The 60948-nt window shown below is 43.8% G+C and overlaps 1 protein-coding gene across 2 annotated transcripts; it reads right to left on the bottom strand.

Moving 5' to 3' along the window:
* Positions 1–9449: 9449 nt before the first annotated feature.
* Positions 9450–46804, bottom strand: LOC145355465 (NACHT, LRR and PYD domains-containing protein 5-like). Of its 2 annotated transcripts, none has more exons than XM_080207604.1 (9): positions 46463–46804; positions 40002–40065; positions 37432–37779; positions 31786–31944; positions 25879–25908; positions 20925–22644; positions 13486–13572; positions 13219–13383; positions 9450–11108 (listed from the first exon to the last, which is right to left on the bottom strand). In XM_080207604.1, exons 2-9 carry the CDS (start codon positions 40060–40062, stop codon positions 10778–10780), a joined length of 2901 nt encoding a protein of 966 aa, XP_080063730.1. In that variant the 5' UTR covers positions 40063–40065; positions 46463–46804; the 3' UTR covers positions 9450–10777. The 2 variants fall into 2 exon arrangements, with proteins under 2 accessions (XP_080063730.1, XP_080063731.1); XM_080207605.1 differs by having other exon boundaries at positions 46532–46804.
* Positions 46805–60948: the final 14144 nt, after the last annotated feature.

The following is a 60948-nucleotide window of genomic DNA, read 5'->3' as shown; positions in this document are numbered from 1 at the left end:
ACACACAGTCTGATCAGAACTGTATTAAACAGCAGATGAGGCTGAATTAGGCTGGGGTTTTTCTTTGATCAGAGAAGGTCATGAAAGGATCTGAAGTGTACAAAATTATGGGGAAATAGTGTACATAAGGAGAAACCTTCCCCCTTAGTAGAGGAGTCAATAACCAGGGCAAGAGATTTAGAGGGAATTTGAGGAGAAACGTTTTCACCCAGCGTGGTGGGAATCTGGAATTCAGTACCTGAAAGGATGATAAAGGTGGGAAAGCAGCAATTAGATAAGCACTTGAAACACCATACCATACAGACCAAGTGCTTAAAAATGGGACTGACATAGATAAATGCTTGAAGGCCAGTGCTGACACAATGGGCTGAAGGGCCTTTTCTGTGCTGTAAAACTCTACGACTCTAATTGCGACTCTTTATCACGAGTGATATTCCCTTCGAATTTTATGTTCTGTACCTTTTTGTTTACATAAGTTGAAATTCCCACACAATACCTCCATTATTGTTGGGCAGTTGTGCATGTACACAATCTATGTGGTACGCTGATCACGTTAAAAGAACTGCATTTATATCGGACCTTTCATAACTTCAGAATACCCCAGAGCACCTTAGAGCCAATGAAGTACTTACTGAAGTACAGTGACTTTTGGGAAACAGTACATGATTTATATACAGATAGCCACCAGGTCACCGTTTAGCTGACGTTGTTGAGAGATCAATATTAATCAGAACACAGAGATACATAGAACATAGAACATTACAGCGCAGAACAGGCCCTTCAGCCCACGATGTTGTGCCGACCAGCTTTCAAAAAAAAACAACACTAACCCACTAATCTAAACCAATCCCATTTCGTCCATAAACCTATCCACAGATCTCTTAAACGCCCCCAAACTAGGCGCATTTACAACTGCAGCTGGCAGGGCATTCCAGTCCCTCACCACCCTCTGGGTAAAGAACCTACCCCTGACATCAGTCCTATAACTACCCCCCCTTAATTTAAAGCCGTGCCCCCTCGTGCTAGCTTTCTCCATCCGAGGAAAAAGGCTATCACTATCCACCCTGTCTAAACCTCTAATCATCTTATATGTTTCAATAAGGTCCCCTCTTAGCCGCCTTCTTTCCAGCGAAAACAACCCCAAATCTCTCAGTCTCTCCTCATAGGATCTCCCCTCCATACCAGGCAACATCCTGGTAAACCTCCTCTGCACCCTCTCCAAAGCCTCTACATCCTTCCTGTAATGTGGGGACCAGAACTGCACACAATACTCCAAGTGCGGCCGCACCAGAGTTGTGTACAGTTGCATCATGACGCTGCGACTCCTAAATTCAATCCCCCTACCAATAAACGCCAAGACACCGTATGCCTTCTTAACAACCTTATCTACTTGATTCCCAACTTTCAGGGATCTATGTACACATACACCTAGATCCCTCTGCTCCTCCACACTATTCAAAGTCCTCCCGTTAGCCCTATACTCAACACATCTGTTATTCCTACCGAAATGAATTACCTCACACTTCTCCACATTAAACTCCATCCGCCACCTCGCGGCCCAGCTCTGCAACCTTTCTAAGTCACCCTGCAAACTATGACACCCTTCCTCACAATCTACCACACCTCCGACTTTGGTGTCATCAGCAAACTTACTAATCCACCCAACTATACCCTCATCCAGATCATTAATAAAAATTACGAACAGCAGTGGCCCCAAAACAGATCCCTGAGGCACACCACTCGTAACCGAACTCCATGACGAATATTTACCATCAACCACCACCCTCTGTCTCCTATCTGCTAGCCAATTCCTGATCCAATTACCTAGATCACCCCCAATCCCATACATCTGCATTTTCTGCAGAAGCCTACCATGGTGAACCTTACTGCCTCTACTTTTTCTCAAAACACTCCCTGGTCTTTTCTTTATCCAGCTGAACTGGTGGTTCAGTTTCAAATTGAATTTGAAAGCGGCACCTTGACAGTGCAACACTACCTCCAGTACTGCAGTTGGGAAATTTCTGGAATGAATTTCAATTTCACATTAATTTCACGAAAGACTCTTGAAGAGTTTTCATTCTATTGTACTCTTGGCTCAGTGGTAGCACTTAGCAGTGCAGGTTCTATCCACTGAACCATGCCAGACATCTAAGCACATGTAGACATCATTAATGGTCAATGTGTGCATTTGAGTGAGGAAGCACTGAATAAATCACCAGTGCATCTTTGCTTGCTCTTGATAAATCATTAACCAGATTAATTGTAATTATGTCACGTAAACGGAATAAATTCTGATCTATGGGAATCTAATCTGTGGCTGGACTACTCCACCTGAGAGTTATCAAAACAGTACTCATGTCAGACTATCATATCTTGAAGATGCCTCCATTGCACAAAGATAAATATTTCCATCTCTTGTGTCAACCATTCGCAAAGCCAAATTAGACCCAGGTTATTGGCAGCTCTCTGATCATGTACCTGTGCATAAGAGGATTCCAACATGGGACTGTGCACATGTACACCACAGAGCCATCAGACGATCAGGAATGGGATCCTGATCCAGCTCAAGGACACAGTGAGAGCAATTGGAGCTTCCTTACCAGAATCCCAGCTGAAACAGTTAACTCAGCCCAGACTGGGAATGGAACTCAGGAATAAAGACAGGAAATATTCAGCAGATCTGGGACTATCTGTGGAGAGAGAAACAGAGCTAAAGTTTTGAGTCATGGACATCTTTTCAGAACATAATCTGGTGTCCTCCATCTCAGCTTTGACTAGCCGATCCCTCAGTACAGCATTGAAGAGCCAGGCGAGATCGGGCAATCAATTCCCTGGAGTTCCCGAACCTGTAACTCCCTAAATCAGAGAACAGTGCTCCAACTGAGCCAAGTTAACAATAGGAACAGAGCATCTCTTCACCCTGCTACCCACAGACGTCTACCTGAAATCAATTTGCTGCTCTAACCAGATGTCAGTGGGCACAGGTACATAATCAGAGAATTGCCAATAACCTGGGTCTAATTTGGCTTTGCGAATGGTTGGCACAAGAGATGGAAATATTTACCCTTGTGCAATGGAGGCATTTTCAAGGTATGATAGTCTGACATGAATACTGATTTGATAACTTCCAGGTGTATAGTCCAGCCACAGATTGGATTCCCATAGCTCATAATTTATTTTGTTTATGCAATGTAATTACAATTAATCTGGTTAATGATTGATCAAGAGCAAGCAAAGATGCACTGGTGATTTATTCAGTGCTTGCTCACTCAAACCACCACAGCACGAAATAAAGGACAGAGCTCCATGGATTCCATCAATGTCTGAAACAGAAGGCCATTTTGTTGGATGCGGAAGTGAGATTCGGAAATATCCCTCTTAAAGAGAAATTAGTGCACAGATATTGAATTCTGACTGAGTGGTGGGGTGAAATCCAAATTTTGAGACAAATATTCTGACATTATGAGAACTAGCTGATGGCCAGAAACAATAAAGCAGAATTGAAGACTTTGACATTTGTGGAATGTAATTACATATTGTCAAAAAAATGTTAAAATCCAAGATTCTACCTAACAAGAGAATATGTGACAACCATGCAATATCCCACATGTCTAACACATAGCATAACGGCAAGGCTTCCACCTCTAGAGGGAGACCTCAATTGATGATTTTTCTGTCTGAAACAGGACACCACTCTTGCTTCCTGAGGCATAAGGATTTCAGGGAAGTGTCATTGTTGGCTTTTGAAAAAGGAACATAGCTACACCATTTTTGTCTGTCCCTTTTGAATTTTACTGGCCACAGAAGGCATCAACTTGACCAAGTCAGAGATGAATCATAGAATCCTACAGTGCAGAAGAAGGCCATTTGGCCCATCGAGTCTTCATTGACCACAAGTCCCACCCTGTCCCTATTCCCGTAACCCCATATATTTACCCTGACACTTGGGTCAATTTAGTATGGCCAATCCACCTAACCCGCACAACTTTGGACTTAATCCTTAATCTCCAGTAAAATATCTTAACAGTTTATGCTTGTTCTGTTAGCAAGTCCAAACATTCACTGATGATAGCCAGCTACAGCTCTCCACCACCTCTCTTGCTTTCTCTACTGCTTCTTTACTGTCTGACTGCTTATCTGACAGCCAATCTTAGACATCCCACCTGAAAGAGGGCAGCCTTAGTATCCTGTTGGAATACACATTAAGCTTCAATCCTTACAATCCATCACCAAGATTGCCTGTTCCATTCTTAAATTGTGCCTTCCTCAAACCTATCTCAGCTAGATATTCAAACTCTCATTCATACTTTGCCAGTTCAAAGCTTGACATCTCCAATATTTTCACTGGCCAATCTCACAAATCCAACTCATCTAAAACCCTACCACTTGCATCCTATTGTGCATATTTCTATATTAAAGGTGCTATATAAATGTAAGTTCTTTCTAGCTTTCACGCAAGAATGAGGCATTGCACAATCAATATTTCCTTTAATAGACGGAAAATTGCATTCAAACCTTAGAACGGGCATAATTCATCTCTGAGCAGTGAGATACCCAACTCTGTTGTTCACTCCCACTCCCTTTAAAATCCTAACTAGACTAACCCCATTCCCTATCTCCTTTAACATCCCAATGTGTCGATTTCAATAATTTCCCTACTCAGCTTGGCATTAAAGAGTAACAAATCCAGAGGACTATTTGGTTCTTATCCCAATGTTTTAAAGAGAATGGCTGAAAAATTTGCAGATTCCCTAATCTTCCAAAGTTCTCTCAACTCCTTTAGATTAGGAAGTTGTGCTGGTCACTATCATTTAGAAAAGGTGACAGAGGGAATTGTAGACCAGTTATCCTATCATCTGTTGTTAAGATGGGAGTCACAGAACTGTAGTAATGCATAAGGAGGCCATTCAGCCCATCACATCTGTAATGACTTCCTCCAAATGAGCAATGCATGTAGTGCCATTCTCCCTGTAACCCTGCACATTCTTCCTCTTCAAGTGACAGTCTAATTCTCTTTGTAATTCCTCAACTGAAAAAAGAACAAACAAAATCTTGATCGAGTATAATAATGCATTGATTGCACCTTACAAACCTATTTACATTTTTTGAAAAGTTGACAAAATTAGCTGGCAAATTCATTAGGATTTTATTTAAATTGGCTTCAATTCCCTCATTCTTATGTTAGCTAGAGTTAAAGCTAATGAAAATGAAGGCAACTTATTGACCTGACTAGGAAGTTGATTCAAAGGCAGGGGATGATGGGCAGGCTCTCCATTTGGCAGCATATGACTACTACTCACCTGCAAGGAAGTGTTGGGGTCTCAACCTTTTACCTTATTTGTTAATGACTTAGACAATTGGATGGAAAGCCATATATCCAAACTTACCAATGACACAAAAGCAGCCAACATTGTAAGAGCAGTAGAAGGAAGAATATTTCAAAGTGATACTGACAGATTAAACAAATAGACAAAGCTATGGAAAATTGATTTAAATGTAGGCAAATCAGAGATCATCTATTTTGGATGTAAATACAATAGAGTAATTTCTAAACAGTGAAAAGCAAAAACAGTGGTGATCTAAAGGGACTTGGGGATCCAGATATACAGATCATTAAAATGTCATAAAACTTATAGAAGAAAGGCTAATGGCATACAGGCTTTGAGAGAGTTAGAATTCAAGAGGTAGAAGTCATATTTCAGGTAAATAAACCCTTGGTTACACCACACTTAGAATAGGCAGCAATTCTAGGTAGTACACTCTAGGAAGGATATATTGGCCTCGAAGGGAGTGAAGTGTGGATTTGCCAAAATCGTACACAAACTCCGGCACATTCCCTGGAACTTGGAAGGTTAAGGTGATTTGATCCAAGATTTCAAGATGTTCAGAATTAAGTAGATAGAACTATTTTCACTGGTTGGGGGCTTTACAACCAGGGGCCATTATGCAACACTTCTACACTCAAACCGTGATTCAAGTAGGGAACTTGGTTATTGATGCTCGATCAAACAGAGCTTTTTTAATAAAGGTATGGAAAGTTTTATTGCAAATCAGCTACTGAATGATGGAAACTGCTCTTCCTGTTCCGCTGAAGTAAAAAGAGTTCTGCATCCGCCCTAATTGTAAAAAGTATTCTCTTTCGACGTGAAAAACTTTACTTCCTCTCTTTGTAAAGCGATCTGTAAATTTACACATTCATACAAGCAAAAGGGAAGATGCAAACCCTGGTTTAAACTCACTGGCTACTCAGCAGGAGCCTATTCCGGGCTCAGTTCAACTCCCCACAACCTCTGATTGACCTCTAAAAGGTCCATCCCGCACATAGGGCGGGAATAAACCACTTTTGCGTGACGTCAGAGGGGCTGGGCTACAGCTGCCATGACTGGGTCACATGATTTTGGCGGACTGTCAAAATGGCAAAGGATAAAGAAAGCGCGGGTTATCTCCGGTACTCTCCCAGAATTAGGAGTTAGGTTGACTGGCCATGCTAAATTGACCCTAGTGTCAGGTTAATTAGCAGGGTAAATATTAGGGGTTACAGGAATATGGCGTGAGTGGGATTGTGGTCAGTGGAGACTTTTGCACTGTAGAGAGTTTATGATTCTATGAAAAGTACAGCATAAGAACAGGCCCTTCGGCCGATCATAATGCCCTAACTAAGAAAAAGCCTTCTGCCCTTAGTCCATCCATATCCCTCTATTCCCTCCCTATTCATCTACTCATCCAGATTCCTCTTAAATATGGCTAAAGTGTCTGCTTCCACCACCTCCCCTGGCAGCATGTTCCAGGCACCCCCACCACTCTGTGTGAAAAATAGGTGAGTTACACATTGCAGGATTCCTAGCCTTTGACCTGCTCTTGTAGCCTCAGTATTTATATAATTGGTCCAGTTTAATTTTTGGTCAATGGTATTAACCCCCAGTATGTTGATAGTGGGAGATTCAACAGTGATAATGCCATTTAATGTCAAGGAGCAATGGTTAGATTGTCGCTTTTTGGAGATGGTCATTGCCCAGCATTTGTGTAGCACGAAAGTTTCTTGCCACTTGTCAGCCCAAGCTTGGATATTGTCCAGATCTTGCTACATTTGGACATAGGTGGCTCCAATATCTGAAAAGTCTCAAATTGCGCTGAACGTTAAGAACATAAGAACATAAGAAATAGGAGCAGGAGTAGGCCATCTAGCCCTTCGAGCCTGCCCCGCCATTCAATAAGATCATGGCTGATCTGTCGTGGCTCAGTTCCACTTTCCCGCCCTCTCCCCATAACCCTTAATCCCCTCTTTTATCAAGAACCCATCAACCCGCTTCTTAAAAATATTTAGCGAGGCAGCCTCCACCACTTCAACGGGCAGAGAATTCCAGAGATTCACCACCCTTTGAGTGAAGAAGTTCCTCCTCAACTCCGTTCTAAACCGCCTCCCCTTTATCTTGAGGCTGTGCCCCCTAGTCCTACTGTCTTTTTTGAGCGGGAAGAGTCTCTCCACCTCTATCCTATCCATCCCATTCATCATCTTATACGTCTCAATGAGATCTCCCCTCATTCTTCTAAACTCTAACGAGTACAAGCCTAGTTTATTCAGCCTCTCCTCATAGCTCAACCCCCTCAACTCCGGTATCAGCCTAGTAAACCTCCTCTGCACTCCCTCCAGGGCCAAAATATCCTTGCGCAGGTGCGGCGCCCAAAACTGCACACAGTACTCCAGCTGCGGCCTCACCAATGCCCTATACAGCTGCAGCAAGACCTCCCTACTTTTATATTCAATCCCCCTCGCTATGAAGGCCAGCATCCCATTCGCCTTCCTGACCACCTGCTGCACCTGCAAGCTGGGTTTTTGCGACTCATGCACAAGGACCCCGAGGTCCCTCTGCACCGTCGCCTGCTGCAGTTTTTCGCCACGTAAGTAATAGTCCTTCCTACCATTCTTCCTACCAAAGTGGACCACCTCACACTTGCCAACATTAAATTCCATTTGCCATTTCCTGGCCCATTCGCCCAGCCTATCTAGATCCTTCTGCAGACTCTCCACACCCTCCGCACAATTTGCCTTTCCCCCAATCTTTGTGTCATCAGCAAATTTCGACACCCTGCACTCGGTTCCCTCCTCCAGATCATCTATATAAATGGTAAATAGCTGAGGCCCCAGCACCGACCCCTGGGGCACCCCACTAGTCACCAACCGCCAATCCGAATAGCACCCATTGACCCCCACTCTCTGCCTCCTATTTGACAACCAATCCTCTATCCACGCTAACACCCTACCCCCAACTCCATGTCCCCTGACCTTCTGCAATAACCTCTTGTTGGCAGTTGGCAGTTGGCAGTTATCAGTGAATATCCCTACTTCAGATTTTTCTAATGGAAGTCATTGATGTGTCAGCTGAAGATGTTTGGGCCTAGAACACATCTTCCTTTGCGCTAAGTATGACTGCAATCAGTAAAGGGATCCCCCCTGAAATTAAAAGAGAAAATACTGAAAAATCTCAGCAGGTCTGGCAGCATCTATGAGAAAAGAGCTAATGTTTTGAGTCTAAATGACCCTTTGGCAAAGTATTTGAAATTTCAGCTCTTTTTTCTCCTTTTAGATGCTGCCATACCTGCTGAGATTTTCCAGCGTTTTCTCTTTTGGTTTCAAATTAAAGCATATGCAGTAATTTGCTTTTATCCAAGAGATCCCCCTTGATTCCAACTGACTGCAGTTTTGCTGAGGCTCTTTGATCAAATGTGGCCTTGCTGTCAAGAGCAGTCACTATCACCTCACATCTGGAGTTCAGCTCTTCTGCCCATTTTTGAATCAAGGCTGTAATGAGCTCAGGAGTTGAGTGACCCTGGTAGAATCTTAACTGAGCATCTGTAAGCATATTATTGCTAAGCAAGTGTTGTTAGATAGCACTGTTGATGATCCCTTCTACCACTTTACTAATGGTTGAGTAGACAGGTGGGGCTGTGATAGGCCACGTTGGACCTGTCCTGTTTTCTGAACGATTTTCTACAGATGCAAGTGTTGGAGCTGTGCTGGAAAGCTTGGCTAGGGGCATGAAAAGTTATGGAACACAAGCCCTCAGTACTATTGCCAGAGTATTGTCACAGCCCTTAGCTTTGCAGTATTCAATCCCTTTAGACATTTCTTGATATCACATGGAGAGAACTGAATTGGCTGAATACCAGCATCTGTGATGCTGAGGAACTCTGGAAGAGGCTGAGATGGAAGATCCACTCAACACTCAGAGAACACTTTGTAAGCTTCTGATTATGTTTTCTTTTACTTTCATTTTAAACTATCCCAGATCAGATGAGTATATATCACAGGCAATTAGTGTTAAAGCCTTAGAGGATTTGTCTAAAATACTCTATTATACTACAATCCATGATGGTAAATACCATTTGATATTGCCTAAGACAATTTCGAAGTGAAGGATTGACTGACAATAATAGTGATTTATGGGCAAGATAGATTTATTTGCAAGATTTACAATGTATAGATTTCCATTTAGTACAGGTTGAAAGACATCACTTAACTTGCACCAACTTGAAATAATGGAAAATATTCAAATCATTAATCATTACAATGTGTAGAGTATTTGCACTAACCAGTAACCAATAGAGAGATTAACTGCTGGAATCCTCCAGCAACCTTGCCTTCAAACCAATGTCAACTGCAAAGCTGCTGAAATTGTCCCATTTCTTGCTGAGGAATTAATCTATGGGATTGAATTGAAGAGTTCTTTCAAAGGGCTAACACAGGCAGAATGAACCCAATCCATGCTGAAAAGTTGTATGGCTGGGATTTAACACAGATGGTAACCATACCCACTGACAGGAAGTGGAGGATACATCTGCTGACTCTGGAAGCGAAGACAAAATTTTACATGGCTCAGATGACTGGATAAAAAAAAACAGTGATGGGAAGAAACCCTATAAATGACTAATTAAGGGCCACAATTGGCCAAGGTAGGTGCCCACTGTTGTGGGAAAATCACCACTCAGAGTCAGATTTATCGGACAAAGCTTTGGGAGAAGCACTGGGCACTCCGCAGTGCACGCAGTCACCTTCTCAACTTTAAAATGGCAGTTGAGCATCTTTTATACATTTTCAAATAATGGACAAGTATGGTCATTAGGCGTCAGCACATTGTTATACATAGAGTAGACAAGCATGGACATTTGGTAGTTAGCACATTGTTATACATAGACAAGTACGGACCTCGACAGTTAGCACATCGTTATACATAGGATAGATACATTTATGCCCCCCGTCAATGATTGATCTGGTTACCGAAACTGATTGTTTTGGTTCTGCTTCATCTCAAGCTAAGGTGCTTCAAGGTCTGATCTATTTCCTGCAGTAATGTAGACACTAACAGGTTTTAACTCTTTGTTGTGCAATGTCTGTGCCCAAGTCAGTACATCTTAATGTCTTTTCCCAGAGTCCATTTTGTGATAGGTAACCATCTTGTATCCTTTAATTTTGACTTTATGCTAACACCCACCACCTACCAAGCTGCTGATAAAATACCTGCACAGGCAGGTAGGTTCCCCCCACCAGCTCTAATTCTACTGGAGAAGTAGTTTATGATCAGTGAAATTAGGCTGAGAGCCAATGCTGGGCTTCATTTTTGATAATTTAGCAGCCTGCTATTGTCTTGATGGAAATAAGAAAGAACAACCCTCAACTATGACTGCTCCCTACGAATTATTTAATGCATGGTGATTTCCAACAATGTAATGGAAATGAAGATCTGGCTGAGAATAAGCCACATAAACCTCTGAATCACAATTAAGCAGTGGGAAACTGCTTCTCCCAGCACAGTTTCTTTTGCAGTTTTTGAATGTTCGCCTTTATTGCTTCCACTTTAGTTTGTGTGTGTTCACTGGTTATATAGCACATGCCTTCTTCAAGGTTCTTGAGTGTGACATCCAGGAGATTTGAAATCGACTCTGTATCATACTGTATTGATGTATCCATGGTCTCTTCTATTTGCTTATAAACATGATCAATCAGTTCTTCATCTTCTGTAATATAAGTAACGATCTTCAGATCGGAACGCTGCTTTTTGAGTTGCTGAATATTTCTCAAACCAGGCTTGCCAAATTTGTTTCCACATAAACTGAAAATAATAAAGTATTTTGGTTGTGAATACGTCTTTCCCTATTGGCTCTGTATACATTTGCTTCTGTCATGCGGAGGTGAAGTTATACACAGCAGCATTTAACCAGACATATATACATTATATAAATGTTATACTCTTGTGTAATTCTCTACATTATTCCAATCCAATTTCTTTTTAGTCTCCATGTTTTGCGTTTTCTCTCCTTACTACTCCTAGATGTCATGCATAATAGTGTAAGCTCATGGACAGTGTCCAGCAGCTGTCCTAAATATGTGAATTAACAGTGAGGTGAACTTGGACTCCCAATATTGAGTCATACCCAAAGGGAGTGGGGAACTGAGAGAAGGAGTTACAACTCTCTAGTCCTAATTATCTGATTTGAAATCTCTTCAAGTATGGCTCCACAGTATGGGTATGCAGTTGCAGAATTGACTGTTAGCCAACCATTTTAAGGGAGGCATGATCAATGAGCCCAATACTGTTCTTGCCCAATGTCCAGATATATAGCATGGAACAACCCAAGTAAAAGAGTCCGGAGCTGGTGAGCTTCACTAATTCAAGCAGAGAAATCTGAGCTTGGCAAAGTTGAAGATAATGAAACAAAAACAACAAAGGAACCTCAATGTAAAGTATAGGAGGTTGATCTCTTTTTGCAAACCACCAAAGTTGAATCTCACTTCCTGTATTCTACACCCTTGAAGAAGATGCTAACTCAGCTGCGGTGATTGAAATTAATCAAACCTTCTGTTTCTATCAGTGAAGCTGAAATTATCAACGAGAGATAAGTGTGATTTTAGTTTTGTTTAACTGTCACCCAAAGCAGCACTTAGCCAATTCCCTGGGGAGGATGTCCGTGCCTTTCTTTGGAGACATACAGTAACTTACAGCAAGAAATGGCTGGAGATTGGGAGATATAAAATAGAAGATATATTGAGCTGAGGGAGAAAGGAAATAGAATGGCAGAGATGAAAAGTAAAATGGGGAAGGAGAGACTGAGACAGCCAAAGGCGTGAAAAGATGGTGAATAAGTAACAAGTGGATTTTAATGATGCAATTTATCACAGGCATTTGTAAGAAGCTAAATCAAAACCTGGCATCCTAAGAGGCACAATGGTGCAATAAGTTGCACATTGCCATGTTGGGTGCAATTTTACCATCTTGATGTGCTCAGTGATCAGCACGATGAGCTGGGAGAACAGTGTGCAAAGCTAAAAATCCAATTCGCACCTGGTACAAAACAGTTTGCTATCTTCCTGGCTTCTTTTGAGTGATACAAATTGCTTTGCACCCTACCTAATTGACTGGATTCCAGTATTATTAGGACATTTGGCACAAATGAATCCCCCTTTCTGAATGCTTCCCACGTCTTTGGCAAAACATCACCCCAGCGCGAATCACCACTGGTCTGCAGTAGTCTAATTCTGGCAAGCTGGTCATGCCAGGGGCTGTGGAAGTTTTCGAAGCCCCTAGCTGGTTGGGGGCACGGCTGGGCAGTGCCCACCTAATGGTGTCCATTAGATGGTTACCAGACAGCCTGGCAGTGGATAGCACGCACAGCTGGTGTGAGAACAATAGCAGAGAGGGATTATGCAGTGGGGCCATGCAGGGCGGTAATGAAGGGGTGGATCTCAAAGTGGGGGCAGGTCAGGGTTCATGACAGGGAAGAATGCTGGGAGTCATGATGGGAGGGGAAGCATGTTGGGACCAGCCAGAGGACACATCTGGAAGGTACTGATGCCCCAGTGTGGGTGACACATGTCGGGTTGGGGGGAGAGTACTTCACCAATGGGGGGGGCAGGGGGGGGCTCATGTCTGTTGGAGATGGGAGGGGATCCCAGTGCACCAAGATTGATCCAACCTTGCAAAATTGTACCTATGAAGTCAGTTTCATGTCCCGCCTCCACTCCTCCCCCTCACCTCACCCTGTACCGGCACCGAGTTCCTTTAAAAAAGTGATTGAGTGTCAAAAAATTGTGCTCCAGAGTGCACCTGAGAGACTGGCGTGGTTCACCCCAGGTTTCCTGTTGCTATGACACTTAGAAAATTTTGGAAAAATTCTAGGAGTTTGGTGTAAATCAAACAAATATCAAATTAATTACAGACTTACTGCAGAATCTTAAGCGTTTCATTTTGTTTGAGATAGTCACTCATCTTCACCGTGTCATCATCAGTGATTTCATTATGATAAAGGTAAAGGAATTTTAAACTTTTGTTACTTTTGAGTGCCTCGAACAACATCTGAACTCCAGATTTAAGGATATTTGTTCCAATTCTAGAAAGGCAGAAGAACAGAACTGTCACAGCTTGTGATCTGCATTTAAAATAGATAAATTTTTGTTCTTTATGAACAGAATGATGTACTTGAAATACTTACGATAACTTTTCAACAACACAATCTTTCTCTTTGAGAATGTCACTGAAAATCTTGGCGGATTTCTCAGTCAGCTTGTTACAGCTTACTCTGTAATACAGGATGAAAGCAATTTGAATGAGGGTTAAATTAAAATGTTGTAACCTTTAATTGAAATTCAACAAATTTGATTTCCAGGCATATACAATGAGAGGAGCTGTAAAGGCAGCATGAACAATTCACTTTGCTAAAGTTTGTGAGACAAAGGACAAAATTTTCCCATGCTGTGAAGATGGCTTTGGAGGTGCGGGGGGTCCCTCCAGGAAATTGGACCAAATGTCAGACAGTTTCTCTAACATGTTCCAGCCTCTTTGTGCTTTTCCCAGTGGCAGCAAGCAGTTGCGATGGTAGCAGCAGCAGGAATCCAATCACGATAACCAAGGAGCCAGCTAGCACTGATTTTAAACCAATTTTGGCAACATTGTGTAAGCCATGATTTGTTAGCAACTATGAGGCAGATGCACATTTGGAGGTCAAAACTGAAAGAATTTAAATAGTACTGGCAGAAAATGACAAGGCTGCTATGTTTCGTCGAGACATACTTGCCAAATCAGCTTGACAAATTTTCTGGAATTTTTTTGATGATGTAACTAGTAGAGTGGACCAGGATGAATCAGTGGATGTTGTGTATCTGGACCTTTGAAAGGCTTTTGACAAGGTCCCACACAAGCAATTAGTGAGCAAAATGAAAACTCATGGTATTCAGGATAATGTATTGACCTGGTTGAGAACTGGTTGACAGACAGGAAGCAGAGAATGGTAACAAATGGGTCTTTTTCAGAATGGCAGGCAGTGGCTAGTGAGATTCTGCTGGATTCAGTGCTCGGACCCCAGCTATTCACAATTTTCATTAATGATTTGAATGGAGGAATTTAATGCAATATCTCCAAATTTGCAGATGTCTCAAAGCTGGGTGGCAGTGTGTGCTGTGAGGAGGATGCTAAGAGGCTGCAGGGTGACTTGGATTAACTAAGCGGGCAGATACTTGGCAAATGCAATATAATGTAGATTAATATAAGGTTATCCACTTTGATGGCAAAAAACAGGGAGGAAGATTATTATCTGAATGGTGGCAGTTTGGGAAAAAGGGAAATGCAACATGACTTGAGTGTCATGGGGAATAGTCGCTGAAGGTTGGCATGCAGGTACAGGAGGTAATGAGGAAAGCTAATGGCAAGCTGGTCTTCATAGCAGTAGGATTTGAGTATAGGAGTAAGGATGTCTTGCTGCAATTATACAGGGCCTTGGTTGAGGCTACACCTTGAGTATTGTGTGCCATTTTGATCTCCTAGTCTGAGGAAGCACATTCTTGCTATTAAGTGAATCCAGTGAAAGTTCACCAAACTGATTTCTGGAACGGCTGGACTAAGATATGAAGAGAGATGGGATTGACTGGGCTTGTACTCACCGAAATTTAGAAGAATGAGAGGGGATCTCATAGAAACATACAAAATTCTGATAGGACTAGACAGGCTAGATGCAGGAAGCATGTTCCCGATGTTGGGGAGGTCCAGAAGTAGAGTCACAGTATAAGAATAATGGGTAAGCCATTTCAGACTGAGATGAGGAAGAACTTCATTCAGAGAGTTGTGAATCTGTGCAATTCTCGCCACCGAAAGCTGTTGGGGCCACTTTGTTAGATATGTTCAAGATGGAGCTGGATGTGGCCCTTGCAGCTAAAGTGATCAAGGGATATGGAGAGAAAGCGGGAGTGGTGTACTGAAAATGCATAATCTGCTATGATTATATTGAATGATGGTGCAGGCTTGAAGGGGTGAATAGGCTACACCTGCACCTATTTTCCATGATTTTAAAGATTTCACTTTGAAGGATGTCTCTGATTGTCACAAAACTGCTGAGGTCTCAGCCACTCCCCAGATGTTGATGACAGTCCCAATGCTTCCTGCCTGCTCCTGTGCCCTGAGTAGCACTCTCACATGTGACAAGGGGTGGGACTGCTGAGATCACTTACTATGGATTGCGTTTGACTTCACCTCTCACCTCTGGAATCTGCTTGTCATTGAATTGAACAGCAAATGTGGAGGAGGCCTGCTGATTGGGTGCCTACAGTAAAATTAAGGTAATGGGCAGTGCTGGAACAGCGAGCAGAATCAGGACCCAGAAATGATCCTGATCCCTAATATGTTTTGAGTTTGGAAAGATTTTGCCCAAATTTCTGTCATTCAATGAACAAATAAGCTTTTGAAATATAACTGAGGACATAAATGTTTCTTAATTTTGCAAACTTTCCACTTTGTAGATGACCAGTTATGAAAATGCAATGCAACAATCAATAGTTTTATGATAACTGGATCTGTCCTCCATTTCATGTTTGTTTACTTCTCAACTATATTATGTCACTGTCCAAATTCAATGATAGAGATGAACTGCAGCAAGAGAACTCTTTTTCATTACATGTCTCCTTTTTTACCATCACCAATTTTTCTGTATTCTAATGTACAATGTATAGCTCTTCAACCATATAATTTCATTTCAATAAATAGATATAGAATACCAAAGTAATTTTATTAATTTAAGTGATATGGGCATTGCTGGCTGGCCAGCACTTATTGCATATCCCTAACTGGTGGTTGTGAGCTGTCTTCACTGTTGTAGTCCATGTGGTGCAGGTACACCCACAGTGCTGTGGGGGAGGAAGTTCCAAGATTTTGACCCAGCAGCAGTGAAGAAACAGTGATATATTTCCAAGTCAGGGTGCTGAGTGGCTCAGAGAATCACTTTCTATTGGTGATGTTCCCATGTGTCTGCTGCCAATGTCCTTCTCGATGGTGTTAGTCATGTGTTGGGAGGTGCTGTTTAAAGAACCTTGTGAATTTCTGCAAAGCATCTTGACCTTTGACAAGGTCCCTCATGGCAGACCGGTGCAGAAGGTGAAGTTGCTTGGCATCAGAGGTGCTGGCAAGGTGGATATAGAACTTGCTCAATCATAGAAGAGAGAGGGTAGCAGGGTGGATTTCTGATTGGAAGGCTGTGACAAGTGGCGTTCCTCAGGGATCAGTGTTGGGACCTTTGCTGTTTGTAATATATATAAATAATTTGGAGGAAAATGTAACTGGTTTCATTAGTAAGTTTGCGGGTGACACAAAGGTTGGTAGATTTGCGGATAGCGATGCAGACCATCAGAGGATACAGCAGGATATAGATTGGTTGGAGGCTTGGGCGGAGAGATGGCAAATGGAGTTTAATCCGGACAAATGTGAGGTAATGCATTTTGGAAGGTGTAATACAGATAGGAAGTATACAGGAAATGGCAGAACCCTTAAGAGTATCGGTAGGTAGAGGGATCTAGGTGTACAGATACCTAGATCACTGAAAGTGGCAACGCAGGTGGAGAAGGTAGTCAAGAAGGCATACAGCATACTTGCCTTCATCAGTCAGGGCACTGAGTTTAAAAATTGGCAAGTCATTTTCAGCTTTATAGAAGCTTAGTTAGACCGCACTTGGAATATAGTGTTCAATTCTGGTCGCCACACTACCAGAAGGATGTCGAGAATTGGAGAGGATACAGAAAAAAATTACCAGGATGTTGCCTGGTATGCAGGGCTTTAGCTATGAGGAGAAGTTGGAGAAAGTTGGAGAAGTTGGCAAGTTTTTTTTACACAGAGGCTGGTGGGTACCTGGAACTCACTGCCGGGAGAGGTAGTGGAAGCAGATACTATAGTGACTTTTAAGACACTGGACAAATACATGAATAGGATGGGAATGGAGGGATACGGTCCCCAGAAGGACAGGGGGTTTTAGTTCTGTTGGGCACAATGATCGGTGCATACTTGGAGGGCTGAAGGGCCTGCTCCTGTGCTGAAATTTTCTTTGTATTTCTCTGCCATTGTTCTTCAGTTGAGGAGGGACTGAGTGTTTGTGACAGGGCTGCCAATCAAGTGGGCTGCTTTGTTGTGGATGGTGTCAAGCCACTTGAGTGTTGTTAGAGTTGTACTCATCCAGGCAAGTGGAGAGGATTCCATTACATTCCTGACTTGTACCTGATAGATAGTGGAGAGTTTTTTTGGAGTCGGGAGGTGAGTTATTCACCACATGATTCCTAGCCTCTGACCTGTTCTTGTAGCCACAGTACTTGTATGGCTAGTGCAGTTCAGTTTCTGGTCAATAACAACTGCCAGAATGTTGATACTGGGCGATTCAGTGATGGCAGTACCATTGAATGTCAAGGGTTATGGTTAGTTTCTCTCTTGTTGGAGATGGTCATTGCCTGGCATTTGCGTGGCGTGCAAGTTTATTGCCAGGTCAGCACAAGCCTGGGTACTGTCCAGGTCTTGCAGCTTTTGAACATATATACTTCAATGTCAGATGAGTTGCAAATGTTGAACATCAGTAAACATCCCCTCTTCTGACTTTTAAATGGAAAGTAGATCATTGATGAGGCAGCTGAAGATGGTTGGGCCGAGGACGCTACTCTGAGGAACTCCTGCAGTGATGTCCTGGAGCTGAGATGACCAGCCTCAACCATCTTCCTTTGTGCCAGGTTTGACTCCAACCAGCAGAGTTTTCCCCCTGATTCGCACTGACTCCAACTTTGCCAGGGCTCCTTGTTATCATACTCAGTTAGGGACAGTCACTCTCAGCTCACCTCTGGCATTTAGCTCTTTTGTCCTGTTTGAAGCAAGGTTGTAATGAAGTCAGGAGCTAAATGATCCTGGCGAAACCCAAAGTGAACATTAGTGAGCAAGTTATTGTGGAGTACATGCCCCTTGGCAGTACTGTTGATGACCTCAAGTAGAGTGATGGAGGCAGTAATTGGCCACATTGGGTTTGCTTTTTATGTACAGGTACACTGATTACTTTTGATTACTTTTCCACATTGCTGAGTAGATGCCAGTTTATAGCTGTACTGAAACAGCTTGGATAGGGGTTTTGCAAGTTTTGGAGCACAAGTCTTTAGTAATGTTATTGGAATACTGTCAAGGCCAATACCCATTCCTGTAGCCAGTGTCTCCAGCCATTTCTTGATATCACACTGAATGAACCGAATCGGCTGAAGACCAGCACTTGTGATGCTAATGAACTCAGGAGGAGCCAAGATGGATCACCCATTTAGCAATTTTGTTTAAGATCGTTGCCTTATCTTTTGCAATGATGTTCTGGCCCCCCTCGTCATAACATGGAAATATTGTTTAATTGCTGACCACGGCTGAATGTGGCAGAACCGCACAGCTTAGATCTGATACGCTGGTTGTGGAATTGCTTAGCTCTATCACTTGCTGCTTGTGCTGTTGGGGCACAAACAGTCCTGTGTTGTAGCGAAACCAGCTTGATATCTCATTTTTAAGCGTGCCTATTGCTACTGCTGGCATGTCCTCTCGCATTCTTCTTTCAACCAAGCTTGATCCCCTGGCTTCATGGGAAATATGAGGTTACAGATTGTAGTTCAGTACATTTCTGCTGCTGCTAATGGCCCACAGCGTCTCACGGATTTCCAATTTTGAGCTACCAGATCTGTTTGAAATCTATCCTATTTAGTTTGATGGTAGTGCCACACAACATGATGAAGGGTATTAAGGCAAGGATAGATAAATTTTTGAACTGTAAAGGAATTAAGGGTTATGGTGAGCGGGTGGGTAAGTGGAACTCACAAAAAGATCAGCCATGATCTTATTGAATGGTGGAGCAGGCTTGAGGGGACCTGATGGCCTACTCCTACTCCTAGTTCTTATGTTCTTATGCATCTTCAATGCATCTTCTATGTTCTTTAGGACTTGACCAGCTCGGTCAGTGGTAGTGCTAGTGAGCCACTCATGGAGATTGACATTGAAATCCCCCACCCAGACTGCATTCCGCAACCTTGCCACCCCATGTGCCTCCTCCAAGTGGTGTTCAACATGGAGGAGTACAGATTCATCAGCTGAGGGGCACTGGTTTGTTGTAATCAGTAGGAGGTTTCCTTGCCCAAGTTTGATCTGATGTTGTGAAACTTCAAGGGATCCAGAGTTGATATTGAGGATTCCCAGGGCATCTCCCTCCCAACTGTACACCAGTGTGCCGCCATTGCCTCTGCTGGGTCTGGCTTGCCGTGGGACAGGACATATCCAGGAATGTTGATGGCAGTGTGCAGGACATTGTATGGTATGATTCTGTGAGTAAGACTATGTCAGGCTATTGCTTGACTAGTCTGTGAGACAGCTTTCCCAATTATGGCACAAGACCTCAGATGTAAGTAATGAGGACTTTACAGGTTTGACAGGGCTGGATTTGCCATTTCCGGTACATAGGTTGAGGCCGGTTGGTCCATCTAGTTTCATTTCTTTGACACATTTTAGTAGTTTGATACAATTGAGTAGCTTGCTAGCCCATTTTAGAGGGAATTTAGGAGTTAACCATATTGTTGTAGGTCTGGACTGGATAAGATGACAGATTTCTTTCCTTAAAGGCCATCAGTCAACCAGATGGGTTTTTACGACAATTGATAATGGTTCCACAGTGAACATTAAACTTTTAGTTCCAGATCTTTTATTGCACCCTGGGTCTCTGGATTACTAGTCCAGAAATGATATTGTTATGCCACCACCCTGCTGATATTAGACCAAGCTTGACTAATCCTATGATTCCCTGGTCTGTCCTCAGCCCTCAATAAACGAAAGCTCATCCACTGCTAACTGTATTCTCATTCACACCAATTCCCTGTACTCACTGACCTACATTAGCCTCCAGTCCATCAACACAGCAATCTTACAATTCTCATCCTCATGCAATTCCTCATCCAAATTCCTCAACAGTCTTAACTCCACATCATTCTGTAACCACACGTAAAAATCTCCAGGAACACTACATTCCTCCATCTCTGAGGATAGCACATTAGGATGGTATGGTGGCTAGCACTGCTGCCCCACAGTGCCAGAAACTGGATTTGATTCCTGGCTTGGATCACTGTCTGTTTAGAGGCTGCACATTCTTGAGGGCGTGGGTTTCCTCTGTGTGCTCTGGTTTCCTTCCAGAAGACATGCTGGTTAGGTGCATTGGCCGTGCTAAATTTTCCCTCAGTTAAAGTTTATTTATCAGTGTACCAAAACAAGTGCTGGACTGGGGTCACTAGGGGATTTTCACAGTAGTTTCATTGTAGTGTTAATGTAAGCCTACTTGTGACATTAATACGTAAACTTAAAACTTAAACTTTGCCCAATATCGACTGCCATGCCTTCAACTACCTTGTTTCTAAATTCTACAATTCCTCTGTAAATCCCCCCACCTTTTCACTCCCTTCTGTTTGGAGATGCTGCTTCAAGCATAGCTCTTTGATTGCCTGTCACGATATCTCCTCCTTTGACTTTCTAAAATTTTTATCTTATTAGGCTTCTGTTAAGTGACTTAGAATGTTTTACTCTGCAAAAGTTGCTATGTATATGTGGGTTATTACAGTTGTTTTTACTCACAAGATATATTTGCTCCTGGATAGTATTCCCTTGAGCTGTTCTATTCCATCATCCCCCAAGGTACAGAGTCTTAAATCCAATTCATCCAAGGTAGAATGACTGAGACAGTATGACAAAGCAGCGAGGTCTGCTGGGCTCAGAGAATTGTTGAAAAAATTTACATTTTTGATATATGGAGATACCGCTGCTGTTACAGTTGAATCATGCAGTTCAAAAAGACAACACATTAAATTCAGCAACTCTGACTTAATTCCTTGTTCAAGATGGTTTTTGAACCAAAATATCAGAGCTCGGGCTGTAGAGTGAGAGAGAGGAATGCTACAGTTCCACAATGTGCCATCTCTTCCTGCTGTTAAGGAGCCCATGAGAAGCTTTGTGAAATTGTACATTTTTTCTGTGTGTTCAGGTTTAAATGCTCTCAGGTAATATTGGCTTTTTTGATTCAGCGGTATTTTCCCAAAACACCAAAGATCCAGACATTTGATTAACTCTTCAGCATCATCAGTCAGTGAAGTTGCACAATACAAAGCTGCAAACTGTTCCTTCACCACAATATGCGGGAACTCAAAAATTCTTTGATTGTTACACTTCTTTTCTAGGATAAGATTTGAGAAATACTTTGAAAGAACGTTAGGGTCTATTTCATAGGCACCCAGATCAGCTGTCTTCATTTCAAGTTTTCCTGACAGCAAATTGTTGAAGGACAGTTCTCCCAATTTCAGGATGGTGTCTTTAAGCAGTTTCTGTTCAGGCTCAGACTTATCAATGATGATAACTGATTCTTCATTTTTAACCAGGCTGTAAAGGAACAGCAAGAATATTTTGCTGTGTGTCACTGGCATTTTTGCTATTTTAGCAGGACTGCAGCTATATCTGTCCAAAATACTGCACAGGATATAACTGTTGAGGGGATTAGAAGTCAGGCAGTTGATGGTCTCATTTTCTGTAATGCGTTGATACATTTTTCCTGCTTTTTCCTCTTCCCCCTGATAGAATACTTCACAATATCTTCTCAACTGATCATTGGTAAACCCGGAGATAATAAGCATGCAATCAAAATATTTCTTGATAGCTTTGATCTGCTCAGTATTCCAGCGGGAGGTAACCAATACTTGAGTTGTTGGAAGGAGATGCTTGGAAATTATTCTGGAAACAAGGATATTTACTTCAGCCTCAGAGTCTACATTAAAATTATCATCCAATGCGTCCCATTGCAACTGATGAATGAATTCATCCAGTCCATCCAAAATGATCAACACATCCTGAGGGTTATGGAGAAGTTCTGTTAGGACTGATGACAACGGCTCACAATGTTTCTTAAACAATTTCCGTAGAGTAGTCTTCCCTTCAACGTCATTGAAGTCACAAAATCTGAACACAATGATGCACTTGATCGGCTGACTTTGTTGAGATGCTGCCCACTCTTGCTGGATGCTGCTCACAGCCCAACTTTTCCCTACTCCTGCATCACCCACCAGCAGGACTCGCTTTGAAGAGCAGTTTCCTTCCTGGGGCAATGACAGGAGATGTGCAGCTTTCACTTCTCTCTCAATATCCGAAGCACCTGCCCCCACAATATCGTCTCCAGTGTTTTGCTGCTTTGGACAGGTGACTTTCACAGTTCTGGCAAGTGAGCTATAGTTTTTGAGTGTCCCATGTGACATCTTGTCGAAGCAATCTGTGTTTCTCAAAGTGTATTCCCTGAAACTTCGAATGGCATCTGGAAGGGAATGGTTGAATTTCTCAACATGAGTTTGTGTTAGTTACAATGGATGAACAAAACATGGGAAAAATGAAATTCCAAAAGAGGCAGCAGATATTCAATTAGTTACACAGCCAGCTTTTATAAATGCATATTTCCTTTTAGATTCTAAAATGTTATAATATTTACTAGTTCTATCTCAGTATTTGGTAAATGGGGCAGGATTTTGGTGGTGAAATGAGGACAGGAACTGAGATGAAAGAATTCCTCATTTCCAGACCTGTATCATCTGTTTAGAATTTGGATTCTTCTGAGTGTGTGTTTCAGGAATTGTTTTCGGACAAAGTGTGGAACTGTCTTCCATTTAGTATCTGGATTCACCCTCGAGCTTAAGGACATGGGCATAAGGATGGAATATAAATATCCTGAGAAAAATAAATTAAAATGATCTCAGCGTGAGATGAAAAACATTTCCAGTCTCATGTCAAAAGAAGTATGGATAATGGATCACTAAATTCAAGGGAAAGAATTTTGACCCCCAACATCCAGACCAATTGTGTGCCCTAAGCTTGCATTTCTTAAAGTCTGACCAGTGAGCTCTTTTCCCAGAGGTGGCCTCCTAGTTGACCACTTCTGTGCTCACTGTTTAAATAAGGAAAGCAATCTGCCAACTCAGTCGGAAGGCCAATAGCTCCGGAATCTTGGCAGCTCCAAGAACTTCAAAATGGAGTATTCTCAAAAACATAAATTTAAATTTCAGAGGGTCACACAGGCAGGCTTCTTGAAGCAGAGGAGTAACCCCTCATGGCAGGATTTTGCCCATAACTATGGCCATCGCTGCTAGTGATCCCCTCCAGTGATGGAGCCTCTGTTTTCAATGACCGGTTGAATAGAAGGGGGTCTTTCCCTGAGGAACTGGTAGCTTCCAAAGGCTGCGAGCAGAAGACAACATGAAGGTGATCCCTCTCAATTGCCCCTAATTAGAGCCTTAAATAAGCAAGTCTGCCTGGTTCCATTCAGCTCACAAACATGAATTTTTCAGTCCGTCCCTGGAAAATGTACTTGACAGTGAGAATGTGTTAGGGAGCGATTTCAAAGTGGCACCCTGCTGTTTTCCCAGCCACCACCCCCCATCCCCTTGCTGAAACTGACATCTCCTCTCTTCCATAGGACTTCAAAGGACTTGTTCACACCTGCAGCTTCTGATAGAAAGGGAGTACCTGCTGCAGAATGGAGCGCTGCAGTGATTTAGAAGTCTGCCAACTGTCCAGGGGGCAAGGAGGTTAAAGTGACTGGCCATTTCAAAATTTTATAGCTGACAGTCAGGAATGAAGATGTTAATCACAGAGCTGTCAGAAATCACTATGCAAGGGTTATCTTCAGGTCAGCTAGAAGGGGCAGTCCCGCCATGACACCCCCAACCTGGGAGAAAGTGTTGAGATCAACCCTTTGCCCCAAGCTCAAACCCACTCAACCCCAGGAGCCTTGGGGAACCATCCTTCTGTAGTCTGGCAGTGGCAGAGGGGCACATGACCACTGGACATATCTCCCTAATCCCCCTTGGGGCCCAAGGCTCCAGGCCAGTGTGTTAGTGCCATGAGGCAGTACACCATTGACACTGCCAAGGCACATGGCCTGAATGAGGCGGGGAGGCTACACATCATTTGTGGGTGGATGCTTGTCTTTGCTGAGGCATTGGTGATGCACCCCTGGTCAATTTCAGGGTGGGGGGGGGGGGGGGGGGTCACCATTTCCATTTCGGTGGGGTAGGAGTGTGTGTCTCCGACCACGAAGATTAGGGCACCTTTGAGAAGCCTGTCTGGCTGGTGGGTTGCTCGGGATGCACATATTTGGATCCATAGATGTGCTAATGGGAAACATCTGGTGTTCTGATTCAGGAGAATCTCATCCTATTGCTTTTGAAACAGTTTAGAGAAGATTCATTCAACTTTTTCCTACAACGAAGGGCTTATTGTACAGATTTGGCCCACACCCACTGCAGTTTAGAAAAATGAGAGGTAATATTACTGAAACGTACAAGACCCTGAGGAAACTGGATTGGGAGAACGGTTCCCCTTTGTGGTGGAGGCTGGAATGAGAACCCCAGTTTAAGAATGTGGTCTTCCCTTTAAGACAGATGAGGAAAAAATTTTTTTCTGAGGGTCTTAACTATGTAGAAATCTTTTCCCCAGAAAGCAGTGAAGTCCTGGTCACTGAATTTATTGAAGGGAGAGTTAGAGATTTGATAGATATAGGGTGGGATTTTCCAGCTGCACTTATCCCAAGGCTGGAAAATCCCGCCCGAGGTCACCAGATCTTTGCATGATCTGTGTCCCGCTTGCCACGATTCCTGTGGACAGGACAGGAAAATTCCATCCGATGAGTCAAGGGTCATGGTGGCCAGACAGGAAAGAAAAACAATTTAAACACAGCCAAACCAGCTAGGATCTTACTGAATGGTGGAGCAGGCTCAAAAGACCACATGGCCTAATCCTGCTTCTAAGTCCTATGTTCCTTTACCTTGTTACTCAACACAAAAGGACCATCTCAATTTCATAACCAGACTGTCAAATGGAACCTGTGAGAAAAGGTTACCCAATTTGAACCTGTAGTTGAATCCTAATTTATAATCCTAATTTATAGACATGTAAAATGCTGCAGGACTAAGCAATCAAAGCTGAAATACTCAGAACAGAGTTTCAATGGAATGTGGTTACTCCCCAAGAGACTAGGTTGTAGAAGAGCATTCCAGGGAATTATTTGGAAGAACTAAAGGAGCATGAAAAACAAGTCAGATTTCTCATCAATGTACGGTGTGGGGTGGGACATCCAGGTGACATTATCAATGACTTAAAGGAAACCTCTCTTCCTATTTGCCCATGGAAGTTGACAGGTCGCTATGGGAAAAAATTGAACTGCAATTATCTATTAGACTGTTCATGTGTTCTGAAAGGAGTAAACTTGATAAGTTAATTTTTTAATATGTTCTCAATATACATAGCTTAAAACTGACGTATGTCTATAGTTTTTAACCTCCTTTAATATATGGAGTCCAAGTTCCAGATTACTTAATGGTAAGAATTCTATTTTTGCCTGGCTAAGTTACAAAATCAAACATGTCACCACTGTTCATTCAGCACTGAGTGAGGTTCTTTTTGGAAAACTGAATTCAAAACAAGTTTTATTATTGTGGTCAGTTGCAGTAGCATTGTATATTCTAGAATCTAAGACAAACACAAAACAGAACATTACCTTCCACAGCGTCTACCAGCAAAGGCATTCCTGAAAAAACAAAATAAGCTTGAGTTAGTTTCTGCCTCTTAACAGATGGTCTCACTTACTGCTATTATAGGAAATCATTCGGTTCCTCAAGCTTGCTCCAACATTCAACTTGATCATGGCCGATCTTCTATTTCAAAGCCTTTTTTCCTGCACTATTCCTGTATCTCTTAATACTTTTACATCTAGAAATCTATTTATGTCTGCCCTGAATATACTCAATGACTAAGTAACCACAGCTGACCGAGGTATAGAATTCCAAAGATTCATCACCCTTTGAGGAATGAAATTCCTTCTTATCTTAGTCCTAAATGGCCTACCTCTCATTCTGAGATTGTGTCCCTTGGCTCTTAGAACCCAAGGGGAATCATTCTTCCTGCAACTACACTATCGAGCCACGTATGCTTCAATGACACCACCTCTCATTTTTCAAAACTCTTGAGAACATACCTCCTCAATCTCCCTTAACAAGACAATCCCACTATTCCAGGCATGAGTCTGGTGAACCTTTATTGTGCTATCTTTACAGCAAGCATATATTACTTAAGGTAACAAGACTAAAACTGTGTACAATGCATCAGGTACAGTCTCACCAAGGGGAATTACAGCAAGATTTATTTACTTCTGTACTCAAATCGTCTTACAACAAAGGCCATCATATCATTTGCTTTCCTAATTGCTTGCTGTACCGGCATGTTAGCTTACAGTGACTGGTGAACAAGGACACCCAGATCCTTTGGACATCAACACTTCCCAATCTCTCACCATTTAAGAAATACTCTGCATTTCTATCTTCCATTTGGAAGTGGGAAATTTAACATTTTTTTCACATTATGTTTCATTTGCCAAGTTCTTTCCCATCCACTTAGCCGGTCTAAATCTCCTTCAATCCTCCTCACAACTTGCATTCCCATCTAGTTTTGAGTCATCAGCAAACTTGGAAATATTGTATTTGATCTCCGCATCCAAATCATTGATATAGTTTGCAAATAGCAGGGGCCAGAAGACACTGGTCCTTATGGTGACTCATTAGTCACAGCCTGCCAACCTGAGAATGACCCTGAATGTTGGACCCTTAGAGGATGAGAGGGGGGATTTAGTGGTGGGAGATGAGGAAATGGCTGAGGCCTTAAACAAGTTTTTTGCCTCGGTCTTCACCGAGGCAAAAATAGTTTGCCGGATATTAAAGATAGAAGGATGGTAGGAGTTGAGGGCCTGAGTGCGATTATTGTCACTGGAGAGCTAGTGCTTGATCGACTAGCGAGACTGATGGTGGACAAGTCCCCAGGACCGGATGGAATGCACCCCAGGGTTCTGAAGGAAATGGCAGAGGTGATAGTGGATGCCTTAGTGATTATTTACCAAACTTCGCTGGATTCCGGGGAAGTGCCGGAAGATTGGAAAACGGCTAATGTTACGCTGCTGTTTAAAAAAGGTAGCAGGCAAAAGGCAGGGAATTATAGGCCAGTTAGTTTAACGTCTGTTGTTGGAAAAATGCTTGAATCTGTCAACAAAGAAAACGCGGGGCACCTGGAAAGGAATGGTTTGAGAGAGTAGACGCAGCACGGATTCGTTAAGGGGAAGTCGTGTTTGATGAATTTATTGGATTTCTATGAGGATGTGACTAGTGCGGTAGACAGAAGGGAACCGGTGAATGTGGTGTTTCTCGATTTTCAAAAGGCGTTTGATAAGGTGCCGCACAAAAGGTTGCTTCAGAAGGTTAGGGGGCATGGAGTTGGGGGTAAGGTGTTAGCGTGGATAGAGGATTGGTTATCCAATAGAAGGCAGAAAGTTGGTATCAATGGGTGCTATTCTGATTGGCAGTTGGTGACTAGTGGAATGCCGCAGGGATCGGTGCTGGGGCCTCAGCTATTTACCATTTATATAGATGATCTGGAGGAGGGGGCTGAGTGTAAGGTGACGAAATTTGCTGATGACACAAAGATGAGTGGAATAGCAAATAGTGCGGAGGGTGTGGAAAGTCTGCAGAGGGATCTGGATAGGCTGAGCGAGTGGGCGAGGACCTGGCAGATGGAGTACAATGTTAGCAAGTGTGAGGTTATCCACTTTGGCAGGAATAATATTAGGAGGGATTAGTATTTAAACGGCGAAAAGCTGCAGCATGCTACGGTGCAGAGGGACCTGGGGGTCCTTGTGCATGAGTTGCAAAAACCCTTTCTGCAGGTGCAGCAGGTGATCAAGAAGGCGAATGGGATGCTGGCCTTTATAGCGAGGGGGATAGAATATAAAAGCAGGGAGGTCTTGCTGCAACTGTACAGGTGAGGCCGCAGCTGGAGTACTGTGTGCAGTTTTGGTCGCCGCACCTGCGCAAGGAAATTTGGGCCTTGGAGGGAATGCAGAGGAGGTTCACTAGGCTGATACCGGAGATGAGGGGGTTGGACTATGAAGAGAGACTAAATAGACTGGGTCTGTACTCATTGGAGTTTAGAAGGATGAGGGGGGATCTTATAGAGACGTATAAGATAATGAAAGGGTTGGATAGGGTAGCGGTAGAGAGATTCTTCAGAAAGGACAGCAGGACTAGAGGGCACAGCCTCAAGATAAGGGGAGGGGCAGTTTAGAACAGAGTTGAGGAGGAACTTCTTCACTCAAAGGGTGGTGAATCTCTGGAATTCTCTGCCCATTGAAGTGGTGGAGGCTACCTCGCTAAATATATTTAAGTCATGGATAGATAGGTTTTTGACAGACAAGGGAATTAAGGGTTATGGGGAAAAAGCGGGAAAGTGGAACTGAACCACTTCAGATCAGCCATGATCTTACTGAATGGCGGGGCAGGCTCGAAGGGCTAGATGGCCTACTCCTGCTCCTATTTCTTATATTCTTATGACCCATTTATTCCTATTCTCTGATTTCTGTGCAATAGCTAATTCTCAATCCATGCCAGTATAACAGCTCAAAGCCATGTGCTTTAATTTTGCTTACTAACCTCCAGTGTGGAACCTTATTGAAAGCCTTCTGAAAATCCAAATGCACCATTAAGCATAGGGCTTTGGGATCCAGCAGTCAGGGACAAATAGAGGTCAGCAGCCAGCAGTATCTGAGGAACATTCAAGCAGGCATGATTTTCCCTGAATTGGCCACTTAAAGGCCAGAGGTTGGGCTCACCATCCAATTAAAAATGCACGGTACGCTGCCAAAGCTGGAGGGACAATACGAGATCCTCAAACGTGCAGGAAGCAGCCATCTGACCTTTCTGATAAGGGAGGGGTAGATTGAGGGAAGGAGGGTGGAGGGGAAGAGATGGAAGAGGAAAGGGTCCCAAGGTGGATGTGCTCTTTACATGTTGTAATAGTTTATATTATAAAGAACCCATAGCAGTCAGGTCATTACTGTAGGGTGTGACATGGAACCACTAAAGGGCAACCTGTGCTGTCTTGCTGAAGCTAGCCAGGCAGGGAAGGCCTCTAAGCTTGCCTGGAGTGCTGACCTGCTGGGTAACTGCTGGGTGGTAGAATGGTGCCAGGAAACCGGCTCATTGGTTGTGGTCATACCCATCTGCTTCAGTGCTCAACCCTATTGGGGATTCAAAATTCAAGTCACCATTTCTAAAATGTAATCCTGTACAGAATATTGGATCAGAGTAAATTACAACAAAGATTTTCTACAAGTCACAGTAAATAATTGAGAATACGAAGAATCTGTTTCTGTGATCCTTATTGTGTAACAGTTTATTGCTCAATGACTCTGAGGTACAGTTTCAGGCTCTATTTACACACAAATTGAGTATCGATGTCAAGTAGCTCATTTCTCACTGATATTAATGTGTATTGCAGCTCTGGTGTTCAGAGCTAACTCGAACCCACAATGAAACTTCCCTGGAGAAGAGACTGTCAATCCTCAACAGAGTTAATCCTTGACTTCTGACTTAACACTTGGAGGAGATTTTAAAAATCTGCAGTCCTAATGCTGAGAGTCCAATGCTTGAAATGAAAATTTGAAAATCTAATCTCACAATTTCTTAATGTTGCTCTAAAGCAATTCTACACTGTGAAGCTATGCTTGTAATATAAATACAGTTTAAACTATAACACCATAAGATGTTGGTGCAGAGGTAGGCCTTTCAATCCTGAGAGTATGTCCTTTGGTCCCAGAATCTTCCACGAGGAAATATCCTCTCAGCATCTCCCTGTCAAGTCCCAAGAATTCTATTTGTCTCAATAAGGTCGCCTCTCATTCTTCTGAACTCCAATGAATACAGACCCAACCTCTCCTCAAGAAAATCCCTCCATATCTGGGATCAACCTAATAAACCTTCCCTGGACTGCCTCCAGTGCCAGTGTATCTTTCCTTAGATAAGGGGACCAGAATTGTTCACAGTATGTTAGGAGTGGTCAAACTAGTGCCTTTTTTTAGCTTTAGCAAGACTTCCCTATTTTTATCTTTAGTATAAGTTAACAATCACATCATACAGTTTATTGTTATTTATTTATTAGTCACAAGTAAGGCTTTAACATTAACACTGCAATGGAGTTCTGTAAAATTCCCCTAGCTGCCACAGTCCGGCACCTGCTTGGGTCAATACACCTAACCAGCACATCTTTCAGAATGTCTTTATAGCGTACATCTATAGAACTCAATTATGTCACACATTTTGCACCAATAATCATTTATATCAATAAATCTGCCAGTCTACTGTAGATCCAGTGATTGGATCCTGAACTTCCTAACTCACAGATTGCAATCGGTAAGGATAGGCAACAACACCTCCTCCACGATCATCAACACCAATGCCCTACATGGCTGTGTCCTCAACCCCTTACTATACACCTATGACTGTGCCAAATTCCCCTCCAGCTCAATTTTCAAGTTTGCTGATGACACCATTGTTGTGGGTCAGATCTCAAACAATGACAAGATGGAGTACAGGAAAGAGATACAGAATTTGGTGAACTGGTGCAGCAACAATAATCTCTCCCCTAATGTCAACAAAATGAAGGAGACAGTCATCGACTTCAGGAAGCGTAAAAGGAGAACATGCCCCTGTCTACATCAATGGGGACGACGTAGAAATGGTCAACAGCTTCAACTTTTTAGGTGCCCAGGTCATCAACAACTTGTCCTTATGCCCCCATGCCAACACTATAGTTAAGAAAGACCACCAACGCCTTGTCTCTACTTTCTCAGACTAAAAAAATGTGGCATGTCCGCCATGACTCTTACCACCTTTTAAAGATGCACCATAGAACGTATTCTTTCTGATTGTATCACAGCTTGGTATGGCTCCTGCTCTGTCCAAGACCACAAGAAACTACGAAAGGTTGTGAATGTAGCCCAATCTATCACTCAAACCAGCATCCCACCCATTGACTCTGTCTACGCTTCCTACTACATCGAAAAAGCAACCAACATAATTAAGGACCTCATGGACCCCGGACATACTCTCTTCCACCTTCTTCAGCCTGGAAAAAGATATAAAAATCTCAGGATGTGTACCAACCGACTCAAAAACAGCTTCTTTCCTGCTGCCGTCAGACCTTTGAATGGACCTACCTTGTATTAAGTCGATCTTTCTCTACACCTTAGCTATGGCTGTAAGACTACATTCTGCACTCTATCCTTTACTTCTCTATGAATGGTATGCTTTGTTTGTATAGCGCTCAAAAACATTACTTTTCACTGTATACTAATATATATGACAATAATAAATCAAATCGAAGTGACACATCATCATCGGTTTTAAATGTAACCAATATAGAAGTGAGATTAAAAGCAGTAAATTCACTTCCATATAAAGAACCCATTACTTCAGATATTCAAGAAATTTGCACTGTAATTTTGTAATAGATTTGTATCAAATTTGTATTTATATGTATGCAAATCAGTTGGTGAATGCCTAATATTTCTAAACATTTTACTCACTCTCAGGATTTTGTTGCTTCTTGTTTTGCTTTTTGCGAATTCCAAATCCAATTGCAATTAAAATAATCAGAGTTCCAGTTGAAAGCCCCAGTGGTAATTCTAATTTTTTTCTTTCCAAAGCTGGATTTTTGTCATCAATTCCAAGAATCAGTGGTTCATCTAGGATAGATGGAATAAGCAAGACATTATGGTTAAATGATTCTATTAAGAACTGTGATGCAATAATCACTCAATTTTCCTGTGAAATTAACTATGTTCAGCAGTGTGTCCAGGCATTAACGATCTCCTGATGTGACCAGAGTGGAGTTTTGAGCTGAAATACCAAATCTGCTGGTGTTTAGAGCAAAATGCCATCTTTTTAAAGGAACTGAAGCAAGGGTAAGGAACCTGAAAGTTCACTACTTCAAATTCTATTCTATTCTAAATGCCTGCAGAACTTATTAAGGAAGCTGCATGGCATCTCGGTGGCCTTTCGTAACAGCAACTAGTTATTTAGGGTAAACAAGGTGTTGATGTGGGTTTGAAGTGCTAATTAAAGGGATACTCATCATTTCTGGTTTATATGCCACTGCAGTTGTGAAGAGAGTCTCTGAAACATATGGCAAGAGTTTCTTGGACACTGTTGAGGGGATTGAGCTATGAGGAGAGGCTGAATAAACTAGGCTTGTACTCGTTAGAGTTTAGAAGAATGAGGGGAGATCTCATTGAGACGTATAAGATGATGAATGGGATGGATAGGATAGAGGTGGAGAGACTCTTCCCACTCAAAAAAGACAGTAGGACTAGGGGGCACAGCCTCAAGATAAAGGGGAGGCGGTTTAGAACGGAGTTGAGGAGGAACTTCTTCACTCAAAGGGTGGTGAATCTCTGGAATTCTCTGCCCGTTGAAGTGGTGGAGGCTGCCTCGCTAAATAATTTTAAGAAGCGGGTTGATGGGTTCTTGATAAGAGAGGGGATTAAGGGTTATGGGGAGAGGGCGGGAAAGTGGAACTGAGCTACAACAGATCAGCCATGATCTTATTGAATGGCGGGGCAGGCTCGAAGGGCTAGATGGCCTACTCCTGCTCCTATTTCTTATGTTCTTATGTTCTTATGTTCACTAACGCTCTTAGCAATATTTAATCCAAATGGTCTCTGAGGACTTTGTCCAAAAAATGATGTGCTTTGCTAATCGGCTTCCTAGGGGTCAGTAGCAGAAAGGGAATACTTTGTCATGATAATCTGGTTTGAGATTCCCCTTTGTTCTGGACAAGGATTAGGAGAAGGACACAAGACTATACCTGAGCAGCTGCTGCATGAGCAGAGGGATAAAAGGGAAAGGTGATGTTTTTTCCTCTATGGATACAGAACATTTCCCCTGCTCTGGACCTCCTCCACGAGCATCTTAAATGCTTTGTGAAAAGTTGTGCACCCTCTTCTTCAGATTCTGAACCCGCTTGCAGTATGTTGTGCAGTGACAACCAGGATACTCCACACATTCTGTAGAAGTGAGTGCAAGCAGCCCTCAAAAGCTACTCCACCAAAACTGCATGTACTCAGCACTTCACTGTCAAACTTGCAGGAAGCTGAGTTAGCACCTCCATGTAAGCAAAATTGTAGTGTTCAGCAGTTAGGAGGAAAAATGTGTGTTAAATCCAGATTTCAAACAGTTGTGTCTTATTAACGCAGTGCATACTGAGCTCCTGTTTTCACCTTTTGACTAAAATGACAGCTCTAAGTTCTCCCACCACTATTGGTTAGAATTGAGATACAGGATTATTAAAATGTACAAGATACCAGTTTAAGATCTATTGATAGTAATAATATTAGGTAATGATATTAGAGTAAAATTTGAATATTCTATCTTGAGGGTTTATGGTAATACCTGTCTATTGAAACCAATGGCAGTTATCTAAGATCTTTTTATTCATTGATAAACACAGTGGGTTTCTTTGGTAAGGACAGCATTTATTGCCCATCCCTAATTGCTCTTGAAAATATAAAATTTGCTGGTTGTTATTTGAACTGGAGGAAGGTTTGTGATGGGGTTCCCCAGTGATCACCGTTAGGATCCTGTTTTTCTTGTTGTACATTAATGACACAGACGTGGGTGTAGAGGGCACAATTTCAAAATTTGTAAATGATACAGAACTGGACATATTGTGAACTGGGAGGGGGATATTGTTAATAAACCATCACAGCATCCTGGGTTTTATAAATAGGAGCATTGAGTACAAAGGGACAAAAGATCTAATTAAACTGTTTAAAACACTGGTTCAGCCTCAACGTTCAGTCTGGGAACCTTTCAGGAAATATGTGAAGGACGTGAGCACGCAGAAAAGATTCATAAGAATGCATCCAGGAATGAAGAACTTCATTAAAATTGAAATGGTGAAACTGTTCCCCTTGGTGGAATAAGTGAGAACCAGACCAAATGGATTTAAAGCAATTGGCAAAAGAAGCAACAGTGACATGAGAACATTTTTTTAATGCAATGAACTGCCTTGAGTATCACAGCTTTCAAAAAAGAATTGGATTATTATCTGAAGAGGAATAATTTGCAGGGCTACAGGGAGAAGCTAGGGGAATGACACTAGGTGAGTTGCTCTTTCAGAGACCAACACAGACAAAACAGACTGAGTGGCCTCCTGTACTGTAACCGATCAATGATTCTGTAAACAAGAAAAGGAGACTAGGGAAATTAAGATAGATTTGTACAAAATTATGACATAGAATCCCTGTAGTATAGGAGGCCATTCGGCCCCTCAAGTCTGTACCAACCACAATCCCACCCAGGCCCCATTCCCACAAACTCAGACATTTACCCTGCTGACCCCCGTTACACTAGGGTCAATTTAGCATCGCCAATCAGCCCAACTTGCACATCTTTGGACTGTGGGAGGAAACCCATGCAGACTGGGAAGAATGTGCAAACTCCACACAGTGACCCGAGGCTGGAATGAACCTGGGACCCTGGCACTGTGAGGCAGCAGTGCTAACCACTGTGCCACCCAAAAGACATGTTTAAATAAAGTAGACAAGTGGAGAAATCATTGGTCTTAATTGATGGTTTATGGGCTGGGGCTATATAGATGTATGTTTTTGGGAAAGAGACACAGAGGGAATAAGGGGACAAGCATATTGGATTTGAAGGAAATAAATTTACAGGGATAGAGCAGAAGAATGGGATTACTGTATTGTGCCATGCAGAGCTAGCACAATTTCAATGAGTTGAATGACCTCCTCCTGCTATACATTACTTGAAGGTGGTTGTGAGTCTTCTTGAATACAGCTAAGTGGTTACTAATCCATTTTAGAGGTCATTTAAGAATCAACCACACACTGGGCGTCTGGTGTAATATATGTAAACCAGACCAGGTAAAGATAGCAGAAAATAATTATTGGGAAAGACAATTTGGAAGTGACAATTTTAAAACTAGATTGCTAAGGCAGGTTTTCATCACATTCAGAAGGTTTGAAAACAATGGATAATTAATAATTGTCAATTAAATTAATCTGATCATAAACATTGATCTGTATTCATTTCCTGGGAATAAGCATAGTGAATGATATCATCTGGCTTTATCTTGCAAAGTGTTCCCTCGGTCAGTCTTTGGAAAAGGACACCTGGGGATCTATGCAAATTACATGATATCCAGTTCAGTTCCAAATAGTCATGGGATCAATAAGATAGATAGATAAATAAAATACTTGTATTTAAGCAGCATTTTTCATGGCCACAGAACATCCCAAAGCACTCTACAACCAATGAGATGTTTGTGATGTGTTGGCACACTTTAATGTAGGGAATGTGGTAGTCCACAGCATGCTCCAATAAGCAGCAATGTGATAAGCACTTAATGATCAGTAAAGATTAACTCAGCCATGATTATTCAGCTTGCATATCAATTAGCATTGTTACACTCTGGATGTTAATATGCTTATACTTGTCATGATATTGTTGTTTCAATACTTTGTGGATTGTAACTTCTTGGCTAATTGCTCACAACTCAAATCCCATCAGTTTACCGTACACACTTACTTTCTCCTTGGTTTGTTATTTACAATGGGACCTTTGAACTACTTTACTGCAGCGAGTGCTGTTAAAAAAGGGAGTGTCCTCCTTCGCTGTGGACTCTGAACCTGGTGATTTGCTGCACTACCTGAATCTCATCTGGCCTGAGTAAGGAAGGTTAGGTGAGACTAGCACTGAAGAAATTTAGTGCAGGTAAATGGGTATGGAGTGGCAATTTGATGCCGAACGCCACTACAAGCAAGTTATGGCCCATCTATCTCTTCAGATATTTATTGTTAAAGAAACTTCTTCCCACTTTTCCCTGCAGTCCATTCAGCAACTAACATTTCATTCTTTCATCCCTGCATTGCTGTAGAGCCCATGTGCCTCATCTGTGTGTCTGTCTGCCATGTTTTAACCTAAAGAGTCAAACAGTTATTCTTCTGTAATATTTCATAACTCTAAATAATGCTATCTTTTTATTCTGTTTAAATAATTTTACATGCCTGTTATTACAAGACTTCAAATTATAACAGGCAGCTTAAACTCTCCATATCTAATGTGATATCCATAATATTTCCTTATAGATTTCTAACATCAAGGATCACCTTTGCTGCTCTCCCTTGGAAAGGATATGGTGGCCAGTGACAATGGAGGAAAACATTATAGGAAATGGGATGGGAAATGAATTATTAGGAAAGTATTGACCAACATCTGGTCACCAGCTCAAAGATTCACTGAGCAACCAACAGGAGGATAAAATGTCAGAGTTAGGAGGGTACAGGATCTGACTTTCCTCTTTTAAACTTGGTTACCAGGTGAAAGAATGGGGGTAAAGTGGGTAAGAAGTACGCAATGCTGGGTCTTTACCCACTATTACACTGCTCGGGATTGTCAGGATTTCCTTCACCTGAAATGCGGGGGTGGGGTGGTTCCTGCACCTCAGGATGTGTTGATGAGATGGGTGGGCAAGTAACCAGCAATCCCATCCCATTTTCTACCATAATCAGGTGGGCACCCTCTTTGTAGGAATACCTAGAAGAAATGTGCCTCACACCTTGCACCCTTTCTCTGATTGGAGAGTGACAGGCTGGACGTGGGAACAGAGCAAATCCCTTTTCACTGACCCCTCACCCCCATCCCCCACACCCGGGATCAGAGGCGGAGATCTTCCAGACTGGTGTGGATAGCAGCCAAATGATTTTGGATTTGATGGTCCACTATATGCCTCTCAGACCAATAGATCTGAGCTGCCATTAGTTGTTATATGTCAGGTTTATGCTTGGGGACCTTTCAGAGTCTGGTTAATAACCATGGGCAACTTCAAATCAAGTTTAGTGGAATGTATCTTAAATTCAAATACAATAACAGCCTGAGTCAAGTGGTTCAAGTAGAGAGAATGATTGATAAATGAATGTTTTACTCTGTCTGAAGAGAAATTCATCCTCTGCAAAGCACAAAGGTTGCTCAATTTGTCCTACGTACCTAACAAGCTCCATTCTCATGAATCTCCCTCAAGAACAGTCACTTTTAAACACATCAAAACTGTGCAACACTTTCCAGACAATCAGGAATCTCTACCCAAACATAATTTCCTCAATAACATTTTCAAAGTTCTTTTATTTACTGCTGGGAGATATCTACGTGCTCACCATATAATTCCAGTTCCACCACATTCTCAAAGTAGCCTTTTCCATCCTGTTGAATTACGAAGCATGTGTAGTTGCCCTGATCTGACACAGTTGCTCCTTTCAGTCTGAGGGTAGCATTCCCTACGTGGAACTCTTGGGGAAACAGCTCAGTCCGTCCCCAGAACGCTGAGTCTTGATATTCTGGATGATTTTTCTCACTGTAGAAGCTGTGAACCACGATTAAACTGAGTGTTCCCTGCCAGGTAATGACAAGATCCTTCAGACTGAAGTTGACTGCAACAGGAAAGGTGCAGGGCAGCAATACGTCTTTACCTGAGACTCCATTAACCCGAGAGAAAGATCCCTCACCTAATAAAAATATAGGATGTAAAAAGAAATAATCTTAATGAGAAACATGGAGGCACCAGCTTAGCATGAAATTGACTGAATTTCCATATCATTTGCAAGCTCAGCACACACCCCTGAAAGTTTCCCACTTCTCCAGCATGATGTCACACTGTTCCCAATTAGCACAAACCTTTACAAGTGTGGTCAAGGAGCAACAGTAGTGAAGGAGAGTGAGAAAGTGAATATTGCTGAGCACGAACCCCTAGAGTGCAAAGGGGGGAGGGGGGGGTCAGTTGCTGCCATGGCGCAGGATGGGTGGAGGACTTGCATAGGTACAGGGCATTGGGGGGCTCGGACATATTCTTAGAGCCATAGGTTGGGAGGGGAGGGGAGGGTGGCCTCTGGCTAGGGCCTTGTGTTTCACGCATTACCCCTGGATGCTGAATGATCCTTCAGGGATTTCGTATGAGATTGAGTGCTAACCCTACTAACAGGCTCTGTGGCTAATTGTGGACATTCCATCCCAAGCCCCACTAACAGTAACAAGTACCAGGTCTGGCACTGTTGCTCCAATAAAGGGAGCTTAGCAGTGTTCACACTGCTCCTTAGACTGCATGATTTCCCATCACGTGATTGTCACGAGGGTGTTTCTCCACCATCTGTCTACAATGTAAGCCATTCCCAGAAGCTAGTGCGCCAGTGTCAAGGTGGGTGCACGCAAGTCTATCCTTCAAGGGTTCCCAATGGGGAACACCTCATAGCTACCATTATGCTTTATGTGAGTGTTGTACCACAGATCCCAGTCTGCCACATGCTGCCAGCAATTGCCTGTGGTCTTGGGAGTTCACACCTGGGGGACTGGCCATCTGGAGGGGCAGGCTCGTGATGCACACCAGCATGTAACTGCACTGTGGATGCAGAATGCATCATGCCAGATCATGTGAGGTAACGATATAGCTGTGTGGGAGGCCATTGGCCATCATAAGGGGACATTGGCAGTGTCCGTGGCTGCCATGGCAAAGATGTGGCAACAGTCGACAACCCATCAAGCTGGGACACGGCACTGGAAATGGTGTCTGGTTGGCAGAGTCCAGAGTTACGGGGACACGAGTTACTGGGAGAGATTGATGGGCCCAGGATGGATCATCTTATGGATTGTCTTTCTCTTTCTCTCCTTAACATGTCCCCAACCCCCCACTCACCATTTTGGAAATCGTACTTGTTGCTGCTGCGACGAACAAGGCCAACCCAGGCTTGAGGCTGCAGCACGAGGTCAGGGACCACTGTTAGTGGCCAGGACCTGGAAACCCATTGACTCGAGATGGTGGGGAAGGGGGAGGGGGAGGGCACACAGGGGATTATGAAGACAGAGACTCCACCTCTACAGGACGTACGGCCTTCAATTGGCTGCTGGTCGCCGTGTGCCACTGCAGACTACGTCTCAGCAGGGAGACTGTGAAGTACCCATGTCGTGTCCTTGCAGACCTAGCACTTCATGCGGCAAGAAGACACCTGCTTCCGATAGCCATGAAGATAATGGTGTCCGTAAACATTTACGCGCATGGGTCTTTCCAGGGCTCAAGCAGGGACTTCTGCGGTACCTCGCAGGCATTGGCACGGATGCCTTGTACACCCAGGCAGCCAACTACATCCATTTTGACATGTGCTGGGCCCAACAGGAAGCCCAGGCTGCAGGCTTTTCTGCCATCACTGGGCTGCCCCATGTAGTGGAGGCTACGGATGGCATGCTCATCGCCCTGCAGGCCCCATGGAATCAGGGAGTGCCCTTTATTAACAGGAAGGGGTTCCACTCTCTGAATGGCCAGATAGTTTGTGATATCATGCACGTATGTGCATGCCACCCGGGTAGTGTGCACAATTGCTACATCTTGTACAGCTCAGATATCCCTGGGGTCTTTGAGGACCACCTCAGGCTGCTGGGATGGATTGAGGGGGACTAAGACTACTCGCTGTGGCTCTGGCTGATGACACCCAGAGTGGAGGCCTGAGACTGAGGCAGAGATCCGTTATAATGAGGCCCATGCTGCCACCCGGTCCATCTTTGAGCAGTGCATTGGGTGAAGCTGTGATTCTGCTGCCTGAACTCTCCAATATAGTCCCCAGAGAGTCTCCCACATCTTCATGGTCTAATGTGCACTCTACAATCTGGCACAGCAATGGGGAGACATCCAGGAGGAAGAGGTGAACCAGCCAGATGTCCCTGCAGAGGAGGAGGACCTTACCGAAAAGAAACTGCTGGAGGAAGAGAAGTGACAACAGCATGATGCACAGTGGATTCGCCATGGCCTGAAAAATAAAAACCCATTAAATAAGAATAAGTAATTTCATTATTTTTCCAAGCACCCACACCTCCCTTAAACTTTCCCTCTCTCACCTTGAACCTGTGCCCTCTTGTAAGTGACACTTCCACCCTGGGAAAAGCTTCTGACTATCCACGCTGTCTATGCCTCTATAATTCTGTAGACCTCTATTAGGTCTCCCCTCAGCCTCCATCTTTCCAGTGAAAACAATCCTAGTTTATTCAGCCTCTCCTCATGGCCAACACCCTTGAGACTAGGCAACATCCTGGTGAACCTTCTTTGCACTCTCTCCAATGCTTCCACATCCTTCTGGTAGTGTGGCTACCAGAACTGCACGCAGTAGTCCACATGTGGCCTAACCACGGTTTTATATAGCTACAACATGACTTACCAACTCTTGTACTCAATGCCTGGCTGATGAAGGCAAGCATACCATATGCTTTCTTAATCACCTTAGCCACCTGTGTTACCACTTTTAGGGAACTGTGGAGTTACACACCCAGATCCTTCTGTATGTTAATGTTCTTAAAGATCCTGTCATTTACAGTAAAATTCACATCAAAATTTAATCCTCCAAAATGCATCACCTTGCATTTTTCCAGATTAAACTTCATTGCCATTTCTGTGCCCAACTCTGCAATCTAGCTATATCATGTTGTATCCTCTGACAGCCCCGGCACTATCAACAACTCTACCAATCTTTGTGTCATCCGCAAACTAACTGATCAGACCACCCATATTTTCCTCCAGTTCATTTACATATACTACAAATAACAGAGATCCCAGCACTGATCCCTATGGAACACCACTAGCTACAAATCTCCACTCTGAAAAACACTCTTCCACCACTACTCTCTGTCTTCTATAACCAAGCCAGTTCTGTATCCATCAAGCCAGCCCCGAATCCCATGTGATTTTAGTTTTTGTATCTGTCTGCCACGTGGGACCTTGTCAAAACTTATTAAAGTCCAAATAAACAACATCCACAGCCCTTCCCTCATCAATTACTTTTGTTATCTCTTCAAAAAACTCAATCAAGTTGGTGAGACATGACCTTCCCCGTACAAAACCATGCTGCCTGTCACTAACTAGTCCATTTTCTTCCAAATGTGCACATACCCTGTATCTCAGTATCTTCTCCAAAAGCTTCCGCACCACTGACATCAGGCTCACTGGCCTACAATTTGCTGAATCATCCCTGCTTGTTTTCTTAAACAAGGGAAGAACATTGGCTATTCTCCAGGCGTCTAGAATCTTGCCTGTGGTACTGCCGCAATAGGTCCATAGCAGACTCCGTTTCCCTGGCCCCGCCCTCAACCCTAGAACACCTAGATAACAAGGACATGTAAGTCAGACTCCTATTCGTTGACTACAGCTCAGCCTTCAACACTATTATTTCCACGAAACACATCTCCAAACTCCGTGGCCTGGGCCTCGGCACCTCCCTCTGTGACTGGATCCTGAACTTCTTAACTCACAGACCATAATCAGTAAGGATAGTAAACAACACTTCCTCCACGATCATCCTCAATACTGGTGCCCCAAAAGGTTGTGTTCTCAGCCCCCTACAATACTCCTATGTCTGTGTGGCCAAATTCCCCTCCAATTCGATTTTCAAGTTTCAAGTTTCAAGTGACGACACCACTGTAGTGGGTTGGATCTCAAACGATGATGAGACAGAGCACAAGAATGAGATAGAGAATCTGGTGAATTAGAGTGGCAACAATAATCCCTCCCTCAATGTCAACTAAACAAAGGATATTGTCATCGACTTCAGGAAAGGAGAACATGCCCCTGTCTACCTCAATGGGAACAAAGTAGAAAGGGTCGAGATTTGTAGCTAATGGTGTTCCACAGGGATCAGTGCTGGGATCTCTGTTATTTGTAGTATATATAAATGATCTGGAGGAAAATATGGGTGGTCTGATTAGTAAGATCACCAACAATCTGTCCTGGTCCTCCCATGCCGACACTATAGTTACGAAAGCTCACCAATGCCTCTACCTTCTCAGAAGACTAAGGAAATTTGGCATGTCAGCTACAACTCTCACCAACTTTTACAGATGCACCATAGAAAGCATTATTTCTGGTTGTATCACAGCTTGGTATGGCTCCTCCTCTGCCGAAGACCGCAAGGATGTACAAAAGGTCGTGAACGTAGCCCAATCAATCACGCAGATCAGCCTCCCATCCATTGACTCTGTCTATACTTCCTACTGCCTTGGCAAAGCGGCCAGCATAATTAAGGACCCCTTGCACCCTGGACATTCTCTCTTCCACCTGTTGGTGGCGTTCTGGCAAATAGGGTCCAGGTGAAGGCTGGGATGAAGGCACTTTATCTGAATGCATGAAGCATTCGGAATAAAGTGGATGAGCTGGTGGCGCAGATCAGCACAAATGGATATGATCTGGTGGCTATTACGGAGACGTGGCTGGAAGGTGACAGGGACTGGGAGCTGAATGTCCAGGGGTATCAAGTGTTTAGGAAGGATAGGCGGGAGGAAAAAGGGGGGGGGGGGCGCGTAGCTCTGCTGATTAAGGATAGCATCACGGTGGTAGCAAGGGATGATAAAGGAACCAAAGAGCAGAACGTGGAATCGTTGTGGGTGGAGATTAGGAACAGCAAAGGGAGGAAGACGCTGGTGGGTGTTGTCTATAGGCCCCCGAATAATGATCTGGAGGTGGGGCGGGCTGTTAACGCGCAAATAAGTGCGGCGTGCAGGAATGGGACGGCCGTAGTTATGGGGGATTTCAATCTACATATAGATTGGTCGACCCATGTTGGACGCGGTGGGCTCAAGGAGTTCTTGGAATGCTGCCGGGATAGTTTCCTTGAACAGTGTGTGTTGGAGCCGACGAGGGAGCGAGCTATCTTGGATCTGGTGTTATGTAATGAGGCTGGTAGAATTAGGGACCTTGTGGTGAAGGATCCTCTTGGGGAGAGTGATCATTGTATGGTGGAGTTTCTGGTGCAGATGGAGGAGGAGAAAGTGGGTTCCCGGACACACGTCCTTTGTTTGAACAGAGGGGAGTACGGTAGGATGAGAGAAGAATTGGCGAATGTGGACTGGGGGAGAGCGTTGGAAGGTAGGTCTGCTGAGGAGCAGTGGAGGATCTTTAAGGAGATCTTTCTTGGTGCTCAGCAGAAATTTATTCCGATGGTTACGTAGGAGGAGAGGTAATAAGCTGTGGATAACGAAGGAGGTGAAGGAAAGTGTTAAATTAAAAGCGGAGGCGTTCAGAGTAGCTAAGAGTAGTGGGTGAGAAGAGGATTGGGAGAGGTTTAAATGTCAACAAAGATTGACAAAGAAGTTGATAAAGAAGGGTAGGAGAAACTATGAAGCTGGGCTAGCGCTTAATATAAAAAAGGATAGCAAGAGTTTTTATAAATATATAGAAAGGAAGAGGCTGGCTAGGGTGAACGTTGGACCCTTAGAGGATGAGAGGGGGGACTTAGTGGTAGGGGATGGGGAAATGGCTGAGGTCTTGAATAACTTTTTTGTTTCGGTCTTCACGGAGGAGGACGTGAATAATTTGCCGGGTGTTAGCGATGGAAAGGTGGTAGGACTGGAGGGTCTCAATGACATTATTGTTACTAGAGAGGTGGTGCTCGACAGACTGGAGGGACTGATTGTGGACAAGTCCCCAGGACCGGATGGAATGCATCCGAGGGTTCTGAAAGAAATGGCGGAGGTGATAGTGGATGCCTTGGTGGTTATTTTCCAAACGTTGCTGGATTCCGGGGAAGTGCCGGAAGATTGGAAAACAGCTAATGTTACGCCGTTGTTTAAGAAGGGTGGCAGGCAAAGGGCAGGGAATTATAGGCCGGTTAGTTTAACGTCTGTTGTAGGTAAAATGTTAGAATCCGTCATCAAGGAGGAAATAGCGAGGCATCTTGAGGGGAATTGCTTGATAGAGCAGACGCAGCACGGTTTCGTTAAGGGGAAGTCGTGTCTGACAAATTTATTGGAGTTCTATGAGGATGTGTCTAGGGCGGTGGATAGAGGAGAGCCGGTGGATGTGGTCTTTCTTGAATTTCAGAAGGCGTTTGACAAGGTATGTCACAAGAAGTTTGCAGAAGGTAAGGGGGCATGGAGTTGGGGGTAGGGTGTTAGCGTGGATAGAGGATTGGTTGTCAAATAGGAGGCAGAGAGTGGGGGTCAATGGGTGCTATTCGGATTGGCGGTTGGTGACTAGTGGAGTGCCCCAGGGGTCGGTGCTGGGGCCTTAGCTATTTACCATTTATATAGACGATCTGGGGGAGGGAACCGAGTGTATGGTATTGAAATTTGCTGATGACACCAAGATTGGTGGAACAGCAAATTGCGCGGAGGGTGTGGAGAGTCAGCAGAAGGATGTAGATAGGCTGGGCGAATGGGCCAGGAACTGGCAAATGGAATTTAATGTTGGCAAGTGCGAGGTCGTCCACTTTGGTAGGAATAATGGTAGGAAGGACTATTACTTACGTGGCGAAAAACTGCAGCAGGTGACGGTGCAGAGGGACCTCGGGGTCCTTGTGCATGAGTCGCAAAAACCCAGCCTGCAGGTGCAGCAGGTGGTCAGGAAGGCAAATGGGATGCTGGCCTTCATAGCGAGGGGGATTGAATATAAAAGTAGGGCGGTCTTGCTGCAGCTGTATAGGGCATTGGTGAGGCCGCAGCTGGAGTACTGTGTGCAGTTTTGGTCGCCGCACTTACGCAAGGATATTTTGGCCTTGGAGGGAGTGCAGAGGTGGTTTACTAGGCTGATACTGGAGTTGAGGGGGTTGAGCTATGAGGAGAGGCTGAATAAACTAGGCTTGTACTCGTTAGAGTTTAGAAGAATGAGGGGAGATCTCATTGAGACACATAAGATGACGAATGGGATGGATAGGATAGAGGTGGAGAGACTCTTCCTGCTCAGAAAGGACAGTAGGACGAGAGGGCACTGCCTCAAGATAAAGGGGGGGTGGTTTAGAACGGAGTTGAGGAGGAACTTCTTCACTCAAAGGGCGGTGAATCTCTGGAATTCTCTGCCCATTGAAGTGGTGGAGGCTGCCTCGCTCAATATTTTTAAGAAGCGGGTTGATGGGTTTTTGATAAGCGAGGGGATTAAGGGTTATGGGGAGAGGGTGGGAATGTGGAACTGAGCTACGACAGATCAGCCATGAACTTATTGAATGGTGGGGCAGGCTCGAAGAGCTAGATGGCCTACTCCTGCTCCTATTTCTTATATTCTTTCTTCTGGAAAAATATACAATAGTCTGAAATCACGTACCAACCGACTCAAGAACAGCTTCTTCCCTGCTGCTGTCAGACTTTTGAATGGACTTATCTTGCATTAAGTTGATCTTTCTCTACACCCTAGTTATGACTGTTACACTGAATTCTCGTTTCCTTCTCTATGAACGATATGTTTTGTACTGCATGCAAGAAACAACACTTTGCACTGTATGATAATATATGTGACAATAATATGTCAAATCAAGTCAAAGAGGATATGAAGATATCCGTGAAGAGCCCTGCAACTTTCCTCAGCCAGCTCTTTCTTTGAGTTAAGTTTATCTCAGTCTCATTTTCTTCCTCAGTCCCTACACTTACTGGCCTGCTGTTCTGATTCCCATCCCCTGCCACACTGGTTTAAACCCTCCCAAACAGCACTACCATACCTATGAAGTGGGCTTCTGTTGATGAGTTCCCACCCAAAGTCAAACTTATTTAATGTGGAGATGCCAGCGTTGAGACTGGGGTGGGCAGAGTAAGAAGTCTCACAACATCAGGTTACAGTCCAACAGGTTTATTTGGAATCACAAACTTTCCGAGTGCCGCTCCTTCATCAGGTGAGTCTTCATCAGGTGTTGCCTAATGAAAGAGCCGCACTCTGAAAGCTCATGATTCCAAATAGGATTTTAACTTCGTGTTGTGAGACTTCTTACTGAATTTCCTTCGTCCTGGAGTCACCAGCCTCACCCACAGCCTCGATAATCCAGTCCCACTGCTGTGAATGGAAATTTGGCCGTTCTCCGTTGTCGCTGGTGCGTGTGAGACTGGGAAATTCCAGCTTTTATTTCTGGATTTCCCACAGAGCTTCCATCCGCCCGTTTGCCTAAAATTTGAGGCTCGAAAGTGGCCACTAATTGGCAGGTTAAGAGCCTCACTCGGGGGAAAGGACGGGCTTCGTGCCCAGGTTCATGGCCTCAGCAGAAAATCGGTGTGAGGTCGGTCGTCCGTCCAATCCCAGGGAGCAGGAAATTCAGGTCAGGATCCCGGAGTCGGTTTCAGCCCCACATTCAGAACCATCGTCATTGTTGGGGTGAAAATTGCAAAAGTGAAATTAAGTTGTAAAACTTCAAGATAAATATTTAACATGAATCATCGATTAAAAAATAATACACATTTACTTACAAGACTTCTCTAAATGTTGCAGAATCTTTCCCTTCTGTGATTTTGGGCAATTTAGTTTCATAAATTTACCTTCTTCACTTCTCCATTAACGAACTGCGTTGTTTATTTTCAGTTTCCTGGTTTCGATTTATCGGAACGTGAGAGGGAGTGGTCACAGTGTCAGAGTGAAAGGAACTTTGTACCGTACATTGCTGCAAATATAAAAACACAGAGAGCTCTGAATTGCGCGCTCTGTTGAAACCCATTCCCACAATGAAGTTGTTGGCTCCGCTACAGAATTCATTCTCTGCTGTGGGGTTGTGCCGATTGCAGAAGCTGCTTCAGTTTAACTAAGTTCCCTGTGTTGAGATTCAAAATCGAAACTAAATATGAATAACCGTCACCACAAACTCCCGGAAGCGGCCAATGTAAACAACTCGTATCTATAACATTGCGGATATCTGCTTGTCAGCTACTAGCTTTTGGACTCCGTCTGAGCAGTAAATAAAAATTAGAGATATTGAAAAGTCAAGACTTTCCAACTGGGCAGGATTCTGGGGGTTGAATGCACAGACGGCTGTGAAAATTCGTTTTGCCGGCCGCATCTTTCCCCAGGGCCATTTGGCCGGGAAGAGGTAGAGCAGGGCTGCCCACCCACAAGTGACAGATAGTTAAAGGCGTTTAAAGATCACAGAGCTTTTGTCGAGAATTGGAATTTTCCAGTTACCTGCTACTTCCCCCGCCGAGAGTAGTCACAAGCTTTCGGGTTAGCCCCTTTGTCAGGTGAATGGAGAGTTGTTCACCTGACGAAGGGGCTAACCCGAAAGCTTGTGAGTTTACTATCAAATAAATCGGTTGGACTAAAACCTGGTGTTGTCAGACTTTTTACTGTGCTTCCCCTGCCACCATACCCTTGCCCATCCGCCAAAGTATTGAATCAGCACAGGAGGAGGCCACTCAGCCCATCATATCTGCACCAGCTCTCTCTAGGAGCAATATTCATCAATGTCTACTCCCTACCAATACTCAGCCAACCTTCGATTCCAATTGGTCTGAGTCATATCCATTCTCACCCCATTGAGGCGGGCTTATTCTGTATTGTACCTTGTCCTTTTTCATAGCCAACCTAAACTTTATGATATCGTGATCACTATTCAACTAGATTCAACTATTGACACTTGATCCATTTCCAAGAGTCAGACCTAGAAATGCCTTTTTTCTTGTTAGACTGAAAATAGATTGCTGTGGAAAGTTTTTCTGACTACATTCTAGGAATGCTTTTTCCTCTCTGATCTTTAACCTACTAACCAAGTCTATATGTGGAAATTAAAGTATCCCATTATTCTTGTACTCTATTATTCTTGCACCTTTCAATAATTTTTTTGCAAATGTGTTAATCTACAACTTTCTCATTGGGAGGTACCCTATAGTATGCACTGAACAATATAATTGCATTTTTTTTGTTTCTTAGCTCTAGTCAACTGGATTGATCCCTGTCAAAGGCATCCTCTCTCTTTAGCACTGCATGTTATCTTTATTGGATATTGTCATCTCACCCTCTAGAATATTATACAGTTAGTAGGAATTGTACTGTAAAGGTTATATACTTTCTGTTTCTGTCTCTCTTCAGAAAAAAAATATTCCCAGCAGCCAACACTAAGACAAAACAAAGGTATACACTTTCCAGAACTGATAGCAGTGAGCCTTTTAGTGCCTTGTCTATCCTTTTATTTATACAAGTATCTGGGAAGGGTTAGCAACAGATCCTCAGCACGCGGTACGCTAAAGCAATGACCTTTAAATGGATGGGCGGGGTGGGGGGGGGGGGTGCAGGGGGCGGGGCAGTGTGGCGGTGGAGTGGGGGGAGTTGGTTTTCCTGACATCTTGGTTTCCTTTCCTGCATTAATGGGTTTGAAGTTTTTAAACAAGCAATTGACATGGCGAAACTGCCAGCCGCTTGTAGGGAAGCTACCTTCTTCAGATGGAAGGTGGGCCAGAGAAGATAGAGGAAAACCAGGGGAAGAGTTTCTGAATACTTCAGCTGAGAGCAGAATGCTGTCATCATAAGCTATTGAGATAAGCACATTGAGTAAACTGTCAACACATGTATTTATTAATTGCAACCAGCACAACCAGCAGTCATCACAGACAGAAAGTCTATTAGCGAAAACAATGCATCTAGAATGAGAAATATTCTGGAAGGTGAGGGAGAGAAAACTAGAATATTTTTGATAAAGAATTTCAGAAAGACAAAATTAGGTTGAAGAAAGTTCAGAAAGAGTTGGTAATCTAGTATATGAGCATTGAGGCAAATTTTGTCTGTCATCCACTGAAAACTAGGGAAGCCCATTTCTTTATGATGGAATGCATCCCTCAGCGTGTTCCTTTTAATTATCCCAAGCTTAAGACACAGATTTGATCCTACTATATCCTCATTATGCCAGAGTGCAAGGTAGCACAGGGGGAACTACCTGCATTGCTTCTGGTCCTGTGTCAAAATTGAATACAAATGGTTTAATATCTTTAATGAGCTTAAGAGTGTCAGAGAGTGCATTGGATAAGTTGTATGATACTAGAGTTGTGCTATATTTATCCATTTTTCTTTTCATAATGATGGTATGTACTGTGTGGTATCTTTTACTCTTGTCATGGCTAATGTGAGTAGCACCACTGCAGGGAGGTGGGTGGGTGGTTTGGTCGAACGATTGTGGGTATGATCCAACGAGTCCTCAGAGCTTGTGAGAAAATCCCCCCTCCCCCCCACACGCTGCCTTAGAACTATTCATGTTGGGTAGTTTGTTTCTGTATTTTATTTAATTTGGGGTCAAAGAATCTCTGTCAGACTCCTATAAAGATGCAGACAGAGCACATGTTTTGGGAAAATACATTGTTTTGTATCAATGGTGCCACTATATACCTGGAAATGGGAAAGTATGCTTTGGTGTGCACCTAAGCAAGGTGTGAGAATCTTTGGCTGATCAGCTTTTTCTATACCTGTGTCAATATCCTATATTCCCCTTCGCTGAATACAATGGCAGGAGCTACTTTGAAAATCTTGGAATGTAAGTTACGTGGCTCTTTCTCTAGTATCCTGTAAATGAGGGTGTGCACTGTTTTGCCATGTATTCTTCATGGGGCATCTTATCTTGGGGTATGTTTTATTTTGGGATGTGATTAGTTTTGGGGCAGACATTGAGCCCTGTCGTCCTGACTAAATTCCACCTATAGGGTCATTACGGCACAGATAGAGGCCATTGGTGCTTTGAATCCATGTCAGCTCTATAAAGTAATGCAGTCAGTCCATTTCCCTGCTCTATACCTGTAGCCATCTTTGTGAAGGTCCACAACTTTGTGCATTTCCACCAGGACCAAGTAAGTCAGGAAGCAAGAGTGCTGGGATTTGCACAGATCTTTGGTTTTCCACAGATACAGAATGCTATCAACGAACTGCATTCATGTGGCACCCAAGATCTCCATCTCAACAAGTAGTTAATTATATCAATCACAAAGGTTCCACTCGCTGAATGTTCAACTGGTCTATGACTATAGCAAATGCATCTTCTAGGTCAGTGTACGATTCCCAGGGAGTGTCCATGGTTCCTACATTTGTCTCAGATCCTTGACATTTTCCAGGGTCCCCAGAGGCTGACTGGTTGGCTCTTTGGGACAAGCAATGCCCATTGAGGATGTGGCTGATGGAAGCCTCAGAGTCCAGCAGAGAGAAGGTACAATGCTGCAACTCACACTTCGGTGGAGCAAATCATTGGGATGCTAAAAATGAAACTCTGGTGCCTGGACTAGTCTGTGGAGCCCTGCAACATAATGCCCAAAGGGTGTCATGCATCATTTTCACTTGCTGCATCCTGCACAACAACGGGGAGGTACTGCCTGAGGAGGTGATGGAGGAACTGCACATCCCCTCTGATGAAGAGGACATAAATGGGAATGAGAATGAGGAGGCCCTCAAAGGCATAGATGATGGCTACGAGGCTATTGGGATGTCCAGATGAGGCAGGTAGACTTGGCATGCCCTCATAGCCACTAGATTCATGGAGGATGTATGATGACATGCAATGAAGACAATCCATCTATCCCCACATTGCATCTGTAAGCATTACACTCACATCTGGCAGCACACAGACCCTCTGTTAGAAAGCTTCTGTCATGGAGAGTCAGCAGATGCCCATAGTGCCCACATTCCAGGAGGATGCTGTTGACTTGCAGTGGGGACAGTCCATGAATACTCACAGAGACTATGTGACTGTCGGACTCCTGCCTGGCTGATAGCAGCTTGCTTGCTCTTAATGAGCAGAGTCATACAATGGAGATGCAGTAGGGAAACTTTAACTTCTCTTAATCCTATGACATTCTTTGTAAACTGACCTCTTCAGGACTATATATCATTAGAGACAGCAGCTGATGAGATGGGGCCCAACCACACCTCTAAGATTCTAAGAGCACACAGTGAAAATGAAAGAACACTGGCACCAGCTGAGAACATTCTGGCAGCAATGATAAATCCCGCCGAGATGTGACTGGTGTGTCCAGTGATTGTGAAAGTGCACCATCATTGTGCTGGGAAAACTGCAAACAGAACGGGGAGGAAGGCCTGGACAGAGACACTTGCCTTTATCTGTGCAAGAACTAAGCTTTCACTTTGGATGTACACGAACACTGATTATCATAACAAGAAGCCATTGACAGGGTAACATTGCTGGGAGTTTATTTACAATATTTAACATCATGTACAAGTGATTTACATTTGTGCTCACACTGTGCAACTATAACCTCTTGACTCTTCTAGTTCTGCTACTATACCTTGGTGTATCCTTAACATCCACAGTGACAGTGGAGGCAGCCTACTGAATGCTATCTGTGTCTGTGATGACCTTGGCAGGCTTCCTGTGAAGAGCCAAGCTCTGGAGAGCCTGGTCTGCTTTTGAGTCCTGTTGTGTGGCATAATGCTCAGCCTGTGGAGTTGGAACAGAAGGGGTTGCAGGTAGAGGGGATTTGGATGAACTGTTCTCTCCCAGAGTCACCTGGTCCGAAGGTGTACATCTGCTGATCCCCCTCCTTCTATGGGTACCTGAGGGCCTTTGGTTGCCTCCTTGAGAAGATGGGGCAGCTGGAGTGAGCTTGAGATGCCCAGCCTCACCTCTGGCATTGACAATTATGGATGCCAGCAAGTGTCTCAGCTATGAAGTGCAGCTTCCGCAGCAGTGCAGGATAGATGTCCTGGAGCAAGGTCTCCATGGTGGCCACCACCTATCAATGTTGATCTCATTGCGTTGGCCTGTTGGCGCAATCACCTCATTCGAAGGTGAACGGACTCCTCAATCAGCCTTGCAGTCTGATGAGTGCAGCAGACATCCCTTCCTGATGTTTCTGAGTTTGTCTTTACAGGTCCAACAACTAAGGCATGGCCAAGTCTAGAGGCTAGACATCTGATTCAGACTCAGCAGATTCCTGGCCTCCACCAATCCTCCGAATGCCAGCACCTTGGTGTGGATCAAACAGTATGATGTTCTCACAAGATTGTGACCCTGTGGAACAAGTCCCACCAAGGTGTGTGTCTCTACATTACTGGCGGGTGTGGGTGAATGCTGTGACAATCTGACAATGTCAGTATCTGTGGTTTCCTCATCTATACTGTTCTCAGGCCTGGAGTCCAGGACTTGGCTTGAGGATCACCTGCTTCCCTGAAGACCCTGCAAAAGTTAGAATGCTGGTCTGATTGGAATGTGAAAATGTTAGTGTGGAAAGTGTCTAAGAAGCACAGCTGCTGGACGTGTGCCACCTCTTCAATGGAAACCTCTAAGCTTCATCCAGTTGACATGGATAATGGGTCAAAGGAAATTGAGTCATTGTTGAAGGGTAAGCTAAGGTTTGATCAGTATACATGACAGTTGGTTGCAGGAGTTCCTTTGATAAGGTCACATATTTCATAATTTGTCCAAAGCTCTCTCAAATTCTATGGGATTGAGATGTAAAGTGTCAGGGTTGGCATTATGGGCACCTAGGTATATAAATGTGCATCTCAGCTGATTTAACACAGACCCAGCTCTGGGGCAGTACATTGTCTTTCTATATGTGAGTGGGAGATCTATTATATCTGCCCAATGTTCATTAATGCCTTGCATCTATCATTACCCAGGGAGAACAAGATTAAATAAAAAAGCCTGCATTCAATATCGCCTTAGTAATGGCTATGATTGGACTGCAGAGGAGGCCTGAGCTGAAGTCCATGGCCCAGGGAAGGCTAGCAACAACCAGAGGATGAGGAGGTTGGACTATCCCAAGGAGGTGACTTGCATGACTAAGGGTCTACCATAGAAGACTCTCCAATCTGGAGTGAGCAACAAAAAATGCTGTGCTTGTCTGCAGTTGTCAAGAGAACTGGTGGATCATATCTGTTGTGTATGTGGTGTCCGTCTCTTTAAGACAGCACAGAGGAAGTGAGTCACCTGAGTTGAGGGATCAATGGGAACTGAGACTGAGTGATTATCCCAGAGGATGGAGTCCTCTCTCAGGCAGTATCTTCTAGCAGTCATGTAGTTAACTCCAGGGCAGCCTAAAACTGAAAACTCTTGTACCTAGTTTCTGTTATCAATAAATACCCTTTGTGCCTAACAAAGCTTGAAATCTCTTGATGATGCCAGAAGTGCCAAGCTATTACAGTATGTAGGAGGATCTAATTCCCCGTGGACTTGGAGGACATCCTCTGCCATTGGCCCTAAAGATCACTGTCAGACTCAGTTTGTTTGCATGCAGATTGTTCCAGGGATCTACAGAAGATACATGTGGCATCTCACAGTCCTCAGCACATATATTCATCAAAGAGGTGAAAGGCACTCTCTACCGTAACACTCATCATTATGTGAACTTCACATTCTGTGAAGCTAGCCACTTTGGATTCCAGGAATTTGCAGATATTTGCAGGTTGCACTCCATCAGTCTGCTTTGTGATCATCAGAAACATATCATGCAAGTTTATGCCAGGTACTCCGGGAACTGCCATGACTCATGCATCCTGAGTCATTTCCAGGTGCCTCACATAGTCAAAGGGCCTCTGTAAGTACAGGGTTGGCTGCTTAGGAAAAGGGATACCTGATCAAAAAAAGCTCCTGACACAAATGCCTCATCCTCTGAGGTGCATAAGACAACACAAGACATCACTGGGCAAACCATTGGCATCTTGAAGATGTGCTTCTAATGCTTGGACTGTTCAGATTGGTCTCTTCAGTACTGCAGAGCGGTTGACTCACATCATCATGTTCTGATGTGTGCTTCACAACTCCCGTGTCAGAGGGGAAGTTAGTGGAGAACTCCTTGGACAATGAAGAGCAGGATGAGCAGGAACCTGAAGAGGGAGATGAGGGTCAGCTCAATGCCCTTCAAAGAATCATAGAATCCTATAGTTCAAAAGGAGACCATTTGGCCCATCGAGTCTGCACTGATTACAATCCTACCCAGGCCCTATGCATTACCACAGCTAATCCCCCTGACACTAAGGGGCAATTTAGCATGGCCAATCCATCTAACCTTCACACCTTTGGGCTTGAAGAAACAGGACATGGAAATTGTGCCTGCAACACACTGATAGCCACAAGATTCTAGGAGGAGGCAATGGGACATACCTTCCATCCCTTTGTGCCATGCCGGTGGATTGAAAAGCGTTTATAACAGTGACAGTGAGAGCAATCTCAGCATTCAGCCTTGAATCTTCAAATCTCATGACCCCATTCATTAGAAAGGTCAGCAGTGAATGATCCATTGGTGCATTCTGGAATGTGATAGTCACTGCATTAAAAGCTTTGCTGCAGTGGTGGCAATCATTCTGGGAAGGTTTGTGTGGACAATGATGCATTCATGGTTGGACAGAGTTTCATGACTGCAAGGCTTGCACTTTGGCACTAATAATGAAGGCAGCCTTCTTCATTGGAGAAATAATTATAGCTACACCTCCAAACTTCATGAGGATACCTAATTCCATGCTGCTTTGTAAGGAGTATGGTTGTCAACGTATTTTGCAGAGCCTTTGCAAAAAGTTTCCCTGACATGACTTGAGGGTAGAATAAATAACACAAGTCAGCTACACATCACATAAATGTGAAGCTCATAAAAGGAGGTGAACACTGAGTGGATGCATAGATTACCCTCACAATAAAAGGGTATGTAGGTGCATATACACAACGCTTTCAAATAAATACACCAGTTTCATGAAGAACAAATGTATTTACAAAGATATTTACAATGATTAAACACCCATGATCCAGAAGTGAAATCAAAGCTTCTATATTTTTCTAACCCTACTGCTATGTCTGATACCCTACAGCAGAGGTGGAGGCAGCCTGCTGACTGGTACAATCTGTTGTCTTTGATGCCTTTGGCACCGTCCTCTAGAGGGTTGGGAGGACCCCAGCATCTATGGGTGCCCTGCTGTGGGACAGGTGCACCTGCATTGGCCTGTTTGTTTGGAAGTGATGGGGCCATAGCAGAGGGGATTGGGATTTGGCTAGACACTGTTGCAGTCACCTGGATGGATGGCTCCAGGGTGAGCATTTGCTGGTTCTCCTCACTGTGGGGGCCAGCAGGCCCCTTCCTGACACACTGAGGAGAAGGAGCACCTGGAAGGAGGTCAAGGTGCCGCATCCCCTTTCGCCTAACCACTGATGGATTCCACCAATACCAAACTGATGGAGTGTAGGTCTGTCCACAAATCCAATAAGATCTGCTGGACCAAAGTCTCTAACGCAATCACCATTCTTCCCATGGTGACCTTGAGGTGCTTGTATGCTGGAGTCACAACATCCTCCATCATTCACTCCAGTTTGCTTACTGCCTCTCGCACATTTGCCTGATTTTCTGCTTCCTGTTGTTGCATTTCTTGCGTGTGTGACATAGTTGTTTCCAGAGATGTGTCAGGCATACTACTGCCTGTAAGAGAAAATATATATTTAATTCACGAACAGATTGAATACAAAATTGCATGTCACTCACTGTGAATGTCAGGATGTGAAGAACTCATGGGGGACTCACTGGGAGAGACCAATCTCGCTTTCTCCATGACAGCGGTCCCTGTCCTCTTCTGCTAACTCGGCACATCCTCAATAAATTTAGTTGGCCCTCTCTCTTCCAGTTGGGGACCTCTCCCTCTTGTGTGCAAACTTGGGCTGGATGAAGACAGTATATGGAATATGTTGAGAAGAGATGAAGGAAAGGTTGGGAAGTATTCATGCCTCCTTTATGTGCCGAGCCCTCCACAGTAACTGCTGAGGATTTGATTTGAGTATTATTGTCACATGTATTGAGATACAGTGAAAAATGTTGTTTCTTGTGCACTATATAGACAAAACATACTGTTCGTAGAGTACATAGGGGAGAAGGAAAGGAGAAGGTGCAGAATATAGTGTTGCAGTCATAGATAGGATACAGAGAAGGATCAGTTTAATAAATGGTAGATCCATTAAAAGTCTTATGGCAGCATGGAAGAAGTCAGTTGAGTCGTTTGGTCTGTGATCTCAAACTTTTGTATCTTTTCTGACAGAAGAAGTTGGAAGAGAACATGTCTAGGATGGGTGGGGTCTGCAATTATGCTGGCTGCTTTTCCAAGGCAGCGGGAAGTGTAGACAGAGTCAATGGATGGGAGGCTTGTTTGCGTGATGGCTCGAGCTTCGTTCACAACCCTTTGTAATTTTGTGCGGTCTTGATATTTATGCAGGATGATAGACAAGATGGTGGTGATGCTAAAGTTCCCGTGACACAATCATAAGAACATAAGAACATAAGAACATAAGAAATAGGAGCAGGAGTAGGCCATCTGGCCCTTCGAGCCTGCCCCGCCATTCAATAAGATCATGGCTGATCTGTCGTGGCTCAGTTCCACTTTCCCGCCCTCTCCCCATAACCCTTAATCCCCTCTCTTATCAAAAACCCATCAACCCGCTTCTTAAAAATATTTAGCGAGGCAGCCTCCACCACTTCAACGGGCAGAGAATTCCAGAGATTCACCACCCTTTGAGTGAAGAAGTTCCTCCTCAACTCCGTTCTGAACTGCCCCCCCTTTATCTTGAGGCTGTGCCCCCTAGTCCTACTGTCTTTTTTGAGCGGGAAGAGTCTTTCCACCTCTATCCTATCCATCCCATTCATCATCTTATACGTCTCAATGAGATCTCCCCTCATTCTTCTAAACTCTAACGAGTACAAGCCTAGTTTATTCAGCCTCTCCTCATAGCTCAACCCCCTCAACTCCGGTATCAGCCTAGTAAACCTCCTCTGCACTCCCTCCAAGGCCAAAATATCCTTGCGCAGGTGCGGCGCCCAAAACTGCACACAGTACTCCAGCTGCGGCCTCACCAATGCCCTATACAGCTGCAGCAAGACCTCCCTACTTTTATATTCAATCCCCCTCGCTATGAAGGCCAGCATCCCATTCGCCTTCCTGACCACCTGCTGCACCTGCAGGCTGGGTTTTTGCGACTCATGCACAAGGACCCCGAGGTCCCTCTGCACCGTCGCCTGCTGCAGTGGTGATGTATCCCTTGCTAATATTGTATGAGATTGCCAAGCAGTGTGACCCTTTGAATGCATGATGCCTTTATGAGAGTATGATATTGGAGTGAAGAGAAGGTTGATCTACCCTAGTGGAGCAGATGGGATCATGCATCCTCTTCTTGCACTGGATTGCATTTCAATGGTGGTTGCCCCATGTACTCACTTCCCTCATAATGGCCTCCCAGGCTAGCACGGTGAGGTTGGGGGCTTCTTAGAATCATCCTTGGGTAGAGGTGTCCCTAAATTGATGTGCATCACCTATCTGAGTTTCTAGGGGTCATTGCAGAACTGCGAGCAGCTTTCTTCTTTGCCACGACCATCTCTGCACATCTTCTTCTGAGAACTGAGCTGAAGAAAGTAAAGCTGGCATTTAGGTATGGTGCTGGGCCTTTATGCCCCTTAGTTTAAAGTTTATTTATTTGTGTCACAAGGAGGCTTATATTAACACAGCAATGAAGTCACTGTGAAAATCTGCTAGTCGCCACACTCTGGCACCTATTCAGGTATACTAAGGGAGAACTTAGCATGGCCAACGCACCTATGGGAGGAAACCAGAGCACTTTTTGGACTATGGGAGGAAACCAGAGCACCTGGAGGAAACCCACACAGACATGGGGAGAACGTGCAGAGTCCGCACAGACAGTGATCCAACCCGGAAATTGAACCTGGATCCCTGGTGGTGTGAGGCAACAGTGCTAGCCACTGTGACGTCAGGGCAGACAAATCAATTCCTGACCCGAGAAACTCATCTATACATAATTAATGAGCAAATGAGTGCAAAATTGGGCACGATTTCTCACCATGCAGTATCTATCCACCACTACACTTGGTCTCTGTTAGGATTGGATCAGAAACTCCAAGGTATATTGTGAAGTTAGCCTGGACCCTAACTTTTCTGTTTGATTTTGGCATTAAGTTGAGCACAAGGAATTTCGCTACAGATATGATTCAAATGACCACTAGGAAGCCTTTTATCAAAACAAACTTTACTTAAGAACACATTTAGAATATAACGAAAAGAATTAGCATAGCTTTTACCAATTAAAATACTTAAACATGACAAAGTGTAATTCTTAATAGCTATCCCTCTTTATTGTTCCAATTTAAGCAGTAGCCCATAGACATAAATCCCTTCTTCAGAACCAGTTTGCACACTAGATTTTCAGCTTTTTAACACCTCTGGACAGAGCCCAGACAGATACCTGTCTTCTAATTCTCATACAACTTCCAGAGAAAGAGCCACCTGAAACAGCTCTCAGAGAAAGAGACTATTTCCTGGCAGATTCTTGTCTCTAAATCCAGAGAAAAAAAGAGACATAGAGAAAGCAACCTCTCTCTAAAGATCCCAAAACCAGACTGAACTCAAGTTCTCTGTGTAAGCCTAATTCCCAGTCATATGACCTCACCTGTGAATCAGTCCAAACAACCTCTGCCCAGCAAAATCCCAGGGGAACAAGAAAATCAACAGCATTAGGCCGGATTAAAACAAACATTGTAGCAATTAAGATCAATTATGCTACTGCAGTCACAACAGATGCTGCCGGTTACAAAACGGTATTGAGAATAAAATAAACTGATTCAACAGATCCTGAACAAGAAACATGACACAAATGCATTTCTTAAAGGCCCAGTATTGTTACAGTCTCAAACTTAGAAAATTCTGCTCATTGACAGGGATTTTAACAGGTAAATTGCAGAACAGAATTCTCCCTTGGTCTCAGGCAGGATTTCATGAGCCTCACCTGAGCGAGGTTGTAAAATAACAGTAATTGTCTCTGCAGTTATCTCTTTGAATATTATCCATCAGTTCAAGAGGTTTAATGGCTTTTAGTCTCATCAGTTTCTCAAGTATTTTTTCTCCACAGATATTAATGTTGTTTTTGATTTTTATTTAGTGGATGCTACTATGAATCATAGAATCCCTACAGTGCAGAAAGAGACCATTTGGCCCATCAGGTCTGCGCTGATCTCTGACAGAGTATGTTACCCAGGTTTTACCATCACGTGCCCATTTTCAGGTGTGTAAACTTGGTGAAATCAGGTGTGAGGCGAGTAGCATGATCTGACCCACCTCTGTGCCAGTTCCCCCTTTACTAAGACCTGAAACTGGGTGTGATGGCCATTTAAATGCATTAAAAAAATTGCATTCATTTCGGCACAAAATAGACATGCTCCACAAAAGTTTGATTTGGGCATTCCAGTTAATAAGGAGATAAGTGCCGAGCATCTGACAACTCTCTGCCTGAGATCGTTTGGTTGGGGGGGGCGTCCAATGCCTCCCTTCTTGAGATTGGTGGCGGGTGGAAGGGGGGTCCGCTACCACTCTGCCTGAGATCAGTGAAGGGGAAGGGGGGTTCGCTGCTTCTCTTCCTGAGATCAGTGAGGGGGGGGTCTGCTACCAGTCTGCCTGAGATCAGTGAGGAGGAAGGGGAGGTCCACTGCCACTCTGCCTGAGATCAGTGATGGGGAAGGGGGGGGTCTGCTGCCACTCTGCCTGACATCACTGGGGGGGAAAGGGTGGCAGGAGCCCGCAATTGGTCTGGGTGGTGGAGGGCCTGTGGGGATAAGGGGGTCAGTAATGTTTTGGGGGTGGGGCATTGTCCGTGAGAGCCGGGGGCACACACTATCTGGCCTGGGAGGGATCTTGTAGAGGAGCTATATTCTATCATTTTTTTTTCTGCGCATGTGCACTTAGAGACACTGATCGGAGCTGCAGGATTTCGGGCGTGTGAAGCCCTGCCCTCCGGCTTCTGCAGCATGATTCAGAATTGCTGATTCTTTTGCAGGCAGAGTGTGTATGGGGGCACCTGAAAATGGGTCTAAAAGTCAGATCTGAAATACTCCCCGTTTCAAGCCTGCCCAGCACTTAGAATCAAAACGGTAAAATAGGGCCCAGCATTTCTATTTTCAAAATTTTTAGTCTATTTCTCCAATCAATTTTAGCCAACTTGCTAAATAAATACCTATTACTGACTATAATTATATGTATATATGATTGACTTCTTTGAAGTTTAACTTTCGTGTATTGGATTTAAGTTTCTCACTTTCAGATTGAAGGTGAAATTCTATGATATTATGATTACACTGCCCATAGGATAATTTATTAAAAGATTACTAATTGGTTCTATTTCATTATAAAATATAGGATCTAAATTAGTGCTATCTCTAGTTGGTTCCTTAACATATCGTTCCAGGTAATTATCTCACGGCCCCGGATACCCTTTCCCCCCACCGATCTCATCCTCCAGATTACCTCTTTAATTTCAGTTTTTTCAATCTCAATCTTAAAGATCAAGTCCCCATGATTATTGTATTATTTTGCTTACAAACGTCTACTATTTATGGATTCATACTTCATCGAACTGAAAAGCCACTGTTAGTGGGCTTGTAAACTACTTTCCTATACCCATACCAATTCTGCTTGATGATCATTTGAATCTCCACCCCTTCCCATTAATGTCCTTATGCTATTCTTTAGTTACAGGATCACAGACAGAGTGGCAGCGGAACTCCCTTCCTCCTCACTGATCTCAGGCTGACTGGTAGTGGACCCCCCTTCCACCCCCCACCAATCTCAAGAAGAGAGCCATTGGATCCACCACTCCCCCCACCCCCCTCACCTTCTTTCTATTGTTCCCATCTTTTCAAAATGACAAGTACCTGTAATATTTAGTTCCCAACCTTGGTCACATTGTAATCATGGGTCACGTTTTCAGATGGGCTAGGGCCAACATTAGAGGCAGACAAGTGCACAGTTTCACACTGCTGGCTTCCATGCTGGTTCCCTGCCACCATTCTGAACTGGACCATTTTCAATCAGGGCAATTTTTGGTCGGATTCGTCAGCCACCCCTCAGGCCAATTATTGTTAACCATGGGGCCCAACCTTTAAGGGCTGCTGGACCATGTCTGTGGCCACTATCTGTATCCTGGAGGGGTTACCCCTACAGGATG

Source organism: Carcharhinus amblyrhynchos, chromosome 19 (assembly GCF_965287045.1).
Source record: "Carcharhinus amblyrhynchos chromosome 19, sCarAmb.v2.hapA, whole genome shotgun sequence".
Classification (NCBI taxonomy): Eukaryota; Metazoa; Chordata; class Chondrichthyes; order Carcharhiniformes; family Carcharhinidae; genus Carcharhinus; species Carcharhinus amblyrhynchos.
Note: the sequence above shows the minus strand (reverse complement) of the source record. Positions and strands in the feature narration are given on the sequence as shown.

Coding starts and splice junctions, on each gene's coding strand:
- LOC145355465 (XM_080207604.1), bottom strand. CDS start 40,062: ATGGCGAATCCACTGTGCATCATGCTGTTGTCACTTCTCTTCCTCCAG. Junction 25,909..31,785: donor GAAGCAACAAAATCCTGAGA/GTGAGTAAAATG, acceptor TTGTTTTTTCAG/GAATGCCTTTGCTGGTAGAC. Junction 13,384..13,485: donor TGTGTTGTTGAAAAGTTATC/GTAAGTATTTCA, acceptor CTGCCTTTCTAG/AATTGGAACAAATATCCTTA.